General features: G+C 32.3%; 1 protein-coding gene and 1 pseudogene across 1 annotated transcript; one reads left to right on the top strand and one right to left on the bottom strand.

The window, feature by feature from the left end:
- Positions 1–26,315: 26,315 nt before the first annotated feature.
- LOC139877842 (protein argonaute MEL1-like) lies at positions 26,316–43,566 on the top strand (annotated as a pseudogene).
- A 920-nt stretch (positions 43,567–44,486) lies between these two features.
- Positions 44,487–58,098, bottom strand: LOC139877843 (aspartic proteinase 36-like). The gene is made up of 11 exons (XM_071865249.1): positions 57,778–58,098; positions 52,041–52,154; positions 51,410–51,539; positions 51,055–51,299; positions 50,224–50,451; positions 49,885–50,050; positions 49,355–49,428; positions 49,158–49,254; positions 45,053–45,119; positions 44,877–44,948; positions 44,487–44,764 (listed from the first exon to the last, which is right to left on the bottom strand). Exons 1-11 carry the CDS (start codon positions 57,954–57,956, stop codon positions 44,595–44,597), a joined length of 1,542 nt encoding a protein of 513 aa, XP_071721350.1. The 5' UTR covers positions 57,957–58,098; the 3' UTR covers positions 44,487–44,594.
- Positions 58,099–72,089: the final 13,991 nt, after the last annotated feature.

Below are 72,089 nucleotides of genomic sequence, written 5' to 3'. Positions count from 1 at the left end.
TCCAGTCCGGTTGGGGTTGTCAGGCCCGATAGATCTATCAACAGGATTCGCGTTTACAATACCGCTGTAAATATTAGTTACCAAGCTACAGGGAAGTATGCCAGTGGTACAACTCAACGTAGAATATATTTTTCAGTTACTTGTGACCATAACGTAAAACATAAAATACATGTATTCTCATCCCGAAATATTTAGAGTTTAAAAGTGGGACTATATACTCACCTAATGTATTTTGTAGTAAAAATACATATAACATCATTGAACACGTATAAGGTTGGCCTTGGATTCACGAACCTATATTAATTATATATTTATATTAACACATATAATTAACAGTAATAATAATCAAACCAGTTTATATATTACTTATCTAGTTTAGTAATATATCTGTTATTTTAAAGGTTATATATTTATTTCGTATATTAATATTTATACATATATATCTATATACTTATATTGTTAAATCAACATTTGTTATATAAATATTTATGTGAAAACTGTTATTATGTTTGTAGTAATAATATTACTATAATTATAATAATATTAATGATAATAAAATAATGTAAATAAGATCACATATTAAAATCATGTTATTGAAAATAATAATAACGATAGTAATAATTTTAATAAAAATGAAAATTTTAATGTTAATGATAATAATATTTAATTGTGTTAATAATAATAATAGTAATAATTAACTTATCATTTTTGATACATATAATAATATTTATAATACTAATAAATGTAGTAATAATTGATTAGATGAATGACTACCTCCATTAAATGGCTAAAAAAAATATATATGAAACGTGCTGCAAGTCAGACTCGAACATACGACCCCTTGATATCCCACAAACACACACAGCCATCGATCCAAGTCAGTTTTTCTGAATTTAAACCCCTCTTAATTTTTATAACCCGTTTTTGTTTTGATTCGGCCCAACCTCAGGAAAAGGCTACGGCCCAACATCAAATCAGCTGGGCTTCGGTCCAATTCGATAAATGATCCATTAAAACCTTGATCCACTAAATAATAACAAGTTGCTGTAATCGATTAATAATATAGGGTTTATTTTATATATATAAAATCATAATGGCCGACACATTAATCATAAGTCTCGTTTCATCCTCATCATTTATCATTATCATTCAACCGTCGCACAGTAGACAGAAGACTTCGATGTTTGTTTGGTATTCGTACAGGAACAATGAAAACAGAAAAACCTATCCTCAAGCAGGAACAACAAACGAGTAGCAGTTTGATAGGTTGTGTGGTGGTTTCGAAAATAAAAAGAAAAGAGAAATAAAAATAGCGAGCAGCAGTGTTTAGCGGTTGTGGTAATATTTGGTGTTCGAAGCTTGATGAAGTGGTGACGGTTATGATTGAGCACGAATAATAGAAACAGAAAGGGTGCAGTAGCAGACGACTTGCAGGTGAGATTTTTCAAATAACATAAGTGGGTTTTGGGTTTGTGTGATTAATTAGAAGTATAAACGAGGGTGATTGTGGGGGATTTTCTTGGATCGTGATAGAAGAAAAAGAATGGTGAACATGGCGGTTTAAGGATGGCACACGGTGGTGTTCTCAAACTAAAACAGAAACAGGTTTATAGATGGTAGTCGATGGGTGGTGCAAGTGGAAGTAGTGATCGGTTTAGGTGGTGGTGGTGGCAGATTATGGTGAGTACGGACAGAATCATATAAATCAGGAGCGAGAACCTTGCAAGTTGTAGTGGTTTAGATGATAGTTTATAATAGAGACGATGATGGTTTAAATTGATAATTAATGGTGTTCTCGGTTTTATAGTAACAAATGGGTTCATCATGGATTATGGTGATGATCTTCTTTTTCAATTTCCTTTGCTGTGAGAAGATAGTATCTTATATAGATGGTGAACGAATCTTCGAAATAGTGAGGATGATTTGTTTGTATTAAATTGAAACGTGGACGGGTAACAATCTATAGACAGGGTTGAATAAATCAGAGAAAAATTGAATAAGTTAAAAAAAATAAAGAGGATTGTGACCTTCAACCGGATTTGGTTGTTTGTGAATCTTTAATCTCGATTAGTAATCAATTTGGAGACAGAATTCAAAATTAACTACAGAAGGATGGCTACGTAAAACTAATTAAATCCCCACTTGATATTATCAATTTATTATTAGTAATTAGTATATATAAATAATTGAAAGAAAACTTTAGTATTAATAATCATAGATAATATTACTAATGCTAATATAAATATAAAATAATAATAAATAATTTCTGTTATTAAAGATGACAATAGTAATAATAATATTACATTTAATATTATAATATTATAACTTATTAATTATATCATATTTATTAATATTAATATATATTATAAAATAACATTTATTGAATAATTAATATTCATAAATTTTATTTCTGTTACAATATATATATATATAATATTACAATATACATGTAATAGTAACTGTACGTAAAGATCACATATATTTTATGTATATATTTATGTCTATATATTTAATTATTTACAACAATTGTTCGTGAATCGTCGGGCTCGGTCAAAGGTTAATTGATTATCCGAATATAGATTTCAAACTTTCTAGACTCAACATTAGGGTTTTTGCTTATCGTGTCGGAAACATATAGAGATTAGGGTTTAAATTTGGTCGGAAATTTCCGGGTCGTTACAGTACCCACCCGTTAAAGAAATTTCGTCCCCGAAATTTGGTAAAGGTTGTCATAAATAACAATAGGAATGTTTTCATGACGAATATGAGGTAATAATAGAGTTTTATCATTATTGGAAGATATAGATAAAACGATTCGATCACATGAAGCGCACGAGTGAAGCTATCACAAAAGAGTGAAATGAGTAATATAGAATTGTTTTAATTAATGATGTGGTTATGATTGATTTCCGAATTTTAAAAAAAAAATTAAGAAAAAAATTCTTACGTAATAAGATTCGGTTTTTCGGCGATCAGGATCTTCTTTGATTTAATGCGGCCATCTGTTTCGATTTCTCTGTCGGATATTTCACTATAAAACTACCCCCTTCGTTTCCTTATTTCCACATCCCACATCTTCTATTCTTTCTCTTTAATTCCTACTTCTGTCTTCTATAATCATTGTCATTCACAGTTAATATATCCTCCTATTTGCTGTGATTTTTACCCCAATTTCTATTGCGGGGCTTTGTCCTTTCGTTTCTTCTTCTCGTCCTCGAGTCAAGCGAGCACTGGTTCGGAATTCGTAGGTATAAAATTTGGAATGAATATGACTAATGTTCTCAGAAGGAATGTTAATGGTACGATTTTAATTTGTCAAATTACCAGAATATTTCGGAAAATTTGAGCTATCAGGGTGATACGTTCTAATATGTTTAGAGATTGAATAGAATGTAAGAGCCGTGTAACATGGCATATGATGATGGTACTGTGAATCATCACATTCCATTAGAAACTCAACATGACTTACTGTAATATAATGAAGTTGATCAAGTTTCATTATATTATACTAATTCATGCATCAGTTCCCAACACTACTGCAAAATATTCATATTTTAAATTTGAAGGTTTAAAAATTTAGAAACTAACACAGTTTCTTTTATGTTATAATGCAGATGTTACGAAGAGATAAATATTCTCAGATAAGAATACTTATGAAAATATCTTCAGAAATATTGAGGATATTTATAATGAAAGGCACGATGATATCGTAAATCTTCTATCATTGATGGATAACGAGGAAGATTTGTCTGCGAAGGTTTAGAATGAGGAGTAATGTGTTTGCTAATGATTTCAACAGGTACGGAATCATTTGGATCCTTTGAAATCAGGTTTAGTTTTCACGATTTGTTCACGTCCTCCTTTATACTTTGCTCAAACCTTTTTCCAGTTCTCAACCTTCTTTTTTTCGGAGCTTTACCAATACACTGTACTGTATCATCAAACTTTTGACCGTTAGAGTCCTTTACAGTTTTTGCTGCTTCCTTAGTATTTCAAGAACTACTTCATAATCCAGGGTGTTTTTCAGAAACTTCACATTCGAAATATGTAACTCTTAGGGATAGACATTTTCGGTATAACTGGAAGAATTTCTACGAGATTTTCAAAATACTGTTTGCGAATTTCGCCCGAGAGATCTGCTGATAATGTTGTGATATATAAAAGGTTCTCTGGTACGACGGCAAAAGGACAGGGTATAAATATCGAGGTTATAATAGGAGTAGTCTCACTGAGAAGTCGAAGTGGAGCTGTGACAAAATTAGCTTCCTGAAAAGAAATTGTAGGGTTGTTTTTGCTAATAAATGGCAAAAGATTCAACACAGTATGTGTTAAACTATGAATTTAGGTTCGGGAGTTTTTCAGGTACATAAATCTTTTCTTCCGTAGATGAAATGCGATTGGTTCGTCTTTCCGATCGAGGTGTTTTCAAGAATCATGAAAAATTTGAATGAGGAGTATAATTATCGAAGTACAAATGAGGTTTAGGATGAAATCAAGTGGCAAACTTGAAGAATTGTTTAGTTTCATATGTTATAATCAGCATTTTAACTCATTTTAATCGTCCCAAAGTTAGCAGTCCGATAGTCCGATTGTCCAATGGTTCAATAAATTCATATATAAATTAGATATATATTATATTTGAATTTCATAATACGTATCGTGACCCGTGTACCGGTCTCGGTGTCGATCACAACTCAAAGTATATATATATTTTGGAATCAACTCTGACCCTGTATAGCCAACTCCCACCTTCACATATAGAGTGTCTATGGTTGTTCCAAAATATATATATAGATGGGTCGATATGATAAGTCGAAACCTTGCATACGTGTCCCGTTATTTATAGTGCGTAAAAGTAAATAACAGAAATTAAATGACGGTAAATAAAATTGCGAGAATGTAAAATTGCGATAAATTAAACGTTAATCAGTTAGCTGGGAACAGTTAGCCGGAACAGTTAGCGTGGATTCCTAACAATATTTCAATTTAGTTAATTCGTCTGTTTCTAACAAATTTTATTTTATCCAATGTTTTCTTCTTTATGCCACTTGTTGGATTCTGATAGGTAAAAATCCGAATATGAAATTTGAATGAAAATGGTTATTCTGTGATGAACGGATACGTATATCGATAGTTGTAAGTAGGATAGTATATGATCGTTGAATCAGATTCGAAGAATGTAAAGTGTAACTTATTAATGTGAATTTTTAATATTCCTCGGGTACTACCCACCCGTTAAAATATTTTCATCATTAACAGTTTGTACGAAAGAATTTTTAATTACAATCTTTATGAAAATACACTTGCATATATATTTTCTTCAGATATAATCATAAATTTAATGAGTCAATAAGATATTAAGCTCATTAGGTTTATTGTTAATACTAGATTACATAATCTCTAGAGCATTAGAGATTACTTAGTCGTCATATTGAACGAAGATAGTGAGATAGAATGGTACGTAAATCGAAGATAATCGATGTAGAACGATATGTAGAACGAAAATAAAGTGTATAGAGCGACACATAAAGCGGTGATTATACTCCAGGTGTAATTTGTGACGTTGAGATTTACGACGTGGTTGTGGTTTGAGAGTGATAAGGATACCATTGACGTTGATGATGGTAATGCTGTTGATGGTGCTGGTACTGAAGATTGCGATGTTGATGTTACTGGAGGTACTGGTTATGCTGCCGGTGCTGCCGCTGGTGTTTGTAACCTTCGCACCAGATTCTCCAAAACCATTACTCGAGCACGTAGTTCGTTAACTTCTTATATTATGTCGGGATGATTGGCGGTTGGAACGAGCGAATGAATAAGATTTGTAAGATGGGATATTATATAATCGTGACGAGATACTCCAGAGATGAGAGAGAAAATGGTTTCTCGAACAGGTTCGCCGGTAAGTGCTTCAGGTTCATCGCTAAGAAGACAATTTGATGGATGGAATGGATATTCGATGTGGAATGATTTTCGAATATAGGATAATATTCTAACTATATAGAATATCTATATGTATTTCATAGACTACAGAGGAAATTACGACATATATCAGGCAAGTCTACAGATATGCTAAGATATGAATCTTGTCTATACACTATCTATGCAATAAAGGCAGTAAGGCATGTCTAGACTTAGGAATGATTAGCAGGAAATTTTTTTCCACTAGGAATGATATACAATACTTATAATATGCAGCTAAGGTCGAAGTCCAGACTCGCTAATGCATCCTGACAACTATCAGTTAGACACACTAATGCAAGACCTGGTTCGCTAGGACCAACGCTCTGATACCACCTGTAAAGACCCGTCCTTATCCATCCGGACGAAGTCTTCAACAGTTGGTCCCATTACAATGATCGACTCCAAGTAAGGTCCTTAATATGAGCAAATGCACAGCGGAAGACTTAATTCGTACCTGAGAATAAACATGCTTTAAAACGTCAACATAAAGTTGGTGAGATATATAGGTTTGATGCTAGCAGCGTTATAACTATGGACCACAAGATTTCATATGTAAACATTTTAATAAAAATATTCTAAGTGGTTGAGCACTTGGTAACCATACTTAACATTTAATCACGTCGCATATTCCCTTTATTATGAAATCTTACTACACCGTACCAAGTGTAGTCACGAAACGAAGTACTGTGCAACCGTTGAATACTGGTCGTCCAGTCCGGTTGGGGTTGTCAGGCCCGATAGATCTATCAACAGGATTCGCGTTTACAATACCGCTGTAAATATTAGTTACCAAGCTACAGGGAAGTATGCCAGTGGTACAACTCAACGTAGAATATATTTTTCAGTTACTTGTGACCATAACGTAAAACATAAAATACATGTATTCTCATCCCGAAATATTTAGAGTTTAAAAGTGGGACTATATACTCACCTAATGTATTTTGTAGTAAAAATACATATAACATCATTGAACACGTATAAGGTTGGCCTTGGATTCACGAACCTATATTAATTATATATTTATATTAACACATATAATTAACAGTAATAATAATCAAACCAGTTTATATATTACTTATCTAGTTTAGTAATATATCTGTTATTTTAAAGGTTATATATTTATTTCGTATATTAATATTTATACATATATATCTATATACTTATATTGTTAAATCAACATTTGTTATATAAATATTTATGTGAAAACTGTTATTATGTTTGTAGTAATAATATTACTATAATTATAATAATATTAATGATAATAAAATAATGTAAATAAGATCACATATTAAAATCATGTTATTGAAAATAATAATAACGATAGTAATAATTTTAATAAAAATGAAAATTTTAATGTTAATGATAATAATATTTAATTGTGTTAATAATAATAATAGTAATAATTAACTTATCATTTTTGATACATATAATAATATTTATAATACTAATAAATGTAGTAATAATTGATTAGATGAATGACTACCTCCATTAAATGGCTAAAAAAAAATATATATGAAACGTGCTGCAAGTCAGACTCGAACAAACGACCCCTTGATATCCCACAAACACACACAGCCATCGATCCAAGTCAGTTTTTCTGAATTTAAACCCCTCTTAATTTTTATAACCCGTTTTTGTTTTGATTCGGCCCAACCTCAGGAAAAGGCTACGGCCCAACATCAAATCAGCTGGGCTTCGGTCCAATTCGATAAATGATCCATTAAAACCTTGATCCACTAAATAATAACAAGTTGCTGTAATCGATTAATAATATAGGGTTTATTTTATATATATAAAATCATAATGGCCGACACATTAATCATAAGTCTCGTTTCATCCTCATCATTTATCATTATCATTCAACCGTCGCACAGTAGACAGAAGACTTCGATGTTTGTTTGGTATTCGTACAGGAACAATGAAAACAGAAAAACCTATCCTCAAGCAGGAACAACAAACGAGTAGCAGTTTGATAGGTTGTGTGGTGGTTTCGAAAATAAAAAGAAAAGAGAAATAAAAATAGCGAGCAGCAGTGTTTAGCGGTTGTGGTAATATTTGGTGTTCGAAGCTTGATGAAGTGGTGACGGTTATGATTGAGCACGAATAATAGAAACAGAAAGGGTGCAGTAGCAGACGACTTGCAGGTGAGATTTTTCAAATAACATAAGTGGGTTTTGGGTTTGTGTGATTAATTAGAAGTATAAACGAGGGTGATTGTGGGGGATTTTCTTGGATCGTGATAGAAGAAAAAGAATGGTGAACATGGCGGTTTAAGGATGGCACACGGTGGTGTTCTCAAACTAAAATAGAAACAGGTTTATAGATGGTAGTCGATGGGTGGTGCAAGTGGAAGTAGTGATCGGTTTAGGTGGTGGTGGTGGCAGATTATGATGAGTACGGACAGAATCATATAAATCAGGAGCGAGAACCTTGCAAGTTGTAGTGGTTTAGATGATAGTTTATAATAGAGACGATGATGGTTTAAATTGATAATTAATGGTGTTCTCGGTTTTATAGTAACAAATGGGTTCATCATGGATTATGGTGATGATCTTCTTTTTCAATTTCCTTTGTTGTGAGAAGATAGTATCTTATATAGATGGTGAACGAATCTTCGAAATAGTGAGGATGATTTGTTTGTATTAAATTGAAACGTGGACGGGTAACAATCTATAGACAGGGTTGAATAAATCAGAGAAAAATTGAATAAGTTAAAAAAAATAAAGAGGATTGTGACCTTCAACCGGATTTGGTTGTTTGTGAATCTTTAATCTCGATTAGTAATCAATTTGGAGACAGAATTCAAAATTAACTACAGAAGGATGGCTACGTAAAACTAATTAAATCCCCACTTGATATTATCAATTTATTATTAGTAATTAGTATATATAAATAATTGAAAGAAAACTTTAGTATTAATAATCATAGATAATATTACTAATGCTAATATAAATATAAAATAATAATAAATAATTTCTGTTATTAAAGATGACAATAGTAATAATAATATTACATTTAATATTATAATATTATAACTTATTAATTATATCATATTTATTAATATTAATATATATTATAAAATAACATTTATTGAATAATTAATATTCATAAATTTTATTTCTGTTACAATATATATATATATAATATTACAATATACATGTAATAGTAACTGTACGTAAAGATCACATATATTTTATGTATATATTTATGTCTATATATTTAATTATTTACAACAATTGTTCGTGAATCGTCGGGCTCGGTCAAAGGTTAATTGATTATCCGAATATAGATTTCAAACTTTCTAGACTCAACATTAGGGTTTTTGCTTATCGTGTCGGAAACATATAGAGATTAGGGTTTAAATTTGGTCGGAAATTTCCGGGTCGTTACAGGTTACTAAGATTTATGAAAGATGATTTCGTACACGAGAAATGTGTACTGTATTTAAAAGATATCGCATGTACATTACAGGTGGGTATAGGATTCGGGCCCATTTGTACCATGCAGTATTTAAATCTTGTGGTCTATCAAAATGATGAATTTTATTGTTTTATGATAAACTTATGGACTCACCAACCTTTTAGTTGACACTTGAAAGCATGTTTATTCTCAGGTATGAAAGAAATCTTCCGCTCTGCATTTGCTCATTTTAAAGATATTACTTGGAGTCAATCATGGCATATTTCAAAAGACGTTGCATTCGAGTCGAGTTCATCAAGATTATTATTAAGTCAATTATAGATGGATATATTATGAAAGGGTATGCATGCCGTCAACTTTCGATGTAAATGAAAGTTTGTTTTTTAAAAACGAATGCAATGTTTGTAAAATATATCATATAGAGGTCAAGTACCTCGCGATGTAACCAAATGTAATGTATTCATCCATATGGATTAGGACGAGTCGTTATAGCCACTAAGCACCTTAACCATTAATTTGGTCAATAATGGCCAGAACCCATTTAGACAAGTTGAGCAAGTTGAGCCACTTGAGTTGTGCACTAATATTTTAACAATTGTTACCTTAGGTACACCTTTGGATCAATGCCGCATTTCAAGCAGTAACACTTTAAAGCTAATAGTGTCGTCAATGTTGAGTTTGTAGTTAATTTTTTGGTCAAGTTTCCCACAGTTGATTCTAATCTCTTAACGTGTTGATTAATTGTATGGAGAGCGAAAATTGTTTTATTTTATTACTAGTATACCTTGGATCTCCTTCAAGGTAACAGCGCGTGATGTATCTGCCTGCAAGAATTATAATAAATAGCATTAGAACAATCCATGAAATAAAGTGTTCACAATGAAATAAAGAGTTCACAGTAAATTATCAATTAATGCTGAAAGATGTAACATTATGAATGACGAAACTGAATATCTTAGAATCACATCATCTAAAAAAAATTTCCATAGAAAATAACTTGCCAATTTGCTCAAGCATGTTATTTCTATAATTGGACATAGCAGCATGATCTCCTTTTTCAACAAAAGACTTTCTAGATAACGTGTTTGCTAGATCTTTTTTCAAGTTTTCCAGATTAGTTGTAATTTCGGCCTCGTTTTTGGAAAGTTGATAATTTCAATGACTCCATTTTCACGGTTTGATTTGAGTGACAATTCGACGTGGTTCATTAGTAACTGCAAAATGTGAAACATAAGGAAGTATTACTAATGACTATTTAAGTTAAGTATTAAATGTTAGTGCAATCAAAGAGATGTGGAACTTTGCTACAGTATTTTTAGTTAAAAGACTATTAAATATTCTTACCTTAAGAATATCTTGAAGGCGCATTCCACTAATCCACATAATACAATGTTTAGCAGATGACATACATGCGACGTTAATAATTGACATGACACATATTTTTGCTGTAGTTCTTTTATGCGTAAAATCTCATTGTAACGTTCAATGATTAGTTGAATTGTTGGCGAAATGTGAGCATCAGTACTATTTGACGACATTTGCCTTTGTAGAAATGACGATAAGTTGGTCCATTTTTGAGGACCAGTCATGATAACAACTAGCAAAGTTTTTAATGTCTACAATATAAAAAAATATTAAATAATTTTATATATGTATAGTATGTAGGTATGTAAAATAACAATTAGTTTTATTAAAATCTATAATTATTATGAGTGTTTAAATGTAATACCCCATAAAATTAACCCTACAACTTTGATAATATTGAAAACATATGTTTTGAAGAATAATTATTTATAAGTAAATAGTCACTTATATCATAAGGTTAATATAATTAATTATATACTATATTTGTTTAACAATAAGTTAACATAAGTTGTAATTAACATAGGTTGTAAATTAATTACATTGTCACACGATTAATTGTAAGTTTTGTCTTTCTATAAATTTAAAGTCTAGAAACTTCAAGTTGAATTCTTTTTGTTTTATCATAAGTTAATACATGTCTACATTCATGAAGACTTTTGAATTCCATAACCTTGTAACATACAACTAACAAGCTCTTATTCACTCTTTTACTTCACCATTTATGTCCAGAACTCTTCATCATACCTAAGGTTACAATTTAAAATGAAATATCTAAGTTTTCTCTCTTTTCTCATGTTTATCTAACCCAAAAATTCTGCACATCATACTTCTCAATTTTAAAGAGTTTTGATCCATTTTGATGGAAAAATAAGATTGTTTTGGTGTTCATGTCTCGCGGTAATAAATCTATCTTTTGTATTACATTATTAAGAGAATATTGTTATTGTATAAGATTTAAAATTATGAAATAAAACACTTAAAAATCATGTAATACTTTTGTCATCATTTCATACTTTTGATGATTAAATACAAGTAGTGTTTTTATCAAACTTGTATTTTCATAATAATAAGAATAATCACATAAAAATTACATGGTAATATTATAAATATAAATATAAAAGAATATTACATACTTCCTTCTTGAATGTGTTTTGTGATCAGACTTTTGTATGTGTTAGATTCGCTTAGGTGATCGCGTTCTTTGGTGGTTCTTCCTTCTTTACAATTATTGTTATTGGAATAAGGTACGGATATTCTAGATGGTTCTAGGATCACTTCGGTAAATCTTTCTTCTCAAAACTTTGTTTCGATTTGTGTATAAATATCATTGTATGACATGCTTGTTTAAAAATTTGTTTGTTTATTAGTCTTTGAAGTATGTTATGTTTTTCCTCATTTTTGATGTACTAACCATTTTGGATGTTCGTTGATTGGGGAAAACATAATATTATTAATCTTTGGAATTTGTGTCAAAACCATGTCTCGCAAAACTCGACCGAAATCAGCCCCGGACAGCCCCAAAATCAGCCCCGAACAGCTGTATTTCCAGCCCCATAAAGTGTCGCTAAACAGCCCCGAATCTGTAGCTAAGCAGTCTAGAACTGTCGTTAAACAGCCCATAAGTGTCGCGAAAAACAGTTTTGAAGCTGTCAGCAAAACAGCAGCGAATATAGTCGCGAAAACGGCCCGAAATTGTCTCGAACGCCCGAAAAAGAATATGGGTGAGTGTAGCGAGTGGTACGGTGATTCGTATCAGGTGTCCCTCATTCCATATGGCTTTTCATGTCCCGTAAAATCCCATTTAAAGTGTTATTTCATAAAGGGTTTTAAGATTGTATTTTGTGACCCGTGATAAGATTTAGACTTAATGGTTGGGTTGACACGTGATTTTAATAATAAAACGATATACCATTTTATATAACATTTTAGCAGCTGTTTAAGCGTAAAATATTTAAGTTTATTTTATTAATTCTTTGAAGTTCTTTAATCATTTGTAAAAATATTTTGATATTTGTAATCAATAAGTGGGTTAAAACGGTTTCTTAAAATGTGCCTAAGAGTAACCTATTCATGGAGGACCCATGAGCGCGTTATTGTGACACCGGTAATGTGGCATCGACCGTAGCGGTGTATTTTGTTATATCTACGGCGTCTCCTTTTGATTACCCGGTGGTGGTACGAGCTCTTTGTATTTGTTATTATTTTGATAGGAGACGTATGGATCGATCCTAGGTAATTTGTTTTGACGGTGTACGTTTATCGTAGTGTCATGCGAAACGTCACCGATATGAATGATTAGTGGAGTAGCATCCCTATGATTTCAATTTGATACTTTGTAAGTTATTTGTTTTGACTCTTAGTGCATTATTTTATGAAATTTTTATTTTGTACTGTTTTTGATATATTGATATATAATGATAATGTGGATATATACATATTCGTGCTTTTCTTTGAAAATAAGTTCATTTCGAAATAAGTCTATTTTACCAATTTGTACTTTATTTTTGAAATAAGTTATTTTGAAAATAAGTTCGCTTTTAAATAAGCCTTTGCATGTCATACTATACTTCTGCGTTTGTTATATCCGTTCAATGGGTTTTGCCTCAGTCGTATTTCGGTTTTTTTTCTTTCTTATACGATAGGTGATCAAGTGGGCTTTGGGATCCAGGGAAGAGTGTAGAGTTGAAGTGGACTTAGCACCATTGCCTTGAAGTTTTTTTTGTTTTCAAACTTTAGTACCGTTAGTTTAACGCCGGTTGAATTCGAATGTAATTATAGTTTAACTTTGATTAAGGTTAAAGCCCATTTGTCTTTTAAGTTCCTTATTGTATTAGTTATTAGAGATTTATAAGTTAGGGGCGTTACATTAAAAATATGTGATTTAGCATTCAGTTTAGTTTACCGTTTTCCTGTAAGTTGTTTTTGTATGTTAATAATAAGTATAACATATATATATATATATATATATATATATATATATATATATATATATATATATATATATATATATATATATATATATATATATATATATAATAAGTATAAAAATACTTTTCTATATATATATATATATATATATATATATATATATATATATATATAGTGGTAGGATCAAGAGGGAAGTAACCATTCGGGGGGAAGCGGGGGGAAGCAAAAACTTTTTTTTTTTTCGTTTTTTGAAAAAACTTTGTTCAAGAACATTATAGATGAGATGAAAATATGAACATTTAGTAGAGACACTTTGTGATAAATGTTTTTATTTTGACGGAAAAACGCTCGAAGAAGTAATATATAACAATTATCGTGTTTTACGAGCATATTTTGAGGTTTTAGCTATTGGGGTTTAGATATTAGGGTTTAGATATTAGGTTTTATAGGGTTTAGATATTAGGGTTTAGAAATTTAGGGTTTAGAAATTTAGGGTTTAGGGTTTAGATTTAGGGTTTAGATTTAGGATTTAGATTGAGTTTTTAACACGAACGGTTTAGAGTTTAGGGTTTAGGGTTTAGGGTTTAGGGTTTGGTGTTTTGGATTTATGGAATAAACCCAAAACACTAAACCCTAAACCCTAAACCCTAAACTCTAAATCGGGCTAAATTTTACTTCACAAAACATGAAAAAAACGTTCATATTCTTCACGAACAATATTATCTTGAATGTTATTTTTGACGATCATTTTCCCGCCTAAATAATAACATTCATCACGAAGTGTCTCTTCTAAAAGTTCATATTTTCGTGTGATCTTGATGCCGGAAAAAAAAATTAAAAAAAAACGAAAAAAAAATATCAACATTTAGGAGCAGGATCAATGGGGAAGTAACCAATCGGGGGGAAGCGGGAGGAAGCAATTTTTTTTTCATTTTTTTTTGGAATTTTTTTTTCCGGCATCAAGATCACACGAAAATATCAACATTTAGAAGAGACACTTCGTAATGAATGTTATTATTTAGGCGGGAAAATAATCGACAAAAATAACATTCAAGATAATATTGTTCGTGAAGAATATGAACGTTTTTTTTCATGTTTTGTGAAGTAAAATTTAGCCCGATTTAGAGTTTAGGGTTTTGGGTTTAGGGTTTAGGGTTTGGTGTTTTGGGTTTATTCCATAAACCCAAAACACTAAATCCTAAACCCTAAACCCTAAACTCTAAACCGTTCGTGTTAAAAACTCAATCTAAATCCTAAATCTAAACCCTAAACCCTAAATTTCTAAACCCTAATATCTAAACCCTATAAACCCTAATATCTAAACCCTAATATCTAAACCCCAATAGCTAAAACCTCAATATACGCTCGAAAAACACGATAATTGTTATATATTACTTCTTCGAGCGTTTTCCCGCCAAAATAAAAACATTTATCACAAAGTGTCTCTACTAAATGTTCATATTTTCATCTCATCTATAATGTTCGTGAACAAAGTTTTTTCAAAAAACGAAAAAAAAAAGTTTTTGATTTCCCCCGGTTTCCCCTGATTGGTTACTTCCCTCTTGATCCTACCACTATATATATATATATATATATATATATATATAAATGAAAAAGTTATTCTTAATTGTGGTTGAAAGTTATTTATGGATTTTTATATATATAGATTATTATATATATTATTTACAATTATTATTATTAGTATATTATAATGAATTAAATATATTATATCTATATATCTAAAAGGCATAGCCAAAGTGAATAGTAAACCTCACAAGTTTCACAAACTATCCAAATCTTTCACTTACTTACATTTTAGCCCCAAAATATATAATCGTTAACTTTATGGTGGCATAGCAAAAGTGAATAGTAAACCACACAAGTTTCACAAACTACCCCCAATCTTTTACTTACTTACATTTTAGCCTCAAAATATATAATCGTTAACTTTATGGTTTTTATAAACTTAACACAAACTTTTAACATTTTGTACTTTAACCATTAAACTTCTCATTCATTATAAATCGACCACATACTTTATATACTACCTAATAGACAAAAACGATTAATAGTCACCAGGGTCGCTTTCGTCCTTTCAATTTTTTCCCCTTTTCCACCTTTTTTTTTTAAAAAGGCCCGATAGTTTGTTCAAATAATAAAATCGACCCCCAAACAGGGGGTATAGTGTCAATACTCATTTTCATAAAAAAATTTAAATAAACTCCACTCAAATATTCAACGGGCCATATCTTCTCGCTCGCAATGAGTTAAATTTTTCTGACACCATCGTTAAACTCGAAATAATTTTAGGAGCACACTGTCACTAACTATACGCAATACAGACGCTTTTTAAAAAACGCTAAATATTTGAGGTACTTTTTATACACGTCGATTTTGCGTTAAATTTTTAAAAGTCGACAATTCCATAGTGAAACGCGGAGATGTGCATATATTGTTAATTTAAAATAACATTTAAATCTTTCACGGATTATACCTTTTAGTTTGACTCGAGTTGCGCTTCAACGATATCATCGTTAGCCACAAAATAATTTTACAAACTAAATGCAATATAATACATTGAAAACCGAACCCCGGCGCGAAACGAGGGTTCGAACACTAGTTGTGTACTAATTACCAATATTAAAATAAACAATTAATTATGTTATTTAAAGGTACGAAATCATTACATAGATATTATTTTAAAATTACAGATTTGGTCCTTATACTATGATCATTGTTACAAACTGATATTAGAGAATTTCATATTTATACGTACATCCCTAAACTATATATGATGTTACTAATAAAATATTTATTAAAAAGATTGAGAAGGTTACTGTACAAAGAAAAACGATCTAATTTTTATGAAAATACGTTTATGTCCTGAATTATGATCAAGTTTACAATTTATTAAAATTAGAAACCATGACTCTTGCTGTACAACGAAATGAAAAGATGATGACGACATATTATAAGTTTTCGATTTAAACCCTGGACAATAATCATGTTTACAAACTTCAACTAGAATTAAAAATATATGTATATACTATTTCGTATGTACTTTAAAAAAAGAAGCTAACATTTAATACATATATATTAAATTAAATATTAAGAATTCTTTTGTCAATGTTAGCTGATAAAATTTGTCAAACACCAAGGGCTCTTATACTAAAAAGAACTTTTAAAATTTCTCAACACCACGGGCTCTTAAACTCAAAAGAATAATTGTTTGAAAAAATAAATTAATTTGCACCACAGACTCTTAAATTCAAAACTTTTAAAATTTGTCAACACCACGATCTCTTAAACTCACTTAAAATTTGTCAATACCACGAGCTCTTAAATAATTCTTATACCTTTTCTATTTTTTTAGTGTCGTTATTTACATACCCATATGAATTACAAATTACGCAGTACATTTTCACACACACACACACACACACACACACACACACATATATATATATATATATATATATATATATATATATATATATATATAACGAAAAATTTATTCTTTACTGTAGTTGAAAGTTATTTATGGATTGTTATATGTATAGATTATATATGGATAGATTATATATATTATTTACAATTATTATTATTATTTACAATTAATATTTAATTTAATTAATAAATAGGTAACTCCGTATTCTACCTTCCAAAACAACCTGGTTTCGCATTCTTATTCTAATTATTCTATATATATATATATATATATATATATATATATATATATATATATATATATAAACAAAAAAAGTTATTCTTTACTGTAGTTGAAAGTTATTTATGGATTGTTATATGTATAGATTATATATGGATAGATTATATATATTATTTACAATTATTATTACTATTTACAATTAATATTTAATTTAATTAATAAATAGGTAACTCCGTATTCTACCTTCCAAAACAACCTGGTTCCGCATTCTTATTCTAATTATGGGTCAATCAAAGTTTGATTTTTGCATACTCATATATATATCTCATTATATATATGAGTATAGCCTGTATATTAAATAATTCTTATACTAAATAATACCACTAGCTCTTAAACTCAAAAGAACTTTTAGAATTCGTCAATACTACGGGCTCTTAAAGGAATTTTTAAAATTTGTCATCACCACGGGCTCTTAAATAATTCTTAAACTTTTCCTATTTTTTAGTATAGCTATTTGCATACCAATATGAACTGCGAATTACATTTTTTGCATAGTTTTTTACACACCCGTGCAACGCACGGGCTCAAAAACCTAGTATATATATAAAAGAAAAAGTATTTCTTCATTGTGGTTGAAAGTTATTTAAGAATGTTTATATATATATATATATATATATATATACATACTACATACATGTACGTATTATGCATATGTATATGTATATTATTTAGATATAAATTATAGTTATGTTAAGATGTTATTATATTTAGATATAAAATTTTTTAACAGATTTATCTTTCTGTTCGCCGCGAGTTAGGTTCCACCGCCATCAACGTTTAACTCGAAATAATTTTAAGAACAAAACGCAATAATTTGTATTCGAAACGGAGCTTCGATGCACTACCAATGAAGCGTTTCTTTTTAGCAATAAATATGAAAGTGATTTAAATTTACAATTATACATGACGACTCCCTCGAGTACCATTATTTTGCTGAAATGACTAACAACTTTTCTTAAATTAAAACTCATGGGTTACACTTTTATTCAAAAAATTACTGTATATAATAATTTTGAAATAATATAATTTATACTTTATTAATGTTACGTTCCATGACAAATTTACAATGTACTCTAAATATTCTGTAGTATATAATTTATATATTAAAAAGATATTAATGGTGAAAAAAAATTGTAAACATTAAGTTAACACCACTCAAAACCACTTTTAAATTTTTCAACACCATGATATCTTAAACTCAAAAGAACCTTGAAATTCGTCAACACCACATGCTCTTAAACTCAAAATAAATTTTTTAAATTTATCAGCACTATGTGATCTTAAACTTAAAAGACTTTTTAAAATTTGTCAACACCACGGGCTCTTAAATAATTCTTATACTTTTCATATCTTTTTATTGCTATTTACATACCAATATGAACTGCAAATTTCATTTTTTCACGGTTTTTTACACACCCATACAACGCACGGGCCCAAAAACCTAGTATATTATATAAACCAAAAGTTTTTTGTGAATTGTGGTTGAAAGTTATTTTAGGATGTTTGTATCTATATATTATATCTATATATCTATATTAAATATATATTATTAAATTAACTACATTTTTTAATATTAAACTAATATTAGTTCCAAATATAACATAATTTTAATTTTAATTATAATTATATAAGAAACGGAATCATAATGAAATAAGATCATTAGTATAATTTCTTATTTTTTAAATATTATATATATATATATATATATATATATATATATATATATATATATATATTATATTATATTATATTAGGAATATATATTAAAACCCTCCAAATGTTTACAACATATTAATCTTTCTGTGCGCTGTGAGTTAGGTTCCACCGCCATCACCGTTCAACTCGAAATAATTTTACGAACAAAACGCAATAAATTGTATTCGAAACGGAGCTTCGATGCACTACCAACGGAGCATTTTTTTTAACAATAAATATGGAAGTGATTTGAATTTACAGTTTAAGTCCTTAAAATATTTATGAACACGCAAATATAACTATTATAATATTAATAATACATGACGACTCCCCCGAGTACCATTATTTTGCTAAAATTACTAACAACTTTTCTAAAATTAAACTCGCGGGTTACACTTTTATTCGAAACATAATTGTATATAATAATTCTAAAATAATATAACTTATACTTTACTAATGTTACGTTTCATGACAAATTTTCAATGTCTAAATATTACGTAATATATAATTTATATATTAAAAAGATATTAATGATGAGAAAACAATTATAGACATTAAGTTACTAACATCACCCAAAATCACTTTTAAAATTTATCAACACCACGGGCTCTTAAACTCAAAAGAACTTTTAAAATTCGTTAACACCACGGTCTCTTAAACCCAAAAGGAATTTTTAAAATTTGTCAACACCACGGGCTCTTAAACTCAAATTTCTTTTTAAAAGTTTTCAACAACACGCGCTCTTAAATAATTTTATACTTTTCCTATTTTTTTAGTATCGCTATTTACATACCAATATGAAATGCAAATTAGATTTTTTACACGGTTTTTTGCACACCCGTGCAATGCGCGGCTCAAAAACCTAGTATGTATATGTATGTATGTATGTATGTATGTATATATATATATATATATATATATATATATATATATATATATATATATATATATATATATATATATAGGGAGAGGATCCAGTGATAACTTTTTAGTGTGAGAACTCCAGGAACTCTAAAATACACTGAAATTCGAGCAAAAAACAAGGAATTCGAGCAAAAAAAAAACACGGGTGAGCAAATTTTTTTTTTGTTCAAATTGTCAAAATGTAGATCACAAATTTGTTCGAATTTCAATTTTTTTGTTTGAATTCTTTGTGTTTTACATTTTTGTTCAAATTTCACATTTTTGTTCTCCCGTCTTTTTTTCGAATTTCAACTTTTTTGTTCGAATACCTTGTGTTTTGCTCGAATTCCTTGTTTTTTTGCTCGTCCGCCACTTTTTTTGCTCAAATTTCAGTTTATTTTGGAGTTCTCTGGGTTCTCACACAAAAAAATTCTCATTTGATCCCTTTAGTATATATATATATATATATATATATATATATATATATATATATATATATATATATATATATATATATATATATATGTAGTGGTAGGATCAAGAGGGAAGTAACCAATCGGGGGGAAGCGGGGGGAAGAAAAAACTTTTTTTTTCTTCATTTTTTGAAAAAACTTTGTTCACGAACATTATAGATGGGATGAAAATATGAACATTTAGTAGAGACACTTTTGATAAATGTTTTTATTTTGGCGAGAAAACACTCGAAGAAGTAATATATAACAATTATCGTGTTTTTCAAGCGTATGTTGAGGTTTTAGCTATTGGGGTTTTGATATTAGGGTTTAGATATTAGGGTTTATAGGGTTTAGATATTAGGGTTTAGAAATTTAGGGTTTAGGATTTAGATTTAAGGTTTAGATTTAGGATTTAGATTGAGTTTTTAACACGAACGGTTTAGAGTTTAGGGTTTAGGGTTTAGGGTTTGGTGTTTTAGGTTTATGGAATAAACCCAAAACACCAAACCCTAAACCCTAAACCCTAAACTCTAAATCGGGCTAAATTTCACTTCACAAAACATGAAAAAAAACGTTCATATTCTTCACGAACAATATTATCTTGAATGTTAGTTTTGTCGATCGTTTTCCCACCTAAATAATAACATTCATCACGAAGTGTCTCTTCTAAATGTTCATATTTTCGTGTGATCTTAATGCCCGAAAAAAAAAATTTGCTTCCCCCCGATTGGTTACTTCCCCATTGATCCTGCCCCTATATATATATATATATATATATATATATATATATATATATATATATATATATATATATATATCCTTTATGTAGTTATAGTTATAGTTATTAAAATTAAAATTAAGTCATGAAATCCTAGTATCTCGGTCCCAAAATAATTCAAACGGTCCCAAAATAATTCAAATCGACTAGGGATGGCAAAATGACCCATACCCGATAGAGAAACTCGAAACCCGTTATAATTGGGCCGGATCTGACCCGAGTCCGTCGGGTCATGGACCGGGTATGGGGATGGTTACAAAAAAAATTCGGGTTAAAGTTCTGGTCTGGTTCTGGATACAAACCCGTTTACCCGATCCGTATACCCGACCTGCATACCCGTATACGTCTCGAAGAATTTTAATATTAAATTTTGTGTAAAATTTTAGTATTAATATTATATTGTAAATGTATGAAAATTTCCTCTTATTTATTTTGAAAACGAGTATAATTTTTTTCAATATAATCATATACAACAAGTTTTCGAGATGTGATATTTTATATATTTTGTGTATTTGAGTTTTTTAAAAACTTTTCAATCAACTTTTTGTATGTGATATATGACGACCCTCAATTTTCCATTTCTGTTTCTACTGTTCCATTATTAGGACTGTTTTTAATCATAAACTTTGTTTAACACACTTTGATTGATTAAATAATATTTTTGATCAATAATTCCTGTTTATATAAAGTTTATGTTTTGTGTGACTTATATTATACAGACTATAAGTATTAATTTAAGTGTGACATTATATAACTATTAAAAACTAATATAAACTAATTGGAACCAAATTAAAAATTAATAAAAGTTAGGGATTAATAATTAAATAAAATGTAATTTAAATAAAATGTAACTTTAATAATAATAAATTATATATATATATATATATATATATATATATATATATATATATATATATATATATATATATATATACATATGTAAGTAATAATGTCGAATAATAAAAAAAATAATAGATATAACAATATATAGATCGGCCAGGTTAGAAAAAAATAGGAAAATAAACTTGATCATTAAGTTAACAACTCCTAGTTTAATCCTAATTCTAGAGCTTGATCACCAAGAAATCCCTAGAATCATAGTGTAATTAGGAAACCAACACATCTATATAAGGCATCATGCTATTCCATATTTTTGCACCACAAAATAAACCCTTCAATCTGCATTAGTCGACTGTTTTTCCAGCTTGTTTCCCTCCCTTTTAGTCGACTAAACAAACCGCTAAACCACCTGCTTCAATCGACAATCAAACAGCCTTCTCCAGCCTTCTAATCGCTACCCTACACAGCCTGCAATTCACCTGTTTTGCTGCTGTATTCGTGACTCAAATAGCCTGCACATTGGTTCAATTGTTGCTGCGTTTTTTTCCTATTTCCTGCTGCTGCTGTCGAACCAAAACAGCCCAAGAAACCACTTATTTTGGGTCGCAAATTGTTGCTGCTGGTTTCTGTTTTCTGTGCAGTCCACAATCACCATCTTCTCTTGATCTTTAACCTCTAAAGGTATCCCTAAACCCTAGTTTAATCATGCATTTAAATCAATTACTTTTAAGTTATTTATAAGTGTTATGTATTAAGTATTATGTTAAATATTATGTTAATAAGTACGAATCAAGTATGAATAAGATTAAAAGTATCATAACAGATTATGTTGATTAAAAAAATTAAAAATAATAAGGTTAAGTATGATCATGAAGTATTGATAACTTGTTAAGAATAAGGATGATGGTTAAAAAGATAAAAGAATATGTTTATGATTCTATGTGTTAAGGTTTAATAAATTAAGGTTGTAGAATTATGATTATGAATAAAATAAGAAAGTTTATGATTAGGTTAGTATGGTAACATGTTGAATTGTAAGTGTTATGAATAAGTGATGGAAGTAGATTATGATTAAGGGTTACATGGTTAGTAATTGTAATTAAAAGCTTATGATTTTATGTTAATGTTATTAGGTTTTGATTATGATAAAAGCTATGATTTTATTATTAGTAATGTATAATGATAATGATATACATGCATGCATGCATGCATGCATGCATGCATGCATACGTATGTATGTACATGTATACATTGTATATATGTGTGTGTGTGTGTGTATATGTAAATATATACATACGTGTATATGTATGTGTATATATGTATGTATATGTACGTGTGTATGTATGTATGAGTGTGTATTGTGCAAGTTATATAAGATTAGTAAATATAAAAAGAAAAGTAATAAGTGTATATATATATCTTTATACTAACGTATATGTAACACATACATATAATATATACATATATATCATATAGCTATAAACACATACATGAAGATAATAATAAAGAATATACATATATGTATGTATTACATAGCTGTATATTTATATATGTAACACATATAATGATAAGTTTACATAATAGTTGATTAATTAAATATAATATACTACTATTATTATAACTTATACACTTATCTATATAGTAACACCATAAAGTACACTAAGTATATTATCACCTATATATGTATATAACTAATAAATACATTAATAAATTGTTATGTGTACACATCTATAACGTGAAGGTTATAATTAAAGATAGCGTACAAAGGCTACAAACATCACCGCTACTTGTAGCCTAGGATGATCCTTGTTGCCTTATGGGAATCGCTTGTGAATTTCGAATGCCATGACTTAGATTCTGATAAAGAATCCTGGGCGCCTGGTAACAATAGATCATTCGAATGACTTGCATGTTAGCAACGAAGTTTGGGCGAGATTGTATAACATCTTTGTTAAGAATTATAACCCGAACTTCTTAAATTAGAAACTTACTATAAGTGGAAGCTTTTCATAAATAGTAGGTTTCCAAATATAGAAACTTTTGAGAAATAGGAACTTTTCTCGAAAACCGTCACTGTTAATATAGTTTGCTATATTAATAAACAAACTTTATGTCTGTTAGACATTAACTAATTAAACGTTATATCTCTAGGTTGAGATCTCCGATTACATACTCCGTTCATACTACTTGCGTGAAATTACTTACTTGTTATTAAGGTGAACTTCATAGCCCCACTTTTTTCTAACTTTCTTTATATACTTATTTTGAACTTTTGGGGTGAGACACATGCTTGCTTTCTAACTGTTTTACGCTTAGACACAAGTACTCAAAAACTTTATCTTGATTAGTTCAAAATGTGTTATGACATGCTTTGTTTCATGCTAAATCCCTGCCATGATATCGTTAATTGCTACGTATAAACGCAAACTTAGTTATTGTGAGTAGTCCTACTGAGAGCGACGTCTCTAACCATTTGACCGTTGGTCTTTGGTTACATAATAATGATTAAAATGACACTGACAGTTCAAGGTGTCCCGGGGTAATTTTGTTTAGTCTCGATATCATACACCTCAGCACTACTAACGAACTGATTAAACTTTATAACTAAATCTTGTGGTCTAAAAACTATTATAAACCTATGTTGTTCACTCAATCATTTTTGGTTGACACTTTAAACATGTTTTGTCTCATGTGAAGATTGCTAAAGATTGTGTGCTATTTGGATTTTGCTGCTTTTGGAGTCCGCATTTATACATTCATATTATTGCATTAAAACATTTAAGTTACAATTGTAATGACTTATTACTTTCTACTGCTTTAATACATTGATTTTAATTAAAACGTCTCATTTAGAGTCGTTCTCGCTTTACACTTGTGTTATGATATTGGTTAGTCACATATGACCCCCGGTCCCATTTAGGGGGTGTGACATGATATTTTATAATACTTTAAATATGAAGTAGTGAGTTGTAATCCTTGAATCCAATAATTTACTTGAAATCCAACGGACCAATCAGAGCGCGACATGTTGCGCGACAATCACATGTGGTTAAAAAAATTAAATTTTTTTTTGAAAAAAAATAAAAAAAAATTTTGAAATTTTTTTTAATTTTTTTTTTTTTTTTGAATTTAGCATGTCAAATCTAATCACATGTGATTGTAAAACTCAATCACATGTGATTCTGCATATCAAATCCAATCACATGTAATTGGGAAAAAAATCAATTTTTTTCTTTTAAATTTTTTTAACCGGAAACAGACTTTAATTCGGTGATTTGATCAAGATTGTTAGCGTTTCGTGATCATATCTTCAAAATTTCAGACTTTAATTCGGTGATTTAATCAAGTTTTGATCAAAAACTAGGTGTATGAAGGTTTTAGCACAAAATTACTGAAATTCGTCATTATTCGTCATTTTACTGAAATTTTTTTTCCAATCACATGTGATTGAATTTGACATGCAGAATCACATGTGATTGGGTTTTACAATTACATGTGATTGATATGCAGAATCACATGTGATTTACTGCATGTCAAATCAAATCACATGTGATTAAAAAAAATTAAAAAAAACATTCGGGAAAAAAGTTGAATAAAAATTTTTCGGAAAAAATTGAATTTTTTTTTTTTGAAATTTTTTTTTATTTTTGTTTTTCAATCACATTTGATTATCGCGCCAAAAGTCGCATTCTGATTGGTCCTTTGGATCTCAACTTAAAAATTGAGTTCATTTGAATATTCCTCATGAAGTAGTTAAGTTATTTTTTGATATTTTAATTTGGTAATTTATTGAAAAATAGATACATAACGACTAATCGGGTATACCCGTTTACCCGTGGAGAAACCCAAAACCCGATAATATGTAAGTAAATGGGAACCCGACGGGTTTCAAACCGAGTTTGGGGCGGAGTTTCTTACTCGAGTTCGAGTCCGGGATTACCTAAATCCGACTCAAACCTGACCCGATGACATCCATAAAATCGACTATTCCTCTGTTTACACTAAGATTTGACGCTTGCGTGTTCACAATAATAAATTTATAAATTTACCCTTTAAATTTACAATTTCATCATTTAATGTTACATTTTCACCCCTCCGTGTACATGAAAAGACTATATAAAAACCCTCCATGACCCACACAATCTCACCTGCCTTCCCACCTCACGCCCTTGTCACTTTCTTTCAATTTTCTCTCTCTAAAACTGTCTCTCTCAACAACCGTTCACCGGAACTCATTCCGATGTCAGGAAGAGGCCGTGGATACAGCGGTCCGACCGGCGGTGGCCGTGGACATGGCCGCGCCGGATCACAAACTTCACAACCGACGTATCAACCTGCTGGCGGTAGAGGAAATGCCGGACGGTCCGATCCTTCCGTTGCCGACCCGTCAGTCTCACCGTCATCAACTGTAACAGATTTTGAAAGATTATCAATTGGTTCATCGGCACCGGTACCGACGTCTTCTAGGGTTACGCAACAACGTACAATGCAGGATCCTCCAGTGGTGGCTACGGAGCAGAAGGTGGCGGATGCACCACCGCCTCCTCAGGCCGTACCGGTGGTTCCGTCGTCGTCGAAAAAGCTGAGTACTCCGGCGAGGCCTGGTACCGGAACGATCGGACGAAAATGTGTGATAAAAGCTAATCACTTTCTAGTTGATCTCGGGGAAAAGGATCCTTATCATTATGATGTAAGGTTTTTTTAAGGACTATATTTTGACTTATTTTTTTATTATTTTTTTTTAGTGAAGTGAAAGTACTTTTTGACCTATTTTGAATATTTTTGGTTGACTTATATCGGCCATGTGGGAATTTTGATTTGCTGTGTTTTTATTGTTGACTTCATTTTTATGTATAATATATAGTTTTATGGTTGTATGTTATTAATATTTGTTTATTTGTTGTATTGTTGTATTTATTTGTCGATTATTATTATTATTAGATTGTATAATGTATAATATATATATATATATATATATATATATATATATATATATATATATATATATATATATATATATATATATATATATATATATATATATATATATATATAACAACAACAACAGTACCCAATACCACTTGAGTGGTGTATGGGGGAGGTGAGATGTAGACAATCCTTCCTTTATCCGAGAATAAAAACAAGTCATTTCTCCACCCAGAAAAGTAGAGAAAGTCATCCTCTCTTTATTCGGCGTATAAAGAGATTGCTTCCGAGTGGACCTCTGACCTTTTTTTAAAAAAAAAATAAAAAATAAAAAATAGTAAAATAAAATAATAAATAAATAAATAAAAATTGAGACGCCATGAAAATGGTAGAATCAAATTTTCACGGGTTTAAAAGCCTGCCTGAAAATCAATTTAGGCTCTAAGCGGCAGTCAAGACGCCACTTAATCGACGTTTGGTGTTGCCTCAATAAATAAAGCCAAGGGACCTTGTAAACAGAACACGAAAGGTATGCCGGGTGGAAGTTGTTGCACAAGCAAAGAGCCAACCACCCGTAACAAACCAAAGCACCACTCGTGCACCTTTACGGTAGACATCCCCGAAGCCACACAACTAAAAGAAAACCACTCAAGCTCATGAGCAAAGAAGGTCGTCCTCAGCCATAATGACCCCAGGATGCACCGAACGATACGAGACACACACACACCCACACACCCACCATACACACACGCACCCATCTATACACACCCCCATACACACACACACACACACACACACACACACACACACCCCCATAAAAACATAAACCTATATACAAACCAGCATACAACCGTACATAAACATACCTACATACCTGCAAGAACACGTACCTACGTACATACAAACACTAACAAAACAAGCAAAAACATACATACAAACCTGCGAAAAAAAACAGCCTAGCAAAAAAACATAATCAAAACCTACAATTCTTCAAAAAACAGAAAACCTACAAACATAGACATAAAAAACCTACACTACAAAACCTACATACATACCTCCCAAAAACAAACGTACAAACCATGCATACATATCTACAAACAAACGTGCATACAAACACCAAAAAACAAAAACCTACTCGTCTACTAGTACTAGTAGTTGTAAAAAATAAAAAAAGGTAATGATAATGATACTAGTAATAATAGTAATATTTATAATAATAATACAAGTACAAGTAGTAGTAAATAATAGTTAATAGTAATAATATTAATAATACTAATAATAATAAAAATTAATAATACAAATAATAATAATAATACTAATAATAATAGTAATAATAATAATAATAATAATAATAATAATTTTAGTAAAAGTACAGTAATAGTATTGCTAAGAGTATAGTAGTAGTACAAATGATAATAATACTAATAGTAATAATAATAAACATAATAATAATAATAATAATAAACATAATAATAATAATAATAATAATAATAATAATAATAATAATAATAATAATAATAATAATAATAATAATAATAGTAATATTAGTAAAAGTATAGGAATAGTACAGAGTAGTAGTGATGATAATAATACAAATAGTAATAGTAATAATAATAATAATAATAATAATAATAATAATAATAATAATAATAATAATAATAGTAATAATAAAAATAATAATATTAATACTAATACTAATAATAATAATAATCCTAATAATAAAACTAGTAAAAAAAATAATAATAATAATAATAAAAGGAAAGTAACCCTACTCGACTATTCTAATTCTAGCCCTCCACGCACCCCTATCAGAAGTCATGTCCTCGGTCAACGAAAGCTCCCTCATGTCGAGCCTAAGTCTATCCATCCACCTACGAGTAGGTCTACCCCTTCTCCTTACGCCAACGACCGTGAGTGCCTCGACTCTCCTAACCGGTGCAATACTTGGTCGCCTCATCACATGCCCAAACCATCGAAGTCGTTCTTCTCTTAGCTTGTCGATGATGCTACCGACCCCAAGGTCTTCCCTAAACACCCCATTTGGGATCATATCTAACATGGTTTTACCGCACGTCCACCTAAGCATCCTCATTTCTGCCACTTCCATCCTTCTCTCTTGGGCCTTCGTCATTGGCCAACATTCCGATCCTTACAACATGGCAGGTCTAATTGCCACCTTGAAGAATTTCCCTTTCAATTTGAACAGTATCTTCTTGTCGCACAAGACCCCTTTCGCTGCTCTCCACTTCATCCAACCTACCTTAATACGATGAGTCACGTCCTCGTCTATCCTCCCTGATTTGTGGAGGACCGAACCTAGATATCTAAACGACTCTTGTGGTTGCAAGATCTGGTCCCCAATGCTGATATTCCCTCCAACATTTAGTTCATCCTCAGTCCTACTGAATTCGCACCTTAGATATTCCGTCTGTTGTCTACTGATCCGTAGCCCATTTTGTTCTAAGGCCTCCCTCCATCGTTCTAGTCTTCTATTAAGTTCATCCTTTTGTTCCGATACAAGCACGATATCATCGGCAAAAATCAGACACCAAGGGATGTTCTCTTGTATTCCTTGAGACAGCTCGTCGAGGATCAAAGCGAAAAGGAAAGGACTAAGGGCTGATCCCTGGTGCAAGCCTACTTCTATCGAGAAATACTCTGTGTTTCCCACAGGCGTCCTCTCACAGGACTTCGCCCCATCGTACATATCTATAATAGCTCTAATATACTTACTTGGGATACCCCTAACATTAAGGGTCTTCCAAATCAGCTTTCGCGGTACGCTATCATAGGCCTTTTCTAAGTCTAAGAAGACCATCTCTAGACCCTTTTGTTTCTCCCTATACTCGTGTTATATATATATATGTAAATGTACTCGTGTTATGTATTCGAAGTCGTTTGTTGGTTGATCTTTTTCAATGGATTTGTTTTTTTTATACGACAATACATTTGTTTGTGTACGTAAGCTAATGGTTTATTGGTTCATTTTGCTGAATGTTCATGTAAGGAACTGTAATTTATGTGTTTTTTATGCATACGTGGTCATTAGTTTTATGGATGATGTTGTGAATGAATATATTTTTATTTGTTAATTAAATAATTATTTTTATTTTATTACTGATAAATTGAATTGATATTTGAGTGTATTTATGGATACTGTTATTTTTTAAGTGATTTTGCATATCGTAGCTTTTAACTGATTTATAGTTTTCTGGATTTATTTAATTGACAACTATTTCTATAAATAAGTGAATAATACACTTATTTTTATTATAAAGCAGAATCGGATCTGAAGTTACTTATTCTATGCTATAATGTATGTATTCTACAACCATTATCTATAAATATCTCTGGTTAATTTATATATTATTATATTATTATTTATGGATTTATTGATTTATTGGCTATTGATATTGAGTATTTAATTAGTGATGATTTTTTTTAAGTATGCTCACAACAATCATGTTAAAACATGAATTAATTTTTCCGTTACTTTATTCTGCTTGATTTTATTTAAAAGTGTTGAACTGGATGCTGTATTTATCTCTCCATATTTTGGTATTTAACATTGTTGTTAGCATCACTAACCAAGTCAAAAGTAAAAAGATAATTTGTAGCTCCTATCAGCTTTACAATCTTTTACTCCGTAAAATGTTTTTGTTTATTTGTATTTTGTGTTTCATTTTTATCTTTTGTGTTATTTGTAATCCGAATGAGCTCTATGTCTATCATGATGAATATAACATGTCCGGTACTAATTTTGTACTAGGTGACAATTGTACCTGAAGTCACTTCAAAGGTCAAATGTAGAGAGATTATGAAGTTTCTTAGTTCATCATATCGGGTTTCACATCTAGGAAATTTGATGCTTGCATATGATGGGAAGAAAAGTGCATTTGCTGCGGGGCCCTTACCCTTCGATTCAAAAGAGTTCGCTATTAAACTCACTGAGCAGAATGGGTATAATTGAGTTTTCAATATCTGATTCTTAATTCTTAATTATTGCATTTTTATAAACCTTCTTATATGCGTTCAAATTTTTTTTAGGAGGGAAAAGGAATTCAAGGTCACAATCAAATTTGCCGCCAAAAAGGATCTTCATCATTTAAAGCAGTTTTTGAGCGGTAGACAACGTGATGCACCACAAGAGACTATTCAAGCTCTTGATGTGGTTTTAAGAGAGTCGGCTTTGAAAGAGTTATACAATTTTTTCACATTCTAATTAATTTTCAATTATGTTTTTGATATATTCTTGATGAATTTTTAAGCGGAAAATTTATAACGTGCAGCCGTCAAATAGTTGGGAGGTCACTTTTCAGTACGTAGTTTGGCGCTGGTGTGTTGGGTGATGGTATAGAGTATTGGAAAGGGTTTTATCAGAGTTTAAGACCTACACAAATGGGACTGTCTCTCAACATTGGTATGTTTCTCTATTATTGTGATTATATATGTTATAAAGTTAACAGGTTGTGATTATATTTTTTTTAATCATTTTTGCAGATATGGCTGCTAGGGCGTTTTATGAACCAAGCTTGTTGTCCGATTTTGTTGGACAGTTTCTTAACAAAGACATTTCAAGACCACTTTCAGCTCAAGATCTTATCAAGGTAATCATTTGCTTGAGTTATCAGAATAATACATTAATTACAGAAGAGTTCTTGTTTATAGTGAATGAAGCCATTGATGTTGTTTATAGTTTTTGTTTATAGATTCAGTAATATTAATTAATTGTAATTGATATTTTCAGATTAAGAGAGCCCTTAGAGGGGTTAGGGTGGAGGTTCGACGTCAGGATTATTTGAGACGCTATAAGGTTCAAGGGCTAACACGTGAACCACTCAACCGACTAACGTAAGCTGTGTTTGTCTTTTTATTGTTTTTTGTGTCTTCCTTTATGATGTTTGTTAGTCAAGCGATATGTCGGAGGCATTAAGTAAACTATAATTTACTATTGATATTGAATATTGATTTACAAATTATTGATAAGATTGCTCATCAAGAATTGATGAAATATACTTATTACGAACACATTGCATTTGTAATGTGGTATTTATATGACATAATATTTATGAGCTATAATGGTTGATTTTCTATATTCGTTATGCAACTTGAATGACCGAGTCATCAATCAATTAAAGTATGAATTTAGAAATGATAATGATTTTAAGTTATTGAAAAGTTTAATATCAAGAACTGATGAACTATTTCTATTATCATATATCATATATCATAATATAATATTATGTTTGTGAAATGGTATTTGTAGGACACATTATTTGTGGGTTATAATGGTTGCTATAATTGTAGAAATTAGTTTTTATTTTTTATTTTTCACTTCATTTGTATACAGCCTCATGCGATCTCATGTTATCTAGTTTTGGTTAATCTCTATTTTTTTTGTTCGTTCGTCCGTTAGTTTTGTTGATGAAACCGGAGCCACTAAAACTGTCGTTCAATACTTTCGATAAAAGTACAATGTTAACCTTCGTTTCCCAATTCTTCCCGCTATTCAAGCCGGCACAGACGCAAAACCTATATATTTACCTATGGAGGTATTGTACTATTATACTCATCGATAAAAATAAATTTTAACGTACGTTTTTGTTTTAATGTCAACTTGTAACTAACTTTTCTTTGACTCAAATTTGCATAATTATAGATTTGTTCGCTTGTTGGTGGACAAAGATATGCAATGAAGTTGAATGAGAAACAAGTGACCAATATGTTAAGAGCAACATGTCAGCGTCCACAGGAAAGAGAGGATAGTATTAAAGAGGTAAGAATTATCCTAAAATCATAAACCTAAAAGGTACAAATATCTGTATTTTTTTTTTTAAGTATACTAATTTTTGCTCGGTGATTTAGACTATGCAGAGCAATAAATACAATGACGATAAGCTTGAAAATGAATTTGGAATGAGTGTAGGACAACAACTCACTTCCATTGGCGCACGAGTTCTGCCACCACCACCACCTGTAAGCACTGTTATAGAAAACCCGATTACTCATTTTTAAGAGCAGTCCGTTCCGTTTTTTCAAAATTCGTTTAATTAAAGGGTCAACGCCGATTGATTGTTAAAATCGAATTTGGGTAATCAAAGTCGGTCAATGTCAAAATTGGTCAACATTAACATGAATTTTAACTGGAACTTCAGAGTTTTTGAATAAAATGAACAACTTTAGACAATTATAATTTTAGACAATTATGTTTTAGTTTATGTTTACGTTTATGGTTTTCTTCTATAATTAAACATAGAATTTTTAAAATTTAATATTTAAGTGTACAATGTACAATCCGATTAGTCCACAATCCGATTAGTCCCCGATTAATCCTTGAATTGCCGATTTACTCCTTCTAAAGTCCCGATCGATTAATCTCTGATTAACGAATTTAGCAACCTTGCCTGTAAGTGTTTAATGTTGTTGTAATCGTATGTCATCTCTTGTATGTTTCTTAACGTTAATTTATTTGTATATTACAGCTTAGGTATCATGAGTCAGGACGTTCGTCTGAGGTCAATCCATCCGTGGGCAAGTGGAATATGATTGACCTGGTAAACTTCTAAATTCATTTATTTGTATGTGTGCGCGTGTGTGTATATGTACATACATGTTTGTGTGTGTGTGTGTGTGTGTGCGTGTGTGTGTGTGCGTGTGTCTGTGTGTATATATGTGTGTGTGTGTGTATATGTGTGTGTGTGTCTATATATTCATGCATATATATTCTATTCAACTCTTATGTGTACTCTTGTTACAGAAAGTGGTCAATGGTGGTAATGTGAATCATTGGACCATAATCAACTTCTCAAGGCAGAATGAAAATGCGGTTCATCGTTTTTGTCATGGGCTTGTTTCAATGTGTCAGAGTAGAGGAATAGTATGTATAATATGTTTCTATGTTTCTTTTATTCTTAACTAGTTTATAACCCGCGCATTCGCGGATATTTTATCATACAAGATTCTAATATATATTCTTAATAACTTAAATAATGATATAAGTAATTTATGTTAATGATACAAGTAATAGTAGTGAAATATATTTGAATAATAAATCAACAAATATCAAAAACATTAACATTATAACCCACAATTTTTCGAGTTCTTAAAATAAAAGATTATGAAATCTATTTTGAGTGGTATCATAAATGTATTTAGAAATGTATATGAATGAATAATAATTGGCAAACAAATTAAATATAATTACGGTGGAATATATTCCATTATGTTATAAAAATACTTGTACGGTAAATTAGACAATTGAGTAACACAAAGTACGATACAATGGTTGAATCAATTACTCTATATATCTAAATGATATAGAGCCAATGAATAGTAGCCCTCAATAGTTTCACACACATCCTTCAAACTTTTTATGCTTTCACAATTCAACCCGTCTTTTATAACACTTAACTTTATAACTTTTACAAACTTACCACATAGTTTTCACATTTTATACTTTCACCATTATACTCTTCATTCATTATAAATCGATCCCATGATTTTTATTAACTAACAACTATTCATTATTATTATTATTATTATTATTATTAAATCAACCACATAACTTTTCACTTTATTATTGTTTAACTTTTTTTCTTATTATAAATTAACTATGTAACTCATTATATATATATATATATATATATATATATATATATATATATATATATATATATATATATATATATATATATATATATATATATATATATATATAATTCCCTAAATCTCTAAAAGACAAAGGCTTTATAAATAGTTCTTCCCCATGCTTTAATCATTTATACGTCGTGCAAAAAGGTTGTACGTACTCACAATGACACCACATTAAACATTGAGAACCATTATAAACTTTAAGACGCCAAATGTAAATTCTTAGGGTAAAAAATGTAAACTCCATAGGAGTCTAAAGTTAAAGTTCAAGGTCCAAATCGTAACTTCTTTATTTTTCATAAAACTCCCCAACAAATCCACCTAAATTTTTAACCGCCTTTAAATTTTCGTACGACTTGGCATAGATTTAACCGACATAATCGTTAAACACGAAATAATTTTACAAACCAAACACAACAAATTATATCCGAAACGGAGTCCCGACACAGAGCGAGGGCTCCTCCACTAGTTCATTTCAAGTGTGAAAACAAAGGGAATAGTAAAACAATGTACGATACACTGCAATACATTATATTTTGTGACAAAATTACTTTACTAATGAAGCTCTAAAATATAAGCAACACCACCAACATCAAGATCACCATCACCAATAGGCATAGCACACCCATACATCTTCCTTCACGTCACTCAAAAAGTTACGGAGTATTATCTTTACCTAATTGTTTTTGTTTACTCAAACGCCATATATGTATAACTGTATAAGCAAAGAATAATAAGCAAAGAAAGGAAAGAGAAAGTGTTACCCACAAACATATATACAAACACATCGTCGAATAAAAATAGCAACCGAAGTGAATAAGTAATATGTCTCAAATAAGTTAATATGAAAACATTCCATTTAGTCAACTTATTAGAGGGTAAGAATAACATATCAGAGTGTGACTGGAATATACCAAAAGTCCAAAGTAACTGTAATTGTTACTGGAATATACCAAAAGTTATTCACAATAATTAGGGTGTTCATCTGATTCCGTTAGTAAAGCTTGTCTAAGCACCTAAGATATCTTCAACATTTACAATGAGCTTAGTATGATATCAGTACCTTAAAAATGTAAAAAAGTGTCCAAAAAGATTAAGCATAATGAAATAATACGTTTTGTAGTCGCATTATACCTTAACATTTGCATACCACAATGAGTTATCATAACAAAATAAATAATGGATAAACACTTGATAAGAACTAAAACTGAAATGTATAGAAAGTTGCACAAAAAAGAAATACTTACAGCATCATTGACCTTTTGCAAATATCAGTTATTGTGACCATAAAGAAGGCCTGACCTTTTGCATCCTTTTCCTGCAGCTGAGTTATTGTGACTATCGTCACTTTAGATTCTAAAACAAACAAAAAATCAGCTTGCATATATAAAGTTCTGCAAATAAAAATGTATTTGTCGTTAATGCATTTGTAAATTGCCTTAGAAGCACTGAAACAACAAATGCGGTAATTGGAAGCATTGAAACAACAGATACAGATGCATCACACTAAATTTAATGGAAACAAACAAAGTAGGAATTGTAAAAAAAGCCATACCATAATATGTAAAACACCTCCTGAATCGGTGTTATAGTCTAGGAAATCAAAGCAGTTTTTCACACTTGTTACCGAATAAACATCAACAACCAAAGGAGATTTCTAAAGAGAGCCATACCAGAATATTTGAGCTGTTTATCGAGTAAGAAATCGAACATTTACATGTATAAACCGTCCTTCGAATCTGTATGAAACCAACAACGTCAATAATAGAGCGGTGCCTCATAAATAGGAAACCCTAATACAATACCGTCGTACAGAAACCCTAACGCAATCAACGGTCAAAAAATATGGAAACCTACTAAGCGAGCAAGAAAGGACCGAAAAACCATCGAAACACATACCGGAAGTCCGACTCTGAATGTAACCACCACCGTCAACAACATTCCCACCATACAAAAATCCAGCGGTACAATCATCGGATTGAAAAATTAGTAAACCCTAATAAGGGAACAAAGGGAAAATCAAACTTAATATGGCGTTTGATGAAGACGATAACCAAAAAATCGCCAGAAGAACAAACGCGAAACCAAAATCGCTAGAAGACGATGAAGAAATTGAGAAGAAAACCCTAGCTACTAAAATATCTTATATGGAAAAAGACCAAAATACCCGTTTTGAGTAAAATAATGTGGTGAACAGTAAAAGGCTACTCTGTATTGATATTTAGGATAATTACTATGACAATGATGAATCAACCAACACTCTTTTTGAAACCTATAACATCCACAACTCAAAAATCTCTTATTTTGGAACTCAATAAGCTTCTCTTATAAAATGTTTGATATCTATGCCCGAAACCACACCGAAATTATTCATGAAAGAACACTTAATCCATATGCAATGAAGCATGAATTTGTTAAAGATATGGCAATGGATAAGAGAAAAACTTACCAAAATTACAGTAGACTTCTTATTGCATATTTCAGAGTGACATGTATAATTATACGAGTAAACGACATCCACTTATCCACTAATACTAAGTGTGTTATTTTAAAAACTTCAAATGTTGAATAGATATCAATCCTTAGTAAACGTTTTAGAACAACACTTTTCTGAGCTTTTTTCAATACCGTATTTCTCTAAATAATATAACACATTCACTTATATGATTCCTTTTGGTTCAGGTTCAGTGTTATATGGGTCATCTTCACTTCTACCAAGATGAAGCCACATTCATTAGTTATCAGACAAAATATAAAACTTGACCCATATAAAAAAATCTTAAGTGTATACATTTCCCTCTCAATGAAGCCCATATTTTCAAATTGTAACAATCAAAATCCTATATTCCATAGAAAAAAAATAGTATCAGTCTTGAGGTTAATAAAATCAAGAAAACTTACCAAAAGAAAAGCAAAAAGCTCCTTCAGGTAAGTGTAGACACTAATAATCATGTTATAGCAAGTTATCATTAGTAATGCAATCAATTCGAGGCCCTGGAAACTGTCCATTTATCAATATTCCCTACAAAAACAACACAAACCCAATGAACAAAACGAAATAAATAATAAAAAAATAATGTGATATTTATGAATTTAGAATAGAACGTATCAGTTGCTTAAAACCCAATGGATACATATCATCATAAGTGACTTTCCAAGTGAACACCCATGACCCTACAAATCCAAGTACAAAACCTTCACGAATAAGATACAAATAGCACATGTGACGATATTAAAAATAGTTTTCGATTGTGTTGAAATATGTGCACTTTTCTGTAAAGCTTTACCACCATCAGAAAACTTTGAAAATCTGATTTCAGGTTTGGTAGAATATCCCTCAACTTGTACTACTTGTGACCACTTTCTTAAAACTAAAACGGAGGAAACAAATGTAAAAACATCAAATTTATATAAAAATATCTATATTAAGTAAATAGAACCTAATCCATTCCACATTTTATAACAGCAAAGAAGTGATATTCAGATGAAAAAATGTAGAATTCTAGAATGAAAATGAAAATCATAAAACTCAATTAAGCATAGTATTGCAATTAGAGACCCATCAAATACTCAAAATTAACAATAAACAAAAAAATAAATAAGATTACAAACCTGAACAAAATGACAATTGAAATTAGGGAGATAGTGCGTCTAAACTACTAAAAAAAGAAACAAAAACAAATAAGGTGAAAGAATATTAGAACATGGAGAGATATGTATGTGAAAGGTACCTTTTAACTTCTTTCAACTGGGTTCTAATCATCATCATCATCATCATCATCAACATCATCATCATCATCATCATCATCATTATCATCATCATCTCTGATACATCAAACACAATGATTATGTGCATAAATAGTTGCATATATACATAATACATTACATACTTGAATCAACATGCTAAGAGTTCACAGTATTAAATGGGTCCATATTGCCCCATGTAACTAAATACATACTAACCATACCATTCTAAATCTAAGTTTTCAGTATTGAACATAAATACAAAATTAATCAAACAAAACATCAATAATTTGCTCATATCATGGGTTCATCAATCAGTAGTTTCATATATTATTATGAAAACACTTTAAAGCATAACTTAATCTTTGTATCTAGCCAGCTGAAATATTCAGATTAACATGTAACTATATATTTTATATCCGAAAACCATACAGTATCCACAAAAACATAATGCTACATAGTATTTAGAACAAACAACAAAAATAAGTGGAAAAAGCCTAATCAACCGTGTTTCATTGTACATACATATAAAACTAAGGTCAAGAATCAATAGTATTAACTATCACTTCTTAACAATATGCCATGATTAATTCAATATTCTGGAACTATATCAGAAATCATACCATTTTTTTGTTTCAGACATTTCATAGAGAACTTCTCATGCACCAGAAAATCACTATTTGCCCCAAACTTTACGTACTCAAACAAACACATCGACAGTCACCGATATCGTTATAGAATCCAGTTATACCTACAAAAATAAAGACCAATATCGGAAACATTAAACAAATATGAAATGCCATATTCAAGTCATACTAAAAAATTCAAATCACATAAAAAGTCATTTTCAATTCAATTTACTCTACCTTCTGTTGCAACCACATGAGAGACGAAATGGGGAAAGTTCAAAGCAGAACAGCCACCAACTGTAAAACAGACACAAAAAATAAAGGCAAATAAAGCAACAATAAAAATCCAAAAACACAGTACAAAAGCATCACCAGGTGTCAAACATACATGCATTATTAGTAGCTACAGCTAAGCACCGAGTACCTTCATTACGACTTTTTTTCACAGCCGGAGAAGTGGAGCACGCAACACCAGTCGCACCATCAGACAAAGATGGTGGAGTAGGTTCTAAACACTTGCCTAACTTCCTCTTTGGTGGCATTATAACACAGAGCAATAACCACTTTCAAACACAAAATTAACTCTATTTGAATGAAAAAAAAAAAAAAAAAAAACAATCACCAGTCCAAAATTCTCACTCATTCGAAAAACATCTAAAAGTAACAAACAAAACCTAATCCAATTTCACAAAATTTAACAGAAACGGAAGAATAAAGAAAGGAAGAAACTTGACCACAATACCTGATTACGAAGTTGCTACTAAAATCGACAAATAGCAAAAGGCCGGTGAAGTGAATTACAGCAAAGACTATGGCAAATCAGAAAGAAAAAAAAAGATTGAAATCAGAGCATGCAATTAAGTTTGTTGGCATTGGATTGATTTATGAACACGTTCCGATCTGACTCGATTTCATTGCCGGATCATTTATTATATTATTACCGATTTAATTGTCCCAAAGCGAGACTTATTTACAGATTCCAAAGAATGGATACGAACGTAATGAAGTTGAACAAATTGAGATTTAGGTGCACCGTTTGACATAGAACGGTTGTTTCCCTAATTAATCGGCCGGAGTTCCTTTTAGTAAATGACTCAAGGGCAGCAGGGTAATAAATCCCCTCAACTGCCTCTACAAAACGTAAATGACGCTATCATGAATTTAGATGGATCAGATTTACATTAAGGATGTAATCTAATGGTAGGAGTTTTGACAAGTGTCCTTTTAGCAAAAAAAAAAATGGCATCATAATTTTTTTCTAATTAAGGATAAGAGAGATTATTATATTGCATAGTTATTATAATTAATATATTTTGTTACTTTTGGAAGATGTTCAATCCTCAACCTCTGATTCCATTGAGTTCTGCTCCCCCTAACAATATCGAGAGAGCTCTTGTCGATCTTCAGTCCCGGTGTAACACACAGCTAGCAAAGGTTGCTCCTGGCCAGCAACTTCAGTTGCTGTTTGTTATTCTTCCTGAAGCTAAAGGATCATATGGTAACTTGTTTTAGGCCTTGTATCACGTTGACCAAGTTTGACTTTGACCTATTCTGATAAATATGTAATATGTATACTATACATCAATATCAATAAATGTTTTTCATGTCTTATCTCTACCATAGAAAAGATAAAACGGGTCTTGGAAACAGAGTTGGGAATTGTTTCTCAGTGCTGTAAGCCACAAAATGTCATGAATCAGTACTTTGAAAATGTATCTCTAAAGATTAATGTGAAGGTCAGTTGTTGTTTTTTTTTTTTTTTTTCCCCCTTCAAAAAGTAAGATCTTTACGTCATTCTGTTGACAACAAAAGCTCATTTATTGTGAACTTATTACTTTATTAGGTGGGGGGAAGGAATACCGTTTTGTCTGCAACTCTTAACAATAGGCTTCCTTATGTAACTGATCGTCCAACCATCATTTTTGGTGCTGATGTCACTCATCCCAACTAGGAGAGGACTCAAGTGCTTCCATTGCTGCTGTAAGTTTCTATGCTCATTCTACATTTTGTTGTGGTAGTTTCGTTCCATTTCATTCTACACTTAGTGACACAATCAAAGTTGCAAAAATTGTTACCTGACGAGTACTCGGTCGGGACTTTTTAGGGAGTACTCGGATGTTGACTAGGTGTGACTTTGACCGAGTTTTGACCCAAGTTTGATTTATTTTTTTGTGCTTTGGCCGATTTCCCTAGTAATTCCGACCTTGACCCAATTTCATAGTTTTGACCAAGTTTGACTGTCTTTGACCAAGTTTGACCGAGTACTCTCCTCGAGCTGCCAAAACCCGAGTAATTCCGAGTCCTGCAACATTCGATAAACTGAAAACATGTGTTCCTTTTTGACATTGCTGTTTTCTAGCAATATCATATATCAACTCTAATTAAAAGAAACATAATCTTGATGACTAAGTTTGACTTTGACAGAATTTAGGCGAGTTTTGACCAATTTTGACTGATTTTCCGAGTTTTGGATGATTTCCTGAGTAATCCCAAGTTTGACAGATTTTCCGATTAATCCCGAGTTTGACCGAGTTTGACCGAGTTTGACTTTGACTGAATATTTGCCGAATACTCATCAAGCTGCCAAAACTGAGTACTCGTCGAGTAATTCCGTGTTTTGCAACACTCGGATAAAATGAAAACATGGTTATTTTTTGACAATGTGGTTTTATCATATATCAGTTTTAGAGTTCTCATCAGTTTTAATTAAAAGGAACATAATGTTTTTGTTACCTACCTAAATCACGCCATATGTATTTGTTTTTATTTGCTTACAATCAATGTTTAGATTTTTTTTTTCCTTTTTACTAACAGGTGGTTGTTTCGATGGACTGGCCTCAAGTAACGAAGTACAAAGCCTTAGTCTCTGCTCAGCCACATAGGCAGGAGATAATTCAGGATCTGTACACCACCACTACTGACTCAAAAAGGGGTATAATTCATGGAGGATTAATCAGGTACCGATTTCTCGCAAACAGGGGAATATTAGTCTTTTACAATCATCTCACCTTTTATTTACTTTTGCAGAGAGCTTTTGATTTCTTTCAAGAAATCAACTGGACATAAACCTCACCGAATCATATTCTATAGGTGGGTGACAACCTTTTTTTATTCATTATGTTACAAAACATAATTTTGTTATATTTTTTAAATGTTTATATGGGGTGTTACAGAGATGGTGTTAGTGAAGGTCAGTTCAACGAGGTGTTGTTACATGAGATGGATAAAATACGCAAGGTAGTTATTTTCTGTTTTGAAACTTCTAAATTTGCTTGTCACGTTATCTTGAAGCATAATATTATTGTTTTTAATGCTTTATTAGGCGTGTATCTCGTTGGAAGAGAACTATATGCCTCCTGTTACGTTTATCGTAGTTCAAAAGAGGCATCACACACGTTTCTTCCCTGCTAAGCATCTCGATATAGCTACTACTGACAAGAGTGGAAACATTCTTCCAGGTTTCAAATATGTTACGACATGTTACATATTTTGTTATTTACTAATTATGAACCTGTCTTCTGATCTTTTTTTTTTTTTATTATTTTGATTTTGCCAGGGACGGTTGTTGACACAAAGATTTGTCATCCTACAGAATTCGATTTTTATTTATGTAGTCATGCTGGTATAAAGGTGAACCACTTACATCATATGACGTCTATCTATTTTCTAATTTAATTTCTTCATGTATTCATTAAACATATAATTCTAAAATTTTCATCTTTCTTTTGCTTCTATTTTATAAGTAATATATATATATATATATATATATATATATATATATATATATATATATATATATATATATATATATATATATATATATATATATATATATATATATATATATATTATATTTATATTTATTATATACATTTCTTTGTTAAATCGGTATCATTTGGTGGCCTCTTTGCAGGGAACTAGTCGTCCCACACATTATCATGTGTTGTATGACGAGAACAAATTCAGTGCTGATGGTTTACAAATGCTAACAAACAGTCTATGCTACACGTAATTCAACTTACACTACCATAATTTCTTAAGTTTAATGTAAATCTTTAATCATAATCATAACAATTCTAATTGCCTTTTTTTTTTTTTGAAAACAAAACTGTCAGGTATGCAAGGTGTACAAGATCCGTTTCCATAGGTGATTTCTCCATTTTCATCATTTTGTATATTTATTCTTTTTACAAAAAACATTCTACTTTTTCCAGACTTTTGCAAACATTTAATTCTTAATGTTAATTATATACTCGTTGCAGTTCCTCCAGCGTACTATGCACATTTAGCTGCATTTCGTGCTCGTTATTACGTGGCAGCTGAAGATTTATCAGATAGTGATACAACACAAGGGCAGAGAGCAACTAGGGACCGTGTTGGTGAAGTTAAGCCGCTTCCAGTCATACATGAAAATGTGAAAAGTGTGATGTTCTTCTGTTAACGCGTGTCAGTCAGCAAACTTCTAAGTTTAAATCTTTTGGGTATGATATTATTTGTTGGTTACATCTGTTATCATGTAGATTATGTGAATAATAGTATATTGCTAAGTAAAGCATAGTGTGCATTTGCTTGTGCTTGGTATGTTTTGGGTTTTGCCTTGAATTTGATGACATTTTATTTGAAGAATGAAAGGTTACTTTTGATTATATCTATCGCCTTTCTAAAATTCTTCCTCTTATTTGACAAGTAGGAAGTGTGATCACCCAATTTTAAAGTTATGTATGTTATATTACTTCCAAGTTTAAGATCATTCACAAATTTACTATTTTCAAAATCGCATATTTGGGACCTACTAGTAGACTAGTTGGACTATGTTAAAATACCAACTTTGTCAGTGACTTGTCAAGTCACATAGTGGATTATTTGTAAATATACGTAGATAATCGTTATGTGTGTTTGCTAGTATTATAATTTAGTTGTTTATAACTTTTGGCGTCCTAATCTTACTAAAGTACAAACTTCTTTCATGTGAGTAGATAATATATAGAAAAAAGAAGTAAAACACTTGATATAAGTGTACAAGTGTATTTAATGATGCAAGTTTTTAGCTTGTATTCAGAAAGATAATGTTGAAATATGTTAGCTGCAAGAATAATGGTGCTAATATATGATCTAATATTCAAAGAGAGTAGATGAACTGTTACATGATTGATTTTACATTTAGGCTCAAGACATTTTATCTTAATGTTGAACACCTTCAGTCAATTTGCGGACAACACCAAACTGGGTGCTAAGAACTCAAATTTCACTATAGTAGATTTTAAGTACAGTTTATGTTGAAAAATTACCCAAAAATAAATAGAAAACTGAAAATAAAATAAAAAATAAATAAAACATATAAGAAAAGAATAATATTAAGAAATTAAGTTTAACAGATTATATACTCCGTATGAAAATTCTACCTATAGATAAATTTGAATACTACATACATATACATGTATATTCTTAATTCCAATTAGCTTATTTGATGTTACATTAATAATAATATTATTATTATTCCTTTTACAACAACTATACATACAAAAGAATGCAACTCTAGAAAATGGAAATTAACAATTAGTTATCAGTTATTAACTATGAAAACCACCAAGTATGCGTAACTGTAGCATGAAAGCGACAACAACAAAAATCAACTTGCAACCGTTATTTTGCAACGAATTGCCACCACCAATCTGACCAGCATTCACGTATTCACTTCTGCCACCAGTTGAGCTCGTTGACACATTTACAGACGACGTACCTAAAAAACCATTACAAAAAAAAAAAAAAAACTGTAATCCAGCCAAGTTTGACTTTTCAGAGTCAACTGAGTTTCTAGCCTATCAAAATGCTAAATGGTGAAGAAGACTTACAGTCATAATTCGCCCAACCGATCCGTTGACCGCCAAGATCATAAACAACAATCCTGTCTTTTAGAACAAGATCTACAAAATTTACAACAAATGTCAACAATAATACTAACACATATTACATAAGCAAAAAAGCAATCTAGAAACAGTGAAATAGAAAATTAAAGAATTATAAGTACCTCCTAAAATAGTTATTCCTTGACCTCGAATTTTCTGAAAGCCAATACACCACACTGCAGCTCCACCCTACAAATCAAGAACAAATAGTCTTCGAATTTCATACCGCTAAACCAAATTGTAATCATACATACGCATCTATTTCTAAGGTAAGTTATAAGGAAACACAAAATCAAGGTTGTAAAAGTAGTGAGTCGGGGACGAGACGGGGACGAATCGACCAACTTTTAATAATAGATAAATTGAAGACAAAATTACTAAAATAGCCCTTGTGGTTTGTCCAAAATTGATGGTTTGATCCATATGGTTAGCAATTTTGCTTATATAGTTGCTCACATTGAAGGCCTAATTGATAGAAGACCGATTCGAGATGATCAATCTCCAAAGAAATTAAGAGAGAAAGAGAGACTTGGCTAACCAAATTTATTTATCATAACTGAGTACAAATATATATACTGAAAAAAAAAGACGGTTACTGACAACAAAAACAATTAAACAACTACCACTGAAGTTAAACCATTAAGATAGATCAAGGCATGTGAGTGGATGGACATTACATGATTGAAATTAGCATGATGAACTCACACGTACACATACACCCGTGTTTATTAAACTAAGGTAGTTAATAACTGCTAGTAACCTACTAGCCAAAATTCCTTAAGACTACGACTTGAGCTTTTGGGACAGCAAAGATTGGACAATCTACTGAGAAAACAGGCTTGTTGATGTTGTGCCCGAGACTATCAATTTGTGTGTTCCGTATCACGGCCTTTAAATTCAGTCACATGCTTAGCATGTGAGGGTAAACTTGTCTTTTTATTTTTCTCTCTATCTTTCATAACATTCATCTTTATTTCACCAAAGGGAATAATAAACCCTAAGAAATTCACATCTTCAAACTTGTTCCAAGACTTCGAATTTTTCCATTCAATACAAACGTCATTGATGCAAACACTATTAAACATAAATATAAATACATACATATAGATGGGAAATATTAATTTGCATCCATAATTTTGCTTGAAAACCAAGGATAAATCTCAGCCCTTGAATCAATATAATCAATGGCTAGGATTAAAAACGCCGGACAATCACATGTGATTGGATCTTACAATCACATGTTATTGTAATATCTAATCACATGTGATTCTACAGATCTCAAGCAAAATTAGAGATTCAAATGAATATTTCTCATAGATATATGTATATCTATATATACAACAATACCCAATCCCGCACATGCAAGGTATGAGGGAGATGAGATGTAAACAATCCTTCCATTACCGAATAGAAGAGAAGTCGTTTCTCCACCCCGTGTAAACAAAGATTTCTCCACACGGGTCGAGAAAGTCATCCATCTCTCTACTCTAGGGCAGAGAGATTGCTTCCGGGAAGAGAGGAAGCAGTGTGATATCATTCATCACACATTTTTTTTGCTTTTTCCTGGATCACGCCCCTATATAGTGTTGAGCAAATTTCTCCCATTCTTATAGTATGGAAGATATTATCTTCTTCGACAATCATTTGTGGTACTCCAAATTATATCTTTTCAGATAGGGTATAAGTGTGTGTGTGTATGTGTGTGTGTGTGTATATATATATAGTGGTAGGATCAAGAGGGAAGTAACCAATAGGGGGGAAGCGGGGGAAGCAAAATTTATTTTTATTTTTTTCGTTTTTTGAAAAAACTTTGTTCACGAACATTATAGATTGGATGAAAATATGAACATTTAATAAAGACACTTTGTGATAAATGTTTTTATTTTGGCGGGAAAATGCTCGAAGAAGTAATATATAACAATTATCGTGTTTTTCGAGAGTATGTTGAGGTTTTAGATATTAGGGTTTATATATTAGGGTTTAGATATTAGGGTTTAGAAATTTAGGGTTTAGAGTTTAGATTTAGGGTTTAGATTTAGGATTTAGATTGAGTTTTTAACACGAACGGTTTAGAGTTTAGGGTTTAGGGATAAACCCAAAACACCAAACCCTAAACCCTAAACTCTAAATCGGGCTAAATTTTACTTCACAAAGCATGAAAAAAAAAACGTTAACATTCTTCACGAACAATATTATCTCTAATGTTATTTTTGTCGATCGTTTTCCCGCCAAAATAATAACATTCATAACGAAGTGTCTTTTTTAAATGTTCATATTTTCATCCAATCTATAATGTTCGTGAACACAGTTTTTTCAAAAAACGAAAAAAAAAAAAAAAAAAAAAATTTTGCTTCCCCCCGATTGGTTACTTCCCCATTGATCCTGCCCCTATATGCGTTTGTATTTCGTTTTTTTGTTCCTCTTACTATAAACATACAACTCAAAGTCTAAGTAGAACAAAAATACTCTCCTAATAATTTTCCTAACGTGTTCAGGAGATATATCTACCTTTTGAATCTCCACATTTGTTTTGGAGTTCAACTGCGCAGTGTCCGGAGCTCCTATCATACCGTTATTATTTCACATGTATTCCAAACAAAAATGTATATGAAATCAACTAACAAAAATGTATATTAATCAACTACAAGTGGAAAGTGTGATGTAACGAATTCGGTGTTAGAGTTTTGAATCCAGGTTTTTAAGTGTGGATTCCACAAATTGAGGAGCATAAGAACCGGAAAAAAAATGAAAAATGTGAAGCCAATGTTCGATTTGTTATAATTACTCCTTATAGTAATAATAATGAAGTTCAATTTGTTAAATCGGAGACTCGCTCCCCACTTTTCATCTTTTTCTTTTTTCCGCTTCTTATTTCTCCCAATTTGAGGGCTCCACGCGTAAAAACCTGGATCTAAAACCCCTAACTCCGATTTCGTTGAATCGCACTTTCCACTTGTAGTTGATTCATATACAATTTTGTTAATTGATTTCATATACATTTTTGTTTAAAATCCATGTGGAATAAAATAGTATGATAGCAACTCTAGCGGCTTCGCAGTTGAACTCAAAACAATATGTGGAGACTCAAAAGAATGATATGCCTCATGAACATGTTCGAAAGATTATTATGTGAGTTTTTTTCCTGCTTGACTTTGAGTTGTATGTTTATAGTTTTTTTTTTTTTTTTTTAACGTCGTTTAGGAGAGTTGCATGTTTATAGTAAGAAGAACATAAAACGAAATACAAATCGATATTACATGTACTTAATTGAATTGGAAGAAGATACTCTGTTCTATATGATAAGAATGAGAGGAAATTGCTTAGCAGCATACAATTCAATATAGCAGCTAACAAGAGGTCAACGTATTGTTATACCGACTTAGGCTTATTGACATCTTACCCCCTCTACAACTTCTTGTTGTTAATATGGGACCAACTATAATATAGACAAACTTTTATGTGGGAAAAAAATACTATATATATCAAGCATAAAATTTTCAAACATTGATATATGACTCAAAATCTAATTTAAATTATATTGAGATTTTGTACCTAACTTTTAATTTGACCGACTCAGACCCGACATTTTAGCGTTGACCGACTATTAAGGCGTTTTTAGGCGAGTCCGGACGGGCTAGTTCCAAAACAGACGTGTTGGCAAACTCGGCCAACCATTACAACAGTGCACAAAACACAAAGCAAATTGTACATTTCAATATAGCAGTTAACAAAAGGTCAACGTATTGTTTGACCAATTGAGGCTTATTGACATCTTACCCCCTCTACAACTTTATGTTGCTAATATGGGACCAAAAATAATATAGACAAATTTTATGTGAAAAAAATACTATTCTTTATTTATATATGTATTATGTATACATATATTACACATACATATATTACACATAAATATCAAGCGTAAAATTCTCAAGCATAGATATATGACACAAAATCTAATTTTAACAATATAAAATTTTTTACCCAACTTTGAATTTGACCGGCTCAGACCCTACTCAGCCGTCTTAGTCCGATTTTGACCCGACTTTTTAGCGTTGACCAACTTTTAATGTGTTTTTGGGCGAGTCGGGACGGGCTGGTCCCCAAACCGACGTGTCGTCCAACTTTTACAACAGTGCACAAAATACAAAGCAATTGTACATACATATATACATATTACATATAAAAATAATAGTGGTACTATAATGTAAAGCTACTAGTAGACCTTACCAGTGAGTTCTGCTGCAGTAGATAGTCCTCGGGTCTTAAAACCATTGAAGCACCACCAGCGAAATTCAAGCTTACCGTAGGAAACATCTCAGGTGTACTGAAACATATAAAGTTTCAATTTTAATTTTATTAAAGTCTAAAACAGTAAAATCACAAATGTAAAAGGAAAAAAAAAAAAAAAAAAAACAAAAAAAAACCTCAAGGTAACTAGATAACACTGGTTTCCCTTTGATATAATAGACTGGACAGTTTGCGAGACGGACTGTGTAATCTGCAGCACAACACAGGTGATTAGCATAATTCACAAGACAAAATTGATTCAGACTGAAAGTGAAGGCCTTTAAGCTGGCAAAATGGGCGGGTCGGACGAATAATGGGTCGTGTTGGGATGAATGACTTAGGAAACTTGGACACACTTATTTGACTAGTCTGTGACTGTGTTAAATGTTCTAACAAGAAACTATACGGTTACAACAATGAGTTTTTTTAATGAACTCTGACTATGAAGTTGTAAGCATTGAAAACACACTTTTGAGTGACTTTTGATCTTTACTGTACGACCCATTAACCCATTTGGCATGTGTCCTTTCAAACTAATAATTTCTGTTTTCACCCATATGACTCATTGGAGATGAGCAAAACCCAGAACGACCCATTTTGGGATCACTAAATTAAGCCTTTAATACTAATAATAAGTCTTGATAAATGAAGGTTTTTCAAAACTTACAGCTTTTACAAACGGATCATATGCCTCCTCTGCAAGGTACGCAAGTGTAGTTCCAGAATCAATTATGGTTCCTCCTCGGCTGTCTGACGTGGCGAACATTGATGGGTCAATGGACAATGTTTGCCCATTCACAGATATACTCAGCAGATTCAAATTGTAATGAGGCCTGAACCCATTCACACACATAAATCAGTGAAAATCGGGTCAAAGTCAAACTTGGTCAACATCAGTCAGAGTCAAACTTGGTCAAAATCAGCCAAAGTCAAACCATATAGCACATTGCACTCAACATAAATATTAGGTCAAAGATCATAACTTTAAACAAAGGAATGAACTTACTGTGACGGGATAAGTGGAGTATAAACCATATTTGGCTCGATTATCTGACCCAGAACCAAAATGCCACCACCCGCACCGTTTCCAACAAGACAATGCGAAAACGAATCAGGGGATACACCTTGTGAAGAAAGTTGTGCAATTACCGATAAACCTTTCTGCCCGAACCCAAGTATCCCATCAACAGCTCTTTCAGACTTGGTCAAGTCCCCAGTTTGACTCGTGCTACAACTGTTCCATAAGTTTGACTAGTCACAAGGTTTATTACTAAGGAGCACTGATATAACCACCATAAATATGCATTAACAGGTTGTACAGTACATGTTATTGGATATTTTTTTGATATATCCACCATAAATATACATTAACAGGTTTTGTACAATACAACATGTTAATACATCTCTTTTTGATATATCCACCATAAATAATTAAATATACATTAACAGGTTGTACGGTACAACATGTTAATGCATATCTTTTTTGATATATCCACCATAAATAATTAAATATACATTAACAGGTTGTACGGTACAACATGTAGGTTGTACGGTACAACATGTTAATGCATATCTTTTTTGATATATGCATCATAAATATGCATTAAGAGGTTGTACAGTACAACATAAGAATGCATATTCATGGTTGATATTAAAATAGATGCATTAACAGGTTGTACGGTACAACATGTTAATGCATATCTAATATGTTGTAAAATACATGTTAATGCATATTCATGGTTGATATCAAAAAAGATAGGGGGTATTATCACAACCCTTTTACTAAATTGATTATTTTATACGGGCAAATTCCTAAATTTATAAAGAACTTACTTACCCAAATACAATAGATGCAGAAGCATTTGATGATGATGAATCTTGAACAATTGTATCTAAATGAATTTGATCAGATACATAATAACCTGATGTTCCACTACCATCACCATAACTAAATGTGTAACTACATCGATTATTCGAACAACCAGAATCAGACGATTGTGTTCCTACGGAACATCGTTGGTCTGAACAAGCGATCGTCGAAGCTGTTGATGAGCTTGACGGATCATAAAAATGAATTGGAATCTGTTAAAAAAAACAAAGATAATAATATACTCATTTAATCAAAACGAATCATATATTCAATTATTCAAAACTGATACTACTAAGTAGCATGAAAATGCTTGAATTAGTACTTGTAGTCCACTCGATTTAGGACAACCGTCGCATGAGTTGCAACTGACCCATAAAACATCACTTCCGGTATCGATTTGTACATAATATTCCTTCGCTGGTGTACCCAATTGAACCCGTGTAAAATAAAGCCTACATGAACAAGTTAAAAGTTATGATTAGTGCCAATGAGGCCTTGCTTCATTGGTATCCATGTTTCATGGATTCGAGAGTGACTCAGGTTCGAGTCTAACAACTAACAACTAACAACTAACCTTGACTTTCCAAAAAAAAAAAAAAAAAAAAAAAAAAAAAAAAGTTATGATTAGTCACTTTATTCAACAAGCACTAAAATAATATAAAGGAGGAACAAGATTAAATTTTGCATAAAGCCCAGCAACTAAAAAGAAAGCATACCAAAGTAAGCATCTTTTTTTCCTATTGGTTTTCAGATGAGGCAACTAATTATCTTCATTGTTAAGCAACAAATTCATCAAATTCAAGAAATCTTTTTATTTCTTTTTTTTGGAAAATAATTTAATTACATCTACTACTGAAAACTTAACCTAAATTTACATGATTTCTAGATTCAATTCACATAATAAACATTAAATAATATATTAAAAACAACAAAATCAAATTAAGAAACTATACCCAACACGATAAGGATCATAAGTCCCTTGAACAGGGAAATCAACAACGCTTGCTACAGAAGATTGTTGTTGTGGCTGCAGTTCCTGTAAGATTCTAGGGTGTCTAAAACTGTCTCTATTTTTCAGTTCATTTTTTTTTTTTTGGGTAAATGGGTTTTCACCCGGTAAATATATATCATTAAGATAAAAGCAGCATACAGACACGACGGATTACAAGCGGTTACACCAACGAACCAGGCGATAATCACCTAACTTAAGGCCTACTAGCCATACAAAGAACAACCTACGTAACACAAAGCTAATACAAAAACTTAGAGATTCCATCTAGCTTTTAAATTACGGACATGGAGCGAGTCCTTAAACTTTAAGGACATTAACTTGAGCCTCGTAGACGAGAATATAATCTTGAAAATCTGATCTGGACTCCTTGTTTCTGACTTGAACAACCTTGCATTCCTTTCCTGCCATAAGAAATAAACTGAAGCGGACAACAGGAGTTTCGAAACAACCACTCGAGCCACTTGTCTATCAGCCACTTCGCTTAACAGATCCATAATTTCACGCCACTTATAGCTCAAAATCTGCAATGGAATATTTTGTTGAACTCGGCTCCAGACCTGCATAGAAAACGGGCATTCGAAGAATAAATGATCATGGGAATCCTGCTGAGTTTTGCATAATGCACATGAATCATTCAAATGCCTCGACGACCCAACATCCCAAGCTTTTAGCTTATCCTGAGTCTTCAACTTTTCTTTAACAAGAAGCCACATGATGAAAGCCTGACGAGGAACTCCTTGGGGAAACCAAATAAGAGAAAACCATGAAACCAACGGGGCTTTGGGGCGTAAAGATTCCCATGCCACCTGAGAAGAAAACTGAATCAAATCTCCATGATTGTCTCTCCAAAACACAGAATCCTCTTTATTCATATCAGGCGGACGGATATTCATTAGCATCGGGAAACGACTGGTCCAAGAAGTTGGCCAATTCCAACCATTTGACACCCACAAATCCGCAACAGTAGACAACCTCTGGAAACCTGCTTGATGAATTTCTCTATAAGAAAACAACCCACTTAGGTGACCAAAGTCACTCCAAATATCATGCCAAGCATAAGTACAATCCCCTCTACCAATCTTATGAATGATAAAAGGACGGATCACCTCTCTCAGACCCAAAATTTTCTTCCACCCGTAACTAGCTGTTGTTGGAACATCGACCTCCCAAAAACTCTGGTTTGAAAGCCTATATGAGTGGATCCAACGAACCCACAAAGATTGTTTATGTGTGATTACACACCACACATGATACGAAATAAGCGCAATATTCCAAACTTTCAAATTTTTTAGACCCAAACCTCCTTCCTTCTTTGGGAGACAAACATCTTTCCATCTAACCTTAGCCTTACCCTTTTTCATCTCTCCTTGACACCACAAAAAACCACGCATAAGCTTTTCGATATCCTTTATAATGGCATCCGGTAACATAAAAACAGAGGACCAGTAACCTTGCATGGAGGACAACACCGACGAAATCAACTGAACTCTTCCGGCGAAAGATAAGTATTTATTCTTCCAGTCACTAATCTTAGCTCTTACCCGATCGACCAAGGATTTACAATCATTATAATATAACCGAGAAGAGATCAACGGCACACCTAGGTATCTGACCGGAAGAGAACCTTCAATAAATGGCATCAAATCAAGCACATCATTCTTTACCCCTGAAGTAACATTAGCAAAGTAGGCTGTACTCTTGGGAAGACTCGGAACCAAACCTGAGCATCTTTTAAATTCATCCAAGGCTTCTGAGATAACCTTCACCGAACCTGTACTAGCATGAGCCAATAAAAATAAATCATCAGCAAAGCACACATTCACAATCTCCTGTTGATCACACATAGGGTGGTATTTGAAAGAATCGGCTTCACGAATATTTCTCTTTATCATCAGAGTCAGACATTCCATCACCAATGTAAACAAATAAGGGGACATTGGGTCTCCCTGCCGCAACCCTCTCCTCCCTTTGAAGAATCCATGGATCTCCCCATTAATACTAATAGAAAACGAAGTAGTGGACACACATTTCATTATCCATTTTATCATGGTCTTATGAAAACCATAACAATGTAGAATATGTTTCAGAAATCCCCAGTCCACCGTATCATACGCTTTCTGGATATCCACCTTGAAGGCGCACCGGGGCACTCCTCTATTAAGGTGATAATTTTTCACAATCTCCTGAGTAATTAAAATATTATCAGTGATACGACGACCCGGGACAAAAGCTGCTTGGTTGTCGCTCACAATACAATCCAAACACCCCTTTATCCTTGTTGTAATGATCTTACTGATACACTTATAAAGCACATTACAGCATGAGATTGGGCGGTAATCATTAACCAATCTTGGAGTTTCAACCTTTGGAAGCAAAGCTAAAATGGTATGATTTATTTCAGTAAGTAAGTGACCATTCTTAAAGAAGTCTTTAACCGCTTTGCATATATCGTGACCCACAATATCCCATGATTTTTTGAAAAATACAGAACTATACCCATCCGGACCAGGAGCTTTGTCATCTCCTATATCAAACATAGCAGCTTTCACTTCCTCATCTGTAACTTGACGAATCATATGAAGCGCTTGCTCACTCGAAAGTTTATTCACAAAAATGGACTGTGAATTTACAATCTGATCACAGGGTTGCGAAGCACCTAGAAACTCCATATAGTGCTGAACAAAAACTTCAGCAACAGCAGCTCCCTCAACTACAACCCCATCATTATTTGTAATAGCATTTATTCGGCTTCTGTTGGCTTTACATTTAATCACTTTGTGAAAATATTTAGAGTTGCTGTCACCAACCTTTAACCATTGCACCTTAGCTTTTTGTTTTAAAAAACGTTCCTCGTCCCATAAAGCATCATTAAATTCTTTCAGCTTATTTGCTTCTGCTTCTCGAATAGGTAACGAAAAAGGGTCACGATCCAACTCGATTTGTAATTTGTCTAACTCCTCTCGAAGCCTGCAAACGGTTGCATGAATATTCCCTTTCGTCCACATAAGTTTTCTAATGGTTTTTTTCATGTATCTCAAACGCTTAACCACTTGAAACATTGCGTGGCCCTCCACAATAACACCCCAACCATCCACAACACATTGTTTAAATCCCTCCTGATCCGCTACATAATTGCTAAATCGAAACATTTTTGGTTTAACAGGCAACAAGGAAGGAATTTTCAATATTGAAGGACTATGATCCGATTTTCTATATGGCTGAAATATAGCATAAGCATTAGGGTAAATAGAAAGAAACCCATCGTTGACTAAAACACGGTCAATTTTCTTCAAAATACCCGTTGTAGCATTAGGTTTTTGATTCCACGTAAATTGCATGCCCATGTTATTCACATCATCAACTTGAATGTTATCTAAGCATTCTTTGAACTCACGCATAGCTAGAGTCATACACGAGCCACTCGCAGTTGATTCATCAATACTAACTGAAGCATTAAAGTCTCCAAGAATAACCCAAGGATTATCATTAACAAACCCATGATGCATCTGAAGATCCCGCCATAACTTTCGCCTTTGCACGTAATAATTATCCGCATAAACAAACGAAGCAAACACGTGACTCCCATTATGAACCATACGGATCTGGCAATGAATAACCTGATCCGTCATAGCCAAAACCATAAGCTGAACTAACAACGGATTCCACCCTAAAATAATGCGAGTGCCACCAGAACATTTGTTAGCATTCGACGTCCAATCCCACGTATTACAAACATTATTACATATCGACTGCAGTTTATGCGATGCTGCACGGGACTCCAAGACAGCACAAATACTCAAATTATTACTAGTAATGACCTCACGAACCTCTTTTTGTTTGGGGGCGACGTTCAAACCCCTTATGTTCCAAGAAGCTATACTAAACATTGGAAACCTCCGCAACGGGTGTGCTTGCACCCTCAGATCGCTTCTTATTGGCGTTTGTTTCCTCTTCTACATCACTCTCCTCATCGACTAGAGTTCCCACAACCTGGCCATTACGTTTCGCTTTTACATGGGGTATATTCAGGTCATATTCCTCATTTGGGTCCAAATCATTTAGAGCACCAAACATATTATTGACTACTTTTTTAGTACCACTTGTGCTTGCCTTCTGCTTCTCTCCTTCCTTCTGACTATTACTTTCTTTACGAACAGGACGATATACCAGCTTGGGTTTATTAAAACCCATTACACTACCATTACTTCTCTTCTTGCCGATAATCACTCCCTTATTGTAACGTTTATTCACCTGCACGAAACCATCCTCATCTTGTTTTTGCGGTTCTTTAACAGGAATAGCTTTAGGGCAGCCTGCTTTAGTATGACCAAATACCTCACAATATGGACATCTCGGTGGCTTCCATTCATACTCAACCTTAACTACATCCTTCGTAGTCCCTTTCGTTATACCATCCTCCATTAGACTAGGAGTCGCAACTACAAGAGTTTCTTTCATCTCCTTGTTAGCTTGGATCTCAATTAACGCCCTCGCATAGTTAGGTCGCCCCCAAGATTCCATACACATGGTACTCGTATATGAATCCAACATTAATGGTTGACCAATACTAGACGCTATGCAACTCAACCCATCTTCCGTGAACCCCGATAAAGGCACATCATGCATCTTTACCCACACCGGGACTCTTGTAAGATCCTCCTTTGTAAGCGATACCGAAGGTGTCCATTGGTTCAAAATAATTGGAATTGTCCGAATAATCCATGGACCATTCTCCATAACATCCATCATTCCTTGTTTACTAGAAAACTTGAAAAAGAAAAAACCTTTCGAATTCATCATTATTTTCTCAATTCCATACTTCCTCCAAACGTTCATGACATAGTTGTGAACAACCGGGAATGCAACCCTTTTTCCCAAGAAATAACCATATAAAGTATGGCTATACCTTTCTGTCGCTTCCCGAACAGAAGATAACGGAATAGCAACATCAACTCCATCATCTAAGTTGCTAATAGGTTCAATAAATCGAAAATTAACTTTTCTAGGGACCTTAGCATCAGAAACAATATCACTATACAATACCTTCTTTGCTTGTTCCTTTGGTTGTTCTTGTGTTTGTTCCTGTGTAGCAGGTACCTTTATGTTACTCCCATGTACCGCCTTGACAGGAGACGCAGCACAGTCATGACTCGCATCCCTGCCATACTTCTCATCCCATGAATCCTCAGAGTGAACACTAACTATGTCCTCATCAATATTTTCCTCAGCAACAGTATTATCTTTGGAAGAATCATGATTCGCAGGCATATCCCTTTCCTCCTTAGGATTAGAGCTATCCTCAAGAGGTACTGGATCGTCCCTTAATCCGATCAGACTTCCATCGTTCCCCTTAGATCCGTCATTCTTCTTCGACGTTGCTGCATCACAATCGCTAGAGTCAGTCGATTCACTCTCTACTACTTTCTCATCAACGCCCACGGTACGATTCCTCAAAACCTTAGATGTGGTTTGTTGTGATTTCTTAGGATTCTTTCCAGCAGAACTCTTTCCCATGATACGAAGTCCAGGAAACACGATCAAGAGGAATGATTTACGTTAAGGATCAATAATCGAACACACAATCGTAAGAAAAAATTAGATCATCTAGGGTTCGGCTGAAATTGGGAATTTGGGCGTTTTTTAAGAGAGAGAAAAACAACAAAAATTATCAATTTAACTTTACTAATATATTTTTCAGTTCATTCAATTCAAAAACATGGTTCACCGGAAAACTTCTCTCCACCGTTAAACTCGCCGGAAATTCAGAAACAACAAACACTGTTTGCAGTAAAACAGTAAACAGAGTAACAACTACGGCTACAATTAATGAATTTCCGGCAAGAAAATAAGCCCACATTGCTTATTTCTATTTTCTTAGCTCTGTCAGGACTTTTATCAAACAGTTGGTGTGCATTAGTGAATTGACTAAATTTTGTGTTTAAACAAATGGGATTTTTGTGGATGGTTGATAGAGAATGTAATCAATGAGGGATTGATTCATTTTTTAGAAGAAATGTGAAGAAATGTTTTGGGAAGATTTGAAAGAATGGATTGTGTTTGGAATATTGATAAAAGAAAGGTTTAAAAGGGTAATGGATGAAGCTATGTTTTTTTTATAGAAAGTTACAGAAATAGTCCTTCTGATTTGTAAGTTTTATTGTTGTAGTCCCTTTTTATGTGCTTGGATAGATAGATACAAAGGAGTCTTAAAATTTACTCATTAATTTAGTCGGTATTTTTCAGTTTCTACATTTAATAAGTTCTAGGTTAAATGTAAGGTTTGGTGTGGTTCGAATTTTAAAGTTAAAAAAAAAAAAAAAAAAAAAAAAAAAAAAAAAAAAAACTTACTATTAGTTTCATCTGTTTTAGAAAGTAAAGATATGATGAACCATAACTATAAGGTGAATTATATGATCTCATTAGTATTCTTTAGATAGAAAACGAATTAAAATAATAAATTAGATAATGACAATTTTAAGAATTGTTATTAAAAATCAAAACATGCTAATTTTATTTTATTTGTAAATTATAATGTCCACCACTACATGATAATAACTAACTTTAAATATATTACTATTTAGAAAAATGCTAATGACAGCCCTGAGGGTTGTCGTTAACATGTATTAAGTAATTGTAAATATATGACGATCCGGGAATTTCCGACTAAATTTAAACTTAATCTTTATATGATTTCGATACGATAAGCAAAGTATGTAATGTTGAGTCTAGAAAATTTTGAAACGATGTTCATATATTCAATTGACCTTCGACTGCTCTCGGCGATTCACGAACAATTAATTGTAAGTAGATATGTGTGTATGTATATATAAATAATAATTTAAAATATAATTTGATGTATTATATGTTGTTGTTATTAAAAATTAATAAAATAAAAAAATAAGATATTATAATAATTATTATTTAAATTTAAAATATATCTCTGTATATAAATAAAGTATAATAAAAATAAATATTAAATGATTGTAATACTCGTTTGATGTTTCGATTGATATTAAGCAAGTTAAATTTAAATTTATGTAATTTTAAAATAAAAGATGATCCGAAAATGAGTTATATAAGTTATATGCTTATTAAAAGTACATTTAGGATCTAATTACTTAATTCTAACACTTTTTATATTTTACCCATAAATGAGAGGGACAGTTGATGTAATATTTATTTATTAAATTAATGACTGAATTTTATACCATAATGATCAAAATAAATAAAAATAGTTAATTTAAAAATATGAGATTTTTCTGAACACTTTTATCCGCCACTGATTTCGCACGATACACAGTCCGTGAAAACTGTCGATAGAATAGTTTTTAGGCTGGTATCCTATTCCATTCTTTTAATCCACATGACATGTTATAGTACTATATTTATTATTATATATATTTAAGTTATCATCCGTGATTGAATAGACAAAAGGTATATAGTGTGTTGGTGTGTATTGCTTAGGATTCAACTATCTCACTTCATATTCATATTCATATTCATATATAATATATAATACATGCAGAGAGTTATAGTGTTAGATACATAACAAACCCACTTCATGTTTCTTAAACGACAACCATCATCACACCTTACTTATGCTTCTTTGTTCAAACACCAACATCACGTTACTTGATCACCACACTCATCGTCCCCTTTACCGCCGCCAATTACAACCACCACCATAAACCCACTACTATTCAATCATCATCTCAAAAATCGCCATCCCTCACGTCATCATCTTGCTACTGCAAGTTATACTCTCGTTTCTACTTCTGTTAACTCGCAAACCACCACACGCCATCATGCTTCTGTTTTCCTGTTTACGGTTTAGTTTCGAAACCACACCACAAACAATCATAAAACATCACAAAACCTCAACCCATTTCTAAAATTCTTTTCTGTTTTACAATCAAACCACCACTCTTTTATTTTATTTTTTTCTTTCGAACACCACACCAACTACGCCTATTATTTTCTGTTTACTATTTAGTTTGAATATCATTAACCACCATAGTCACCAACTATCAACTGTCACCTTTATTTTTTTCCCTCTCTTCCATGATAACAACCACCAATGACAACTTTAGACTAACCTTCAAGACTACCGTAACCATTGAAACCCATCCTAAATTGTTTATGAAACTACAGCTCTTGCTCGCTGCTGTGGCTTCTTTTTTTTTTTTTGTTATTCGAACAACCCACAGGTGAACCACAATCATATTTTTTCTATTTCTGCAAACCACAACCGAAACCAAATCGTTCTTTATTATGTTGTTGTTTTAATCAAGTAAGGTTAAGAACCAAACCCACCTGTCAAATTTCAGCTGATAACTTTCTGTTTATGCTTCGAACGTGAATCAAACCCAACATCTGTACGTTGCTCGTTTACTACCACATAACCATCACCATCTTCTTTAATCGAAAACCACGATAAACTGATACACCTGCTGTTACTGTTTGAAGACAATGATGATGAACAGTAGCGATATTAAAGGATGATGGTTACGAGAAGAATGATGGCGATAATGGAAGGTTACGATGATGAAATAATAACTATGGGGTTACTATAATGATAATGATATGATGATGGAGGTTGATAATGAATGATGGTGATTGTGTAATGTTGATGATGTTAGGATGATGATGATATTGACATACGATATGATGATAGCGGTTATTATAAACATCCATGATGAGAAGGATGATGTCGTGATATTTAAGTTCGATTATGATGATAATAATACCTTGATGAAGATCTGAAAAAAAAAATACGAGGCACGATGATGATGAATATTTTAGGTTAATTAGCTACTATATATTTTTGTTATTTTACGGTCGAGCTTCAGGAGGAAAGCAAACAGGCCACGATATTTTAATTGGGTTTATCAAATTGTTAAATGGGTTTTTTGCACTAGGCTTTCTAAGTGGACTAGTTACATGGGCTAATGAAATTGTTGTTGGGCTTTTCAAGATGGGTTAAGTATATGAGGGTGACGAATTAATTCAAGAAACAAAAATTGGTGGAGTGGTTTGTGGTGTTATTGGGATAGCGAAAGGTTTTGGGTTCGAGCCCGGACTGGGACATTTTTTTTGGAAACTTGTTACTTTAAGGTAGTCTCATATTATTATTATTATTATTATTATTATTATTATTATTATTATTATTATTATTATTATTATTATTATTATTATTAATCATTGTTATTAGGGATAAGTTAATTATTATTGTTACCATCATTAACACAATTAAATATGATTATCATTATTGTTATTACTAAGTATTATCATTAAGTATTAGGAGTATTATTAACATTAGTACTATTAACATAGGTATTATGATCACTATTAAGATTACGATTATTATTATTATTTTGAAAACAATACAAATTATTATTATTATTTTCATTAACATTAGTATTAGTATCATTTATTATTATTATTAGTATTATCATTATTATTAACATAGGTAACATTATTAACAATAACATTATTATTATTATTATTATTATTAATATTACTATTTTTAATAAAGTTATTATTATTATTATTATTATTATTATTATTATTATTATTATTATTATTATTATTATTATTATAAGTATTAGTAAATTATTAATATCAAAAACTACCTTTTTAAACTAATAAATATTTAGTACATAAAATATACTTATTACATATACTAAAATTATATGAAGATTTCACATAACTATATATCAAACCTACTAAAATTATTTATATAAATACTTACAGATAACAAACTATCAATTTTTAAATATAATATTAAATAAGTATGTATATAAATATGGATATATTAATATAACTATATAAATATTAAACATTTTGAATATATAAACAAATTAAATATACATAATATATGAATTAGGGATATAATGAATAATTTTGTTCTGTTACGATTATATGTTTTAATATATATAAACAAATGATATAGGTTCGTGAATCCGAGGCCAACCCTGCATTGTTCAGTTTCATCATGTGTATTTTTACTACAAAATACAGTATTGTGAGTTTCATTTGCCTTTTTACCCTTTATTTTTTTGGGCTGAGAATACATACGCAATTTTTATAAATGTTTTACGAAATAGACACAAGTAATTGAAACTACATTACATGGGTGAATGATCGAAGCCGAATATGCCCCTTTTGCTTGGTAACCTAAGAATTAGTAAACCGATCTACCAATTGACGCGAATCCTAAAGATAGATCTATTGGGCCTAACGAACCCCATCCAAAGTACCGGATGCTTTAGTACTTCGAATTCGTTTTTATCATATCCGAAGGATTTCCCGGAATGATAGGGGATATTCTTATATGCATCTTGTTAATGTCGGTTACCAGTTGTTCACCATATGAATGATTATTTTTGTCTCTGTGCATGGGACGTATATTTATGAGAAATGAAAATCTTGTGGTATATTAAAATGATGGAAATGAATGTTTATGATAAACTAATGAACTCACCAACCTTTTGGTTGACACTTGAAAGCATGTTTATTCTCAGATATGAAAGAAATCTTCTGCTGTGCATTTGCTCATATTAGAGATATTACTCAGAGTCATTCATGACATATTTCAAAAGACGTTGCATTCGAGTCGTTGAGTTCATCAAGATTATTATTAAGTCAATTATAGTTGGATAAATTATGAAATGGTATGCATGCCGTAAACTTTCGATGTAATGAACGATTGTCTTTTCAAAAACGAATGCAATGTTTGTAAAATGTATCATATAGAGGTCAAGTACCTCGCGATGTAACCAAATGTAATGTATTCGTCCAGATGGATTAGGACGGGTTGTTATAGGTGGTATCAGAGCGGTGGTCTTAGCGAACCAGGTCTTGCATTAGTGTGTCTAACTGATAGTTGTTTAGATGTATTAGTGGGTCTGGACTTCGACCGTGTCTGCATGTCAAAAGTTTTGCTTATCATTTAGTGTCAAAAATTATTTGCTTATCATCCTTAAAGTCTAGACACATCTTACTGCCTCTATTGCATAGATAGTGTATAGATAAATTCATATCTTAGCGTATATGTTATTGTTACCTTTGCCTGACAGCTTCCGTAGATTCCTCCGTAACTTATGGGATTTTAGTATTATATATGCATATGTAAATTATGTATTGCAGGGTACTAATCTACATCCTATAATCTATTTCTTATCGAAAATCCTTCATCTGATCGTACGAGATGAATCCCTCAACCAGTTCGAATTCCTCGAATTTCGACAGCTATTTCGATATGGAGTTTCACCTAAGCTCCGGAAGCAGTGTCACCAGAATGAATTAACCAATCATCCATCCCCAATTCATCTGATGGGTTCGTAGTCTACTTAATCAATGGAGACGCGAAGAAGGCGATCCTTTGCACCAACCGAATTCACCTCTTGACGAAGAACCTGAAGCACTTACCGGCGAACCTATCCGAAACACCATTTTCAGCCTCATTTCCAGAATATCTCACCATAATTATATTCTATCTAAAATTCTAAACCTTATTCATTCGCTCGTTCTGACCGACAATCATCCCGGAATAATGGAAGAAGTCAACGAGCTTCGCGCCCGAGTTGTAGCTTTGGAAAATATGGTGCAAAACATACCAGCTTCGGCAACATCACTGGCACTAACAGTACCATCAGTAACAGCACCCGTAGCATCAACAATCCATGCCTCAACATCTCATTCCGTACCTCGAGTATAATCATCGTTCTACGTATCGTTCTACATCAATTACCTTCGTTCTTCATGGCGATTATGTAATCTCTAATATTTTAGAGATTATGCATTCTAGTTCTAACGGTAAATCAAATGAGATTAATATTATATTAACTCATTAAATCTATGATTACATCTGAAGAAAATATATATGTAAGTATATTTTCATAAAAATTGTAATTAAAAATTCTTTCGTACAAACGGTTAATGGTGAAAATATTTTAACGGTTAGGTAATACCCGAGGAATATTTAGATTTCACATTAATAAGTTACACTGTACATTCTTCGAGTCAGATTCAACAGTCATTTACTATCCTACTTACATCCACAGATATACGTATCCGTTCACCGCAAAATAACCATTTTCATTCAATTTCATATTTGGATTTTGACCTATCAGAATCCAACAAGTGGCATAATGAAGAAAACATTGGATAAAATATAATTTGTTAGAAACAAACAAATTAATTATGAGAAATTTTGTTAAGAATCCACGCTAACTATTCCTAGCTAACTGTTCCTAGCTAACTGTTAATTCCGTATTACATTTTATTTATCGCAATTTATTTATCGCAATTTAATTATCGCAATTTATTTATCGCAATTTAAATTCTCGCAATTTTATTTATCGTTATTTAATTTCTGTTATTTATTTTACGCACTTTAAATGTCGGGACACGTATACAATGTTTTGACATATCATATCGACGCATCTATATATATTATTTGGAATAACCATAGACACTCTATATGCTGTAATGTTCGAGTTCGCTATACAGGGTTGAGGTTGATTTTATAATAATATATATACTTTGAGTTGTGATCGAGTCTGGGACATGTACACGGGTCACGATACGTATTAATTAATTTGAATATTATATATTAAACTATATATGAATTGTTGTACTACTAATTGTTGACTACGAACTGTGGACTAATGATATTAGACAATTAAAATGAATTAAAATATTGATTATAACATATGAAACTAAACAATTCTTCAAGTTTGCCACTTGACTTCATCTTAAACCTCAATTGTATCTTGACGATTACAATCTGCGATTCAAACCTTCCATAATTCTTGAAAACACTTCAATCGATAGGATGAACCAACCGCACTTCATCTACGGAAGAAGAGATTGATGCATATAGTTATGCACCTGAAAACACTCGGAACCTGTGTAAACGTTTAACACGTGTCTGTTCTAGCTCCTTTGGCATTGTTATTACCGAAAATAACATTTCGACTCTTTTTTAAATTAGCCAATTTTGTCATAGCTTCAGCAAATCAACTTCGACTTCCATTCGAATTCGCCTTATTATAACCTCAATATATAAGTTTGCCTGTCGTCATCGTTACCGGGGAACCGTTTATATTCCACCACATTAGCAGTAGACTTACCAGCAACTTCAATGAATTTGGATTTTCTGAAAAATCATTATATTCATTGAAACCCCATCATGTATTCATCTATACCCTATCACAATAATTGCCATACCAATTACCGAGAATCTGCAATCAGTATTTCGAATCTCGTAGCCTTTCTACATCAATAGTTATATGTATACATATAACAATTATCTTTTAGAATTACGATCTTCAATTCTGAAATCCTAATATCTCGGTCCCAACTATTCCTCTATTTATTTACAGTAAAATTTGATGCTTGGGTGTTCACAATAATAAATTTACAAATTTACCCTTTAAATTTACAATTTCATCCTTTAATTTTACAATTTCACCCCTCCGTGTACATGAAAAGACTATATAAAAACCCCCCATGACCCACACAATCTCACCTGCCTTCCCACCTCACGCCCTTGTCACTTTCTTTCATTTTCTCTCTCTAAAAAAACTCTCTCTCTCAACAACCGTTCACCGGAACTCATTCGATGTCCGGAAGAGGCCGTGGACGCAGCGGTTCGACCGGCGGTGGCCGTGGACGTGGCCGCGCCGGACCACAAACCTCACAACCGACGTATCAACCTGCTGGCGGTAGAGGAAATGCAGGACGGTCCGGTCCTTCAGTTGCCGGTCCGTCGGTGTCACCGTCGTCAACTGTAACAGAGTTTGAAAGATTATCAATCGGTTCATCGGCGCCGGTACCGGCGTCAGCTAGGGTTACGCAACAACGTACAATGCAGAATCCTCCGGCGGTGGCTACGGAGCAGAAGGTGGTGTTGAGGTGTGGAGACATTTAAACAAAAGCTGAAAAAAAAGTGTCACTAAAAACTGTTTAAACACTTGCACGGATTTTGCAGATTTCGGTAAGCGTGAAACAGAGCAAAACAGTGCAAAAACAGAGAAAAATGATGGTGCGCGACGCGCACCCTCCGCGCACTAGGTGAAACTTGATCAGAAGGTTTGCTTGAAGAATCAAGAGTGCACGGCGCGCACGTTTAAGTGTGCACGGCGCGCACGTTTTCTGGCAGTGAGCTGTCAGCATGTTGATCAACTTTTGCACATGGGATCCGTATTTGGTTTCCAAGTTGTCACTTTAGGTGCATGTGGGCTACTTTACACCTTGTTTTAGAGCTGTGATCATGCTAATACAAGGGTGTAAAGAGGATCAAGATGGCTAGTTGATGATTACTTGAAGCATGCTTATGTATTCTTGTTCTCCTATAAATGTTCCTGATTATAACTCATTGTAAACTCACCACCATGAAATTTAATCAATAAGAACACTCTTTGGTTGGCCGTGGACTAAAGCAATCACAAACGATTGCATATAACCACGTTAAATTCCCGTGTTTTTATCATTCTTGCTTGTGTTACGATTATCACTATATTTTTCGTTTGTTGGAAGTGGGTTAGATAACTTGGGTTATCTTGTCTTGTTTGGGCTCACCTAATCGGGTTTCCTAACAAGTGGTATCAAGAGCTCTCGGGTTTACGAGTATTCGGGAACAATGGCGGAAAAGAGTGATGTGAAGATCGATCGGTTTGATGGAACCGACTTTAGTTTTTGGAAGATGCAAATGGAAGATATGCTCTATCAAAAGAAGCTTTACCAACCCTTGAAGGGTGTTAAGCCAGAGGGAATGGATCAAGGCGAGTGGGAATTGTTGGATAGGCGAGCCCTAGGAGTTGTTCGGCTTTCTCTGGCCAAGAACGTCGCTTACAACATTGTGGGTGAAACCACAACGGAGGGATTGATTACGGCTTTATCTAACATGTATGAAAAGCCATCCGCTTTGAACAAGGTTTTCCTAGTTAGGCAATTGGTGAACACTAGAATGATGGAGGGATCCTCGGTGGCGGATCATGTGAGCGAATTTAATTTGATTTTAACCCGGTTAAAATCGGTTGATATTAAATTTGATGATGAGCTACAAGCGTTATTTTTACTATCTTCATTGCCCGATAGTTGGTCAAGTTTAGTGACGGCGGTTAGTGGTTCATCCGGAACTACTAAACTCACTTTTGAAGGAATCCGTGATTTGATTCTTAGCGAAGGTATTCGTAGGAAAGATTCGAATAGGAGTTCGGGTTCGGTTCTAAGTGTTAGTCGGAGAAAAGCTAAGTCGCGAAGTATGTCAAGGAGCAAGAGTGTGGTGTGTTGGAATTGTCAACAAGTAGGTCACTATAGGTCGAAGTGCCCGAGTTTAGTGTCGGGTGGGAGTTCAACGAATGCGATGATCGAAGATGCGTTGTTGTGCCAAGAAGAGGTTCTTGACGAATCTTGGGTTTTAGATTCGGGTGCCTCGTTTCATGCTACCCCATACATGAAAGAGATGGTAAATTTCAAGTCGTATTCCGGTAAGGTTCGAGTCGCGAACGGGAGTATTCTTGATGTTGCGGGTATTGAAGAACGTGAGGTTCATTCCAAAGCTCAAAAGTAGGTTAATCTCGGTTGGGCAGTTGGATAATGATAAGTGTCATGTCCTATTTGGAGATCAAAGGTGGAAGGTGTTTAATGGAGGTCATGTGGTTGCTCGCGGGTATAAGAGGGGAGCCAAGTATATGGTTGAAGAAGGGCTAGGTGATTTTGGTGGTGTTAAAATTCCTAGTATGCTAATGCTTTCCGGGTTTGTTGAGGGATCTTGTTTGAGTGGGAGCTCAAGGGAAGTCGAAGCTAGTGAAGATTCAGGACGAATTGGTTATACTAGAGCTTTCGTTACTTCAGGTAGATCTTCTTCAATGGCAACTTTGTTGCAATCGGCCGAAGAAGATGAACAAGAGATTTTCATGAGAGTCACTGTTAAAGAAACATCTGTACAGTGGGAGTTGGCTCGTGGTGGAAAATCGGGTTTGTCAAAAGACGTGTGCGCGTATGTAGTCGGTGTTCCAATGGTGAAAGCAAAGGCGGTTATGTGGAAGATCAAGGGTGTGAATGCATTCTCACACGGTTGCCTTGATGGCATTGTCCACATGTTTGATCTACCGGGTGGTTTATTCTATGTTGGAAAGATAAATCGGGTGGATGTTATTGTGTACGGGTGGATCGCTTGGGCGATGGGGTTAATTGAGTCGGGTCGGACTCAAACGACCCGTTATCTCCTAGTGTAAGGAGATATGTGTCAAATCCAAAGAGTTGTTGTTGTTTGTGTTTTATTTTCCCAAGCAAGTAACATGGTGATCAAATTATAGCTCAACGGAAGGAGGTGTAATTAGTAGGTCAAAGTTGTTATTGTGGGATAATAATGTTTGAAGTCTAACAAGTAGCATTGAAGACCTTATATCGAAAGTCTACTCATCCGTGAGTTGAGGTGCGTGTTCTAAACGGTAATTGGAGGACCCAAATGGCGTTTGACGGTGTGTAAATGGTATTTAATGTTCTTGGTTAGATTAGGCGAGTTTACGAAGATTGAGTTTGTTAAAAGTCTCCAAGTGGAAGATATGTTGAGGTGTGGAGACATTTAAACAAAAGCTGAAAAAAAAAGTGTCACTAAAAACTGTTTAAACACTTGCACGGATTTTGCAGATTTCGGTAAGTGTAAAACAGAGCAAAACAGTGCAAAAACAGAGAAAAATGATGGTGCGCGGTGATGGTGCGCGGCGCGCACCCTGCGCGCACTAGGTGAAACTTGATCAGAAGGTTTGCTTGAAGAATCAAGAGTGCACGGCGTGCACGTTTAAGTGTGCACGGCGCGCACGTTGTCTGGCAGTGAGCTGTCAGCATGTTGATCAACTTTTGCACATGGGATCCGTATTTGGTTGTCCAAGTTGTCACTTTAGGTGCATGTGGGCTACTTTACACCTTGTTTTAGAGCTGTGATCATGCTAATACAAGGGTATAAAGAGGATAAAGATGGCTAGTTGATGATTACTTGAAGCATGCTTAGGTATTCTTGTTCTCCTATAAATGTTCCTGATTATAACTCATTGTAAACTCACCACCACGAAATTTAATCAATAAGAACACTCTTTGGTTGGCCGTGGACTAAAGCAATCACAAACGATTGCATATAACCACGTTAAATCCCCGTGTTTTTATCATTCTTGCTTGTGTTACGATTATCACTATATTTTTCGTTTGTTGGAAGTGGGTTAGATAACTTGGGTTATCTTGTCTTGTTTGGGCTCACCTAATCGGGTTTCCTAACAGGTGGCGGATGCACCACCGCCTCCTCAGGCCGTACCGTTGGTTCCGTCGTCAATGGCGGAGCCAATAGGGGTGCTTTGGGGTGTTGAGCATCCCCTATTGAGCCCATATACTTCTAGTCCATTACCATTTTCATAATGCTAATTGTTTTGAGCATCCCCTGAGCCCATATACTTCTAGTAGCGGATCTATCTTAGCTTCGGTGATTGCACGTGCAACCGGTGAATTTCCTCAAAATAATAGTAATTTAGTGTACTTTGAAATCGGACATTAAAATCTACGGAGTACTTAGTAAAAAAGTGAGCTTGAAGTTTTTGTTTTAATGGAGTTTTTTTTGCAGTAAGGTGATTGATGATGAATGTACACGGCTTTCAAGAACTCTTTAACGTATTTATAGTCTACTACCTTATTATTACTTAAAATTTCAATTTAACCCCTTAAAGTATGTGATGCACTCATATCAGTAACTACTTGTATTTATTTATTTTAACCCATCAAAGTATATAATTAACTTAAATATTTCAGCTCTATTCTTTAGTGTAAAAATTTTAAATTTGTAGTTTAAAAATTTCAAATTCAAAATTTTAGTGTAAAAATTTCAAATTTTTAGTGTAAAAAGTTCAAATTCAAAATTTTAGTGTAAAAATTTTGGATTTTTCGACTTTGCTTACGATGGATTTTTTTTCCTACATATTTTGCCTCAAAATCTTCATAATTTGTATAAAAAACTTCATTTATTGCCCCAAAACCTCCATATTTTGTCCAAAAAAATTACTACGGTTTTAAACTTTTTTTTGCCCCCGGCGAAAAAAATCATGCTTCCGTCACCGTGCGTAAGCAACCCCTATGTTAAAATCCTGGCTTCGCCATTGTCCGTCGTCGTCGAAAAAGCTGAGTACTCCGGCGAGGCCTGGTACCGGAACGATCGGACGAAAATGTGTGATAAAAGCTAATCACTTTCTAGTTGATCTCGGAGAAAAGGATCCCTATCATTATGATGTAAGGTTTTTTTTAAGGACTATATTTTGACCTATTTATTTATTTTTTATTTAGTGAAGAGTACTTTTTGACATATTTTGTATATTTTTGGTTGACTTATATTGGCCATGTGGGAATTTTGATTTGCTGTGTTTTTTTTTTTTTGTTGACTTCATTTTATGTATAATATAGTTTTCATTTTATGTATAAATAAAGTTTTATGGTTGTGTGTTCTTAATATTTGTTTATTTGTTGTATTTATTCGATGTCATTTAATTATTTAATTGTAAATTGTATAATATAAATATATGTAAATGTACTCGTAATATGTATTCGAAGTCGTTTGTTAGTTGATATTTTGTTATTGGTTCATTTTACTGAATTACTGAATGTTTATGTAACGAACTGTAATTTATGCGTTTCTTATGCACACTTGGTCATTAGTTTTATGGATGCTGGTGTTAATATATATTTTTATTTTTTAATTTAATTATTTATTATTTATTTTTATTACTCTCAAATTGATATTTGAGTGTCTTTATATATTCGATACTGTTATTTTTTAACTGATTTTGCATATCGTAGCATTTAACTGATCTATATTTATATTTTTCTGGATTTATTTATTTGCCAACTATTTCTATAAATAAGTGAACAAGTGATTAATACACTTATTTTTATATTTTTATAAATCAGAATCGGATCGGAAGTTACTTATTCTATGCTATAATGTATGTATTCTACAACCATTATCTATAAATATCTCTGGTTTAATTTATATTTATTTATCTATTGATTTATTGACTATTGATATTGACAGTGGCGGAACTAGTTTTTTCACCTGGGGTAAAAAAATTTCAAACTGTAGCCATTTTTGTAGACAAAATATGGAGGTTTTGGTACAAAAAATTAAGGTTTCTATGCAAATTATGGAGGTTTTTGGACAAAATCCGAAGGTTTTTGGGCAAAATTTGAAGGTTTTGGGCAAAAGTTGGAGAAATTTGGGTAAAATATAAGGTTCGGCAAAAAAAAAAAAAAAAAAAAAGAAAAAAATACATTGGGAGCAAAATCGAAAAACTTAAAATTTTTACACTGAAAATTGAAAATCCACTTGGGGCAGGAGCGCCACCCTGCCCTCAAATAGTTTCGCCCCTGGATATTGAGTATTTAATTGGTGATAATTTTTTCTGAAATATACTCACAGCAATCTCTTTAAAACATGAATTAATTTTTCGGTTACTTTATTCTGCTTGATTCTATTTAAATGTTGAAATGGTAGCTATATTCACGTCTCCATATTTTGGTATTTAACATTGTTGTTAGCATCACTTACCAAGTCAAAAGTAAAAAAGACAATTTATAGCTCTTATCAGCTTTACAATCTTTTAAAATGTTTATGTTTATTTGTAATTTGTGTTTCATTTTTATCCGTTGTGTTATTTGTAATCCGAATGAGCTCTATGTCTATCACGATGAATATAACATGTCTAATACTAGTTTTGTATTAGGTGGCAATTGTACCTGAAGTCACTTCAAAGGTCAAATGCAGAGAGATTATGAAGTTTCTTAGCACATCATATCGGGTTTCACATCTAGGAAATTTGATGCTTGCGTATGATGGGAAGAAAAGTCCATTTGCTGCGGGGCCCTTACCTTTCGATTCAAAAGAGTTTGCTATTAAACTCACTGAGCAGAATGGGTATAATTGATTTTTCAATACGTGGTTCTT

Source organism: Rutidosis leptorrhynchoides, chromosome 11 (genome assembly GCF_046630445.1).
Source record: "Rutidosis leptorrhynchoides isolate AG116_Rl617_1_P2 chromosome 11, CSIRO_AGI_Rlap_v1, whole genome shotgun sequence".
In the NCBI taxonomy this organism is placed as follows: domain Eukaryota; kingdom Viridiplantae; phylum Streptophyta; class Magnoliopsida; order Asterales; family Asteraceae; genus Rutidosis; species Rutidosis leptorrhynchoides.
Note: the sequence above shows the minus strand (reverse complement) of the source record. Positions and strands in the feature narration are given on the sequence as shown.

Bases quoted from the DNA above. Each gene is read 5' to 3' on its own strand.
- LOC139877843 (XM_071865249.1), bottom strand. From the start codon at position 57,956: ATGTGGGCTTATTTTCTTGCCGGAAATTCATTAATTGTAGCCGTAGTT. The intron at 49,255-49,354 runs GTTTTTTTTTGT...TATATGTTTCAG, and splicing joins TGTTATCTAGTTACCTTGAG to TACACCTGAGATGTTTCCTA. The intron at 44,949-45,052 runs GTACTTATAATT...TAAATTTTGTAG, and splicing joins AGGAATAACTATTTTAGGAG to ATCTTGTTCTAAAAGACAGG.